Source organism: Anopheles ziemanni, chromosome 3 (genome assembly GCF_943734765.1).
Source record: "Anopheles ziemanni chromosome 3, idAnoZiCoDA_A2_x.2, whole genome shotgun sequence".
NCBI lineage: Eukaryota > Metazoa > Arthropoda > Insecta > Diptera > Culicidae > Anopheles > Anopheles ziemanni.
Window position 1 is genome coordinate 26,130,045 of NC_080706.1, and position 71,118 is coordinate 26,201,162.

The 71,118-nt window shown below is 45.0% G+C and overlaps 5 protein-coding genes across 5 annotated transcripts in view; 2 read left to right on the top strand and 3 right to left on the bottom strand.

Annotated features, from left to right (window-relative positions):
• LOC131287968 (ras-related GTP-binding protein A) overlaps window positions 1-1,251 on the bottom strand; it is a 1,486-nt gene extending 235 nt beyond the window's left edge. Inside the window, exons 1-3 of the mRNA XM_058317062.1 lie at window positions 1,214-1,251; window positions 1,025-1,124; window positions 1-894 (exon numbers count right to left, since the gene is read on the bottom strand). The exon at window positions 1-894 is cut by the window's left edge and continues 235 nt beyond it. Of these exons, the coding sequence (XP_058173045.1) occupies window positions 1-894; window positions 1,025-1,124; window positions 1,214-1,225 (1,006 nt within the window). The 5' untranslated portion in view covers window positions 1,226-1,251. The remainder of the gene's footprint in view (window positions 895-1,024; window positions 1,125-1,213) is intronic.
• A 1,985-nt stretch (window positions 1,252-3,236) lies between these two features.
• On the top strand, window positions 3,237-5,251 carry LOC131287969 (GILT-like protein 1). The gene is made up of 5 exons (XM_058317063.1): window positions 3,237-3,572; window positions 3,662-3,793; window positions 4,581-4,742; window positions 4,809-4,949; window positions 5,027-5,251. The coding sequence occupies exons 1-5, from the start codon at window positions 3,504-3,506 to the stop codon at window positions 5,096-5,098; spliced, it is 576 nt and encodes a 191-aa protein (XP_058173046.1). The 5' UTR covers window positions 3,237-3,503; the 3' UTR covers window positions 5,099-5,251.
• Window positions 5,252-14,594: 9,343 nt separating this feature from the next.
• Window positions 14,595-59,599, top strand: LOC131288563 (serine/threonine-protein kinase Pak). The gene is made up of 8 exons (XM_058317707.1): window positions 14,595-15,014; window positions 16,278-16,444; window positions 46,361-46,532; window positions 54,064-54,332; window positions 57,099-57,336; window positions 57,919-58,775; window positions 58,856-59,074; window positions 59,153-59,599. The coding sequence occupies exons 1-8, from the start codon at window positions 14,870-14,872 to the stop codon at window positions 59,234-59,236; spliced, it is 2,151 nt and encodes a 716-aa protein (XP_058173690.1). The 5' UTR covers window positions 14,595-14,869; the 3' UTR covers window positions 59,237-59,599.
• A 4,319-nt stretch (window positions 59,600-63,918) lies between these two features.
• LOC131288438 (structural maintenance of chromosomes protein 6) lies at window positions 63,919-67,783 on the bottom strand. The gene is made up of 7 exons (XM_058317571.1): window positions 67,642-67,783; window positions 67,316-67,559; window positions 66,379-67,237; window positions 64,819-66,303; window positions 64,534-64,735; window positions 64,108-64,469; window positions 63,919-64,032 (listed from the first exon to the last, which is right to left on the bottom strand). The coding sequence occupies exons 1-7, from the start codon at window positions 67,750-67,752 to the stop codon at window positions 64,008-64,010; spliced, it is 3,288 nt and encodes a 1,095-aa protein (XP_058173554.1). The 5' UTR covers window positions 67,753-67,783; the 3' UTR covers window positions 63,919-64,007.
• A 1,063-nt stretch (window positions 67,784-68,846) lies between these two features.
• The window catches only part of LOC131288440 (methionine-R-sulfoxide reductase B1), a 6,981-nt gene continuing 4,709 nt past the window's right edge, over window positions 68,847-71,118 (bottom strand). The window contains exon 3 of the mRNA XM_058317572.1: window positions 68,847-69,045. Within this exon, the coding sequence (XP_058173555.1) occupies window positions 68,888-69,045 (158 nt within the window). The 3' untranslated portion in view covers window positions 68,847-68,887. The remainder of the gene's footprint in view (window positions 69,046-71,118) is intronic.

The window sequence follows — 71,118 nt, forward strand, 5'->3', positions numbered from 1 at the left end:
CGTACATATTCGGTCCCCCATTCGCTAGCCCGTGGTTTGCCGCTACCGCGTGGTGCAGATGGTGGCTGCTGGCATGCTGGTTTCCGACCGAGCTGCTGTTTAAATTGCTGTTCGGGTTCTCTAACTCCTCGAAGTACTTGCGCGCGTTCCGGATGTTGATTAGTGTCGCCTCGGACGGTATCGATGGGTCTGACATCACCACCATCACGTACGTGTTGCTGGTGAACGTGTCGATGAACGCAGCAAACACGCTATTGCGCACCTCCATCGATGAGAACTTCGCGCCGAGCTTCGAGCAGGACAGCTTAAACTGCTTGATGATGTTCGACACCTTCTCGAACCTGTGGCTGTCCCGGTGCTGCTTGCGCTGGCAGTGCGAAATCACCAGGAACGTCGCCCGTTCGAACAGCAGCACCTCGTCGGCATCCACCACGTTCGCGAAGTAGTTCAGCGAGTGTTCCAGGGCCTTCACGTTCGGAATCAGCTGATATACGATGCTACTCCACGCCCGGTACAGCGTTTCGTCCCAGATGCTCGTCCGGAAGGCAGTACACTCGAGGGGCCGCGAACAACGCTTCAGATCTTCCTCGCGCTCCTTGAAGATGATGTCGCGCTGCTCCTCGGCCACCAGGTCCATCTTATGTACCAGGCAGAAGATCTTCGCGTTCGGTGAGTTCATCAGCAGCGCCTCCAGGCATGACTGGTAGTAGTGCATGTCCTTATCCAGCTCGCGACTCTCCACATCAAACACGTAGATCAGCACCTCCACATTGCGGAAGATATTGTCCTTCTGCGAGGCGAAGTACTGTTCCATGAACGATTCCTGTCCACCGCAGTCCCACAGGTTGAGGACGAGGTTTCCCAGGAAGCGAACGTGTGAATGTTCGACATCGACTGCACCGTGAAGCGGGGTACAAGATTACCGGACAGCAAATGAAAAAGCAAAAAAACAGGCAAAAGGGAAATCAGTACGGTGCGATAAGACACCACTCGCAGCGGATGGCATTGGACACGGAATATTCACTTGTGGCCCCCAGCCTCCGTGTGTCTCTGGCAATGTAGTTGGCGAAGATGATCGACCGCATACTGGTCTTGCCAGATCCGCTCTTGCCCATCAGCAGCACCTGCAATTGTGTTTACGTGAATCATTGTTATCCTTGTACCAACTCCCCCTGTTATGACTGCGAGAGTGTCAAACCAAAAACAACTGTACCTTTTTCTTCATTGTGACTGTCGTTCTGTTTTGCTCTACTGCGCACAACACAAACGAAACAAAAAGGGAGGCGTAAAACAAATGAAACACGAAACTCTACGCCTAAACTTTGCAACTACGCTGGAGAATGATTAAACTCCTGCCGTTCTTGATCGTCAAGTGCTGGTGGTTCTTATTTCTCGTGTGTTTTCTTTTGCTTCTCTGTCTGCTGATGATACCAGCAACAAACTAGCGTTGGGTATTCCACCCTGAACCCAAGTGATTCGTACCGTTCCTAGTTCCATTACATTGTTGCTCAGAGATGGAACGAAATTGAAAATTTTAAAATTTTGTATCGTTTTATTTATTTTCTTGTTTGTGGCTAGGCAAAAAAAGAAAACAATACATATGAACAGGTGGTCCATGCCCTAAAAAAAAACAAGGGTACTATAAAATAATAATAACGTGAATGAGTGTTTCAGTTTCATTTGAAGGGCAATGATTTACGACCATACTATGTGTTGAGAATGAGTGTAAGAGAATGTGTTGAATGTTCAAAAGGCATGCTTACACTTATGTGCCACATTCTAGTCACAAAATTCTTGAATAAAAAAAGGTTCTCCCTTCCTTATCTTCTTGTTGTATAAAAAGAAAGGCCAACCGTCATTCTAACCGTGCTGTAAAAATGTGGCCAAGCGTAAATAAGTCGTTGCTCGTGCTGTTCGTTTGTGCAGGTTGTTGTTACGGTAAGATACGTCGTATACTAATCGGGGGTATTCATATATTCTTCCATCATATTTTCTAAACAGCAAATCCAATTCCATCACAAATGGACACCGTGGTTGAGAAAAATGCAGAGTGCTTGAAGGAGATGAATGAGTTATTGGAATTTATTTTCACTATGTTTGTATCACAACCTTATACACGTCGATATTATTCGCGTGATGTATCTCAAAACCCTCCTACTACTAACGGCAAATTGTTCAGCAAAAGCTCATTCCAATTTAGCCCTAGCAGTTCAGAAGAGTCAGTGGGAACTGTGGCCAGCACCAAGAGCAACGTTATCTTGCTACGTATCAGTGAATTGGATTACTTGATTGGAGATTTAAACGATAAACTTAATAGGGTAATAACTTGCTCGCGAAATGTAAGTACTCAAGATAGTTAAGGTTTTCTTTAAAAATAAAGTTTTTGTTTCGATTTCAGGAAAGTGCTAATACTAAGGATAATAAACCGTCGGATGAGATGTACGAATTGGATAGGTACCTTTCATGTGATGATTCTCCGATGGTATGTTTTATATTCAGGCTTATCCATTGGATGTACATCGAACCCACGTATGACCTTATGATATTACTTCACTGCTGGATGAAACCAACTTCCGAGACATGTATTGAGTATGATGAGGCCGAACAACCCGATTGACGTTGTCGATTACAGATGATAATTTATGTCTACCGTTCACAGATAAGATCCTGCTGCCTAATTGATAACATTATTCGAACTGCCGGAAAACAATCCCGACCTGGGTAACAAAAAGAGCCATCTGGAAAGGCATCGAGTTTTTCGCACATTGATCCCATTTTATTCGATAACAATTGTCCATCAATCATCCTTAGCGAACGAGATTCTGTCGAGTGCAGTCTTGTATGGATTCTGGGTGATTTGAATGGTTTTTAATTGGAAACCCATAAATATAAATCAATCACGATAACAGTTTGCATTTTAAATTACATCATAAATGTAATCATAAAAAAAATAAAAGATTCCGAAAATCGTAAGTAACTTTTCGATGCATTAAAAGAAAAAACGATCCACACGTTTATCTTCAGATCATCACAGCTTCACCGATACCAGCTTGCGTTAGGCTATAGACCATTCCTAACATAAAACACCTACTCGTTTCATAGCTTTATGCTTGTATGCGTCGATAATGACCCCACCAGCCTATGAAATCCGCGAAGGCTCCCTGTAGGGCCAAGAAGCCCATTCCAACTAGGCGCCATCAACCTGCACTCAAGTGCGAACGCACACCAATCTGGCACGTGCGACAAATACGATCAGTCCGCGCGTTCATTTGATACTGTTGATTTGTTGAGGTAGTCGGCACCACCAAAATCAAGTGGCAACGCGCAAGAAACCGCTGATCAATCGCGATTTGGACGCCGCTAGGCCAGAAAGAGGAAAAGAAATACAGCCACGGCTCCGGCTAGACCGCAGTCGACGAGATACCTTGAAACGGTGCGGATCGCTGAGAAGTTTATTCTTCCCTTCCTTTCAAAGCCGGTTTTTTAGTCACTGCAGCGCAAAGATGAAGCAATACTTGGCCTCGGCATTACTCTTGGTGGCACTCAGTGCCAACATCGGACAACTGCAGGCTGCGGTACAATTCAAGAGCAAATAATAAGCGTATTTAATTCGTTTAAATAATTTTCGGGAATACAACTTTCCTTTTAAAACAAACCACAGGTGACCGTCGATGTTTACTACGCCCACCTTTGCCCCGACAGTGTTCGATTTGTCCAAAATCAGCTGTTGACATTGAGCCCTCAACTACTTAACAGCATCACCCTTGACTTCATTCCATTCGGCAAGGCCCAGGTAAGAATTAAAAGAACGTTGTCTTATTTTGTGCGTTTTTAGGTATGCACTGCAAGGCATACAAAAATTGCTAATTTTTAACTTACACTTTTATAGTGCAAATGTAGCTGAAAAAACAATTTCCATTAATTTGCTTGTATGTATGTCGAAAACATGTGTAATGTTTAAATTGCAACATCGAAAAACCTGTTTCTTTTCCCATCTCTTCAGTTCTCAGCCGATCGCTGCCAGCCAGCCGACCTAGCTCGGAGACAAAATTTAAATTGATTCAATATTCCACACCTTTCATAGTTCTGCTAGCTTTTCGGCTTTGCTCGCTTCTAGGTGAAGCGATGCATGAAAACCGGATTAATACCGCTGGCTGGTGCCGTTGTGTTAGAGTGGATAGACTTGTTTTTCTTGAGCGTTGTGTACTTAAGTGTTTCGACAGACCCTCCTTCCAGTAAAAAGTGATTCACTTTAAAACATTCCAAGGCTGCATTTTAATTATTCGAACGTGTTTGAAAGTGTTGCAAAATATAAATCAATGTTACTTTTGTGCGTAAAATTTAAAGAAAATACTGTCTAAATTACACGCAACTGTTGTGTAACAAGGTTGTGGTAAGCTTCGCACAACGATGGTTCGCACGACGCTAAGGTCAATGTAAATCATTCGTTGAAGATGCAATGTTGAGTCGTAAATTGTGCACTGCATTCTGTTTCAGCGGGATTGCATAAAGTTAACAATGCAGTTACAACAGTTGGGGGCATTGCGATAAACGAAAAATCTTTGATCTATTTTCCACAGAGCGTCAACAATGGTCAGAGCTTCATTTGTCAGCACGGACCGGCGGAATGTGAGGGAAACCGGGTGCAGTCGTGCATTCTCAGCCTGCTGCCGAGTCAACAGGCTCAGGTCAACTACGTTGGATGCCAGATGAGCTTCGATGCCGACCCACGTGGATGGGAAGTAAGTAAACTACGTTCGTGAGAATGGAATGCATAAAAAATGTACATTTCCAAACATCTTTAACAGTGTGCCTTCCGATCTGGAGTCAACCTAAACGCCGCCGAAGCATGCGTAGAAGGAACCCAAGGAACGCAGTTGCAACTGGAAGCCGAAAGACGCACGCAGCTGATTGCTCCTGCCTTTATCCCGACCATCGTTTTCAACGGAGTAAGTGTGACGTGATTATGGTTTAGCTTAATTAAGTAGAAGGGCAATTGCTAACTCACTTTTATCATCATTTGCAGCAATTTGACCAGGCCCTGCAGGATCGTTCTCTGGTTGACTTGGCAGGAATCATTCAGGAGCTGTTGGTGTAGGATACTGCACCGTTGTGATTATCGAAGTTAAGGGAAGATTACCATTAGTGGGATGCATGCCCGCTTTCCTCCTTTTTGGACGCTTGTTTGACTGTGAAAACTGTACCAATTGACGATGTAGCAACAATAAAAACTGTTGAATAATATGCAATGCCCAAATCACCATACTTACCTACGTCAATGCTGTTCATATGCGGTGGTCAGACCGCGCAGTACTTATCTTATTTCCCTGGTTGAGGATAAGATTATAAAAAAACTGGAAGCAGCTGCTTATCCTTATTTCTCTACAGCTGGCTATCATGATAATAAATGATTACATTATCGGTGTTTATTGCATCAAATTTTCTCCCATTGCAGATCGAACAACATTAAACACCAATAAAAACTGGTCGAATAAAACCCCGTGATGTTATCAGTGATAAGCACAAACGTTAAGTCACTTAGTGGCGTTCTTTCGCATTTGTTTTTTAAATCCTTTTCAACACTTTCCCACATACTTTATGTATGCTTGGATAGCCAGATTTGATACACACACATTTTCCGCACTGTGATGCATTACTAATAATCTGTAAAACATATTGTTAATCATGAAAAAATGTTATTTTACTGAAATTACAAATTTTGCATAAAAAACATTCCATTTCTATTGAATTTTTCATTTTTTAAGTTCAAGGTATTTTTACTTACACTCTGCTGTTATATGCCGTATAACAGCAAGGAGTTTCTAATTTCAACCGCATGGGAAATAGTAGAGAGCAGCACCAGTCAGGTATATCGATCAAATCTGTCAACCCGAGGTACTCGCAACTATCGTCTCTACGTACCTTGGCTGTCATTGAACAATTTTTCCTCTGTCGTTTGACAGCTGCGTTCTCCTCGTCGAAAAGGAAGGATCGACAAGAACAAATCGGGAGTTCGTTGAAAAATAGTCGTGCCGTTGTTACTTTGCTTCTTCTTCCATCCCGTGTGCCTGCCTTTTTCGAGTGCCGTACACTGCGAGGAAGAAGCAGACCGTATTGAACGCAGGAAAAGGTCGAGTCACAAAAGCGGTGCCGTGTGTGAATGGTGATTTTCAGTTTGCTTCGGGCTCGCTCCTGCTAGGCGGAGAAAATACGGCAATATACGGTACGGCGAAGGGTCGCGAAAGTGGGTCTGCAGTGCACCTCCGCGATTGACAGTCGCGCTCCTCCTCCCCGCCCGTGTGTGTCGCGGATAAATTCTAAATGGAGTTTTCTACCGCGACGAGGTAAAAGAGATTGCAAACTCGCTAGTGTTCCCCGTCTTTGGAATGGAAGAAATGCCGTCTTGCTAAAGCTAAAATGGCCCCTCTTTGCGTTGGCCAGTCCAGAGTAGTTAATCGCCAGATCGACACAAAGTTTCCATTTCCCAGCGGGTTCCTGTAGACGCGGTGAACATTGTGCAAAGTCGGCATATAACGAAAAAAATTGCACCTTCTTCCAGCACCCTCCTCCGCAGCGGGTGTGAAAATGCTCGCGTTCAACTAAGTGTTTGACTGGCAATGCAAGCTGTCTCCGCCGTGTGGCATTTTTTACTGCCAATCGATGCAATAAGAATCAAAGCGTCCGAATTTGTGACGCCTCCGGTAGCAAACAATGGCTGGAAAGTGTTTATGAAGTGTTTCCTGACAAAGGGCCTTGTTAATATTTTCATCAGGTGAAATGCAATTAGTTTTTCGCAATTGAATAGCACGAACGATCTGATTCATTCACATCCCTGCGGTGAAGAAGAGGGCAGTTGGAAGAGGTGCACCCCACCGCCTGCCCTCATCTTCACATTCACATGCTGGGCCGACACTTCTCGCGTGTTTTTGCGAGCGCAAGCGTGCATGTGCAACTGTGCGTTTGTGTGGTGCCGAGAACGGTATCGATTTGGAGCGAAATCCGGATCCGGTCGGTCATGTCGCCCCACCAGTTTTCTCCGTCAAGTGTACCGCAACTAGAACAGAACACGGCGTCGAGTGCAAACCTCGATATACCAATCATCACAGCAACCTTAGACTGAAACGACCAGAAAAGTGTGTGCTGGAAGCTGAAGATAGTTCGTACAAGATGTCGAGCGCGAGAGGTTTTAGTTTTGTGCCGTTTTACTGAAAAGAAAGAAAACACGCTCCACGACCCTGTGAATCAGCTGCGCTCGGAGGTAGATGGCAGTCCACAACAGCCAGAAAGTACCCCCTTGATGTTGCCATACCGGGAGGATTGTCATCTCGTAATGTGCATTTCGGTTCCCTCTCAGCTACCGTCTCCGCAGTGTGCGATTTTTATCGGGGATGTGCTAAACATTACATATTATCAGCATCAACCCATCCCGTCGTTTTCAAAGTGTCTTCCGATTGCGAGCCGCCAATGGTCGAGCGAAACTAGATGGGACGTTTTTAGCTTTGTTTCACGGTTGCCTTGTTATCGATGAATTATCGCTGTGCAGAGCAATCGATGGACGCTGCGGTGTTCAGCGATAAATGCCGGTGCCACTGTTGGCACATCGTCAACGACTTTGTGCTCGAAAAATTCGCCAACTCCCAGAGGAAAAATTCTTACAGGAACAATCAAAATCATATGGCAAAGGTTTGGCTTGGTCGAAGTGTAGCATAAATCCCTGCATCTCCATCTCCAGCTGCTACAGCAATCTGCCGTACTCCATGCTGCTGTCGTATGGGTAAGTTTCAATCACTTCAAGCATGAGTCATCGTCGTTTCCATTCGCCTTTCTTTGCAGGTCGCAGGGCTCGAGTAGACGTAGAAAATTAAACTTGTTTCCAGAGTAGGAGCTTGTTCCAGTCTGGTTCCAATATTTCACAAAGAGAACGTAGAGCATTGTCTTAGTGGATGCTGATTGATGAAGAAAATCTCTGCCTCAGCTCGCTAGTAGTAAGTTTTGAATCTTTTCGGCCTACTCAAAGGCGAAGAGAAATCGCAATAGTACTTACGATTTGTACGACCCGAGAGCCTGGGAGGGCCCAAATTATGCCTGTGTCATTGCACCTTTCATACATTCACTTCGCGAGATGAAAGAACATCTCCAGTGGCTGCGCGATTGGGCAGGCTTGAGCTCGTCTCTAATCCTTTTTCCGCGGTACACCATTAATCTAAGCGAACTGTGCGAGACCGGAGAAACATCTCAGAAAAGGCAACCCTACAAGACATGGATTTCCCGTCGGATTGCTTCCATTCGTTCCGTTTTTATCTTCTTACGGCTTTTCAGGCGGTATACGCGCTTCTGCCCGGCAGAACGTGGCATCGCTGGCGCTTTCCTTGCGTCGGCCGCCCTAATGAGGTGGGGGAGGGAGGGGGCCTATTTCCACTCCAAATATTCATCATCGCCCGTTTCCCAAGTTCCACTCCCCTTTGCTAAGTTCACCGGTCGGGTCTTCGGTTTGAAATAGACAGAACAGGAACAATAAAACTAGCTGGCACTTCTAAACGCTAAAAGAGTGGGGGCGCAGCGACCAAATCTCAACTGCTTTGGGGGGCGAGCGCGCCACAAGCGCAACGGAGGGATTGAATGGGAACGAGAATCAGCGTTGTAAAGAAAACAAGCATCTTCTTATAAATATAAATAAATCTCTTAAGTGCTTCACCGCAGCGCAACACCGCGCAAGGCAAGGCGGACGGGACGGACGGGACACACCGAGACGCTGCAGCCGCAGGGCGCGCGCACTATGTCTTGGAGCGATGGCCGTTCGCGCTGCATTTCACGGTTGCGTCGCGGCTCCGGTTGTTGATGGACGCTTCGACTCTTAGCCGGCAGCATTGCCTTGCCCCCTTCACAACGTCATCGTTTTCTTTGATGCAGACGCCCGTGCAGCTTCGCGAACGGTGAGCCGGACCACTCCCTGGGTGCGGCCGCCGGTAGGCGCATTGTCACTCATGCCACCCGAGGAAACCTCGGTCGACCGATGATGGAGAAGATGATGACGATGATGATCACGATGATGAGGATGTTGCTTTTGACCGCTCACTCGCCGGTAATCGCCTTCGCACCGATGCACTATGACTCTGGATGAAATTAATGGTTGAAACTTCGCGCACACAGGGGGAGGACTCGAGCTGGGCTTGCGGCCCTCAAGTAACGGAAGGTACTTCACGAAGTAATCCCCCGATAACACGGCAAGGGAATAATTTTACGATGGAAAACATCATGGCATATGCATTATTGCACCCACTCACCTTGCGATGATGCGATTGCTTCTGACACTTTGGCTCTGTAGAGAGATTTTTACGGCACACCGCTGAAACCCGCGCCATGTGACGGGCAGTACCTGCGTGGAAAAGAGGGCGCATATTGCAAAAGCATCCCCCACTCCCCTTTTTTACCTTCTGCTGCGATTAGACAAGCGTTAGCCTGACTGTGCAAATGTGTCACAACGATTTGCCTTTCCATTCAATCCACTGCACTTTGTTTGAAAGAAAATACAAGTAAGAAATAGGTCAAGAAGACTCTTTTCTTTTATCATCGTTGTCGTACAAGAAGTTTTGCAAAAAGTAACAAAAAGGAAAAAAAAGAAACACACTCCGCCAATCGAATCACCTTCGGGTTGGTGCAGATTGCGTTATCATTTTCGCAGATAAAATGTGCACCACTTTGCACCGAGCGACCGAACTTACACGATCCTGCCCCGCATAGCCCACAATGTTTCGGGAGTGGCTGTTTGTCGAGGACGCTGGTCAGTGTTATCAATACTACCATCACGGCTGAGATGGTGACTAAATGCGGTACCGGCTGTAGTGAGTCAAGGGTACATTTGAAGTAAGCGATTGTAGCTGGTTCTGGTTTGAGATGGTAGTATTTTGTCATTGAATTGTGTGGTTGAGTTGCTCCTAGAAATGTAAAAAAGTTTGATTGAAAAAAGGTTGCATTACGCATTATCAGAGTATGTTTATGACCATATGTAGTGAAAATGTGGAAACGTTTGATATCAACACTTATTAATCTCCACCATAAAGTAACTCTTAGTCATTTTTGTCGAAACAATAATAAAATAACAACTATTATCAGTTTAGTCATGCAGATAAGTCATTATTGAACTTTTGTTTCAAATTGCTAGCGAAACATAGAAACGAATAATACAAAATATCGATTCCCCGATGCTCTATGACTCGTTGCTTTGTTTTGCATTCCATGGGGCGGCTCCACGTGGCCAGCCTCTGCCACAACGCCACCCAAATGAGTCTGCATAATGTTCTCCCCAATGCGGTTCAATGTCGTCAAGCTGGCGACCACTGTTTTTTTTTTTTCACCGATTTGGTTTTTATTTACTTTTTCGCTCTGCGAACGATGTCACTATCATTCCAATGCAAAAGGAATGTGACAAAAAACTAACGAGCAAACGAGTCGGAAAAAAACAACACACTGGGAAAGCACTTTTGAGTCGTTGAGTCACACAGTGTGTCGCCGTGGCGAAACAAACTGTTAAACTTAACTAATACTCTGAAGGTCGTCCCGTTGCCAGCAAAACGTGTGCCTCGCAGGGGTCGAGTTTTCCCATTTTCTTGTTTTGTTTTCCTTCCACCAAAGGGCTTTCCTTTTGCTCTTCTACCGGTCGTTGACTTTCGGTCGGGCACCCTAGAGGACATCAGCGGCTCGGCATTGTCTGTGGAAATAAACTCGGTAGCTCCCCCGAAGTGACAATGGGGCCGAACCCATGTTCTTTTTTCACTTTCGGTGTTAATTTTCTCCATGCTAAAGCCTTCTGTCGCCCGCTCGCGCGATTGTGGAAAGCAGACCAGCGTCATTTTCCATCCAAAGGTTTAGAAACCGTGGAACAAAGTCCACATGGCGGCTATATTCTCCCAAGAAAAGGACTAAGACGGACGGAACACGTGGGTCAAAGAGGGGAATGCAAGGGGAAAGTAAAACAAAATTTAAAGAGCGCTTCCGCCGCCGTTCGCTTGAAGAAACGCCTCAGAATTCCCGTCAGGATCGGATCGATTTTCACCAGGATTTACGAACCATAGCTCCTGGCCTGATTGCGACCGGTTTTCTCACGCCCAGCCCTCCGGTGGGCAGACGGCTGGATGGAGGTTAATTAACCAAACCCCCCTCACAAACGACAGTTTGAACTAATGAAAAACCAATGCTTCCCTTGCATCTTCGTTTGAGCATTCGACTGACTTTCCTCTGAGTGCGCTAATGAGACGGTGGCGATTTGTTTCCAAAGTTATTTAAAGCTTGGTTTGGACTTTTATGCAAGCATGACCATGACACCTGCTTGTAGAAAAATCACTTATGCACTTTTGTGGGAAGTATCTTGATAGGATGTGCTTTATGACTTAAACAAATTAATTTTGCTAGACAGCAGGAGTGATGAACGAGTGATTGCTCAAACCTCAATCCAATAAAGTTTCTTCAATATTATTCTTTCAATTACTTTCTACCCTTCCTGCACCTCGTTTTTCAGTGGACACCTTCCTTCCTCCATATGTGATGCAACCTTTTGCGAAACCATTGACTGGAGCTTTCCTATCTCTGACGTTGGTATTTCCAATGGCGCTGCAGCTGCTTAGACTTTATTTATCGGCCAGTGTAAACAGAAAGTATAAATCATCTGGCCAGTATCATCGCATCGATGACAGTAAATCGTCGAGTGTTATGACATTCGCTTTTCTTGTACGCGCACACTCTTTTCCGGCAACCCTTGTGTTAGCAGGCCCACATTCAGGCAAGGCTCAGGTGGAGGGCATTGGTTTTGTTTTCTAAACTTAACATAACAACAAACACATAAGCTTATCAATGAAAGTCTTAGGGTGATTGCAGTACGGTACATCCATCGGGCATGAATGGTGGAAGGTTCGAACCCTTGGATGGAAATTCTACTGGTCGGCTTCATAAAATGTGCAACATTTTGTTTCGATTACAAAATTGCATAGTTTCAATCTGCTTCCTTCACAAAGATCATTTGTTAATTGGGTTCTTTTAACAATCATCACTTCGATCAATTCAGGACTGACAACAGATCTGCTCACATTTTGAACCAGTACACAACGAGTTTCAAAGAAAGTATAAAGGAACCTTCAAACAAACAGATCCTCTTAGCAAAAAAACCATGCGAGTCTTTTTTTTTCTCCCTATTTCTCATACTCCGAACTGCTATCATCTTTCCCATCGCAGGAAAGATCAAACGAGGAGTTCCATTGATCTTGGGATCGTTGCATCTAGCAATGCTTTGCGGAAAGCATAACAAAAAAAAAAGAAAAGTTTCGAAAGAGATTGTAGCCATAACCTGGCCCCAAACAAACACATGTGCGGGGCACATGCGAGATTTAAGATGACAAATACGGCTGCTTTTCTTGCCCGTTCGATTACCTGCGCGTTTCGAAGCGGTTTCGCGTCGATTCTCCTGATCGCGGATAATGTAGCCCGTGCCCGAGTATCGATCGATCTGACTGGTAATGAGTTACCCCCTTTCTATCTTGGCAGATCATCTGTTGCTCTGTTGCATTTACCGGACAATGATGAATGATCGTTCGTGGTGTCCCGAACTCGGCAAAGAAGTGTAATGGCAAGCCGCGTTTGCGAAGTGTAGCGAAGACCGATGTTAGCATTCACTTTCCGTTCGGGAATTGACGTGGGCTTGATTAACGACTTAGGTGGAGAAATTTTACGGAAAGCTGAGTGAGTTTAAATAATATTCACAGTTTCCGTGCGAATTTAATTCATTTTCTCGTTCTCGTTTTCTTTCTTGAATTGTTAGTATTTTTGCAGGGCTTGCAAAATTTGTTTCATCCTGAGGCTCCTGGAAATGTTGATTCAAACCAGGGAACGCTAAGAGATATACACTAAGGCACACTTTCTGTGCCGTCAATTCTATCCCTCCTCCCTTTCAAGAGGGACGTGAGTTGCCTAGCCCTGGCCACCAACTTCCGTTCCGGCAGACGGCGGAAACGGTTCCCAAACTCACGTACGCCGGCCAATCGACTTCGTAGTCGCGATTTTTCTAAATAAAGAAAACCATCATCGTCGCGACTTCCCAAAGCCAAATCGATCGATTCTTGCTTCCAAACGTCGCGCGCGCACTCTCGTGTCTGTGTGTGTGTGTGTGTGCGTATACCATTCTACCATCTTTGGCCGTGGCCTTTTCAGGGCTTCTTTATTATTGTCCCGGTTTGCCGCGGGGCAAATATTCTACCGCCCGTTTCGTCTAACGCTTCCTCCGCGAGCAGAATATGAGAGTGTGTCATCGGTTTCTTCGCCCCACCGCTTCCTTGCCCCGTGTTGTCGGTCAGCACAGCACCGCAATGGCTTGCTAATATCATTACCTCCTTATTTGGGGCTGTGCGTGTTAATGGTTTCGACGTTTTCATCGGTGCGGAAGCACAATGGCTTCGAAGAGCAATGATGGCGCGCCGGAAGAGGAACCGTTTTGAGCGGAGTCATAACTGTCTACCGCCAAAGAGGCCGACCGTGAGCACGGGGGGGAGAAAGCACGCTACGAAATTACGGAAAATCCAACACAATTCGCACGCCTTTGACCTTCCACACGGGCCCCAAAACTTGATCGACTCAACGAGCAAATTGGATTGAATCATTTCGCTATTGCCTCGCGGTTGTTTCGTTCGGGTTTTCGCAGCCACTTTCACGGGCGTGTCATCCGGATTAATTTAGAATTGGATTGAAACTCTTTAAGTTGAAAGCAAGAGAAACCGAACTAATGAGTACAAAGCGCTCCAAAATTGATATTAATCGTGTTAGAGATTTCACACAAATACCTCAAACGACACTTGTCTAATTTACCTTTTTATTTCCTTTACTTTCAGGATCCGTCTCTGCTGTTACCATAAAAATGCAACCGGGAACTCTTGATCCTAAAACTAGCAAAACTATTTCGATCGATGTACGCGAAACCGGGAAAACATCTTGAACTCGCTCGAAGGATGCCCTTCCTTGTCGGTTCTGCTTTCATTATTTAATTCCCTTTTTCCTTGAATTGATTTTTACAGGTGCTACGATTAGGGTGTTTCGTGTGAATGAAAATCCTTTCCCGGTATCGCGTAAACCCTACCCTTCTCTGGCCCCGCAACTAGCCTCACGTGGTTTGTGGTCGTGAAATGTGAATGAAAAAAGGCGAGGCTGTCCAGCGTTCGCGAGAGAGAGAAGTGCGTTTACCGGTTTACAACTGTTTTACATTAATTTTTATCTCGCTCGTCTCGGATGTTTTTCCGCGAAAGAATCCCCGAAACCGATTTTCTTGCGTGTTGTTCTTTCGCTAGTGCGTGCAGTTTACGATGTTTTGTGCTCGTGTGTCCGTTTGAGTGGTCGGTTTCGTTTTGCATTTAGATGGGAAAATTAATGCTCTACAGTTGGTGTCGCCAGCGTGAAAAGTGAAGCTATATACGGAGTGTTGAAGAAAGGGTGTATTTAAAACGTGCCCGCATCTTGTCCTGCGGGCGATTAGGGGAACGGGCCGTGAAAAGTAGTCAGTGCACTGGTGTTTCTTCTTCTGTACCATTTCCCATCTGTGTTCTAAAAGTATCCAGCGAGAGCCAAAGAGGTGGTGGCATTAAGGGGTGGAAAAAGAACGCGGTATCAGTCTCCGTCGAATCGGAGTAAAAGCAAGCATCGAAGCGAATCAGGATCGCAAGTGCGCTGCTACTTTCTGCCAACGCGGAAAGCTCTCGTTCGCTGTCCACAAAATCACAACCCGGAAGGACTCACCCCCCTCACACCAACCTTGTCCAGCGTGGCCGACGACGACGACGACGTAAAGGTTGAGCACCGGCGCCTCTAACGCAGCACATCTAGCGCGGCCCGAACAATGTCCAGCGAAGAGGATAAACCGCCGGCACCGCCCGTCCGCCTGACGAGCAATCGGGGTGGTGGCGGCGGAGGCGGCGGAGGCACGGGAGGGAGCGACCGGATCGATGGGGTGGCCCCGGTCGATATGAAACCGTTGCCGAAAGGTAAGCATCAGCTGCAGGTGAAAATGGAGTAAAGGAAAGCGGCTGCCGTGTGCTCGGGAAAAGCAAAAGGGTCGTCAATTTTGTGGGAAAAGCACCGGACAAATAATGGATGATGATGATGGTGATGGTGGGAGACCACACTAACCACCGACCGGTAGACAGTAAGCAACCGTTTACTTGTCAAGACCGACCGTTATTTGTCAGGGTCGCTTCGGGTTCACGAGATTAGAGCGGATTTGATTACACAGTTTTTTGCTGGACAAATTGATTCTATTATTTTCCTTTTACTATTGGAGATATTTATTATTTAAATGACAATTTAGTACTAACTCTAACTGAAGGCACACTTTCGAAAACAATATGTTGCCGGTAGTGCTAAAATGGAGCACGTCCTGTAAACCACTTCTCCACGGCAATCCCTGGCTAAAAGGACGACCCATAATGCTGCTGGAGGATAAAGTATCTGATGACGCCATAGATATTGGCAAGAGCAAACCATCAGATCGATAGTTTTGTGGGCTACTTTCGCGTCAAATGGGACGGAAGGATCGCAGAAACTTGGCAGCAGTGCTTGAGAAAAGAGCGATTGGAGCCAACGCTAAAGGAAGTGCACAGTAGCGTTTTTTTTTTGTTTATTCCTGCTGACATTATTATACCAGAAAGAATAGTCATTGTATGTACGATACGAGGCAGGTAGGTGTCAGAGACATTTCCAATGAATTGCCAGCCATCTTTGCCTCTAACTCACCCATCATTGAAGAAGCTCATCAGATTCTATCTCTAACGCATCTGACTTTGTCTCTAATCTATTAGTTTTTGTCTCGTGTTCATCTGATTTTGTCTGTATCTAAAAAATTGGTTATTTCGAGCGATTGTTAATATGAAGATTATTTTTTGTACAAAGATTATTATATAAAGCTGCATACAATAAAGAAGATTTAGAGGTTGTTACAGTGTAATTATCTTGGAAAATCACAATTACCCTGTTTATTTTCATGTTTTCGGCAAAAGACAAAAGCTGATGAGTTAGAGACAAAGTCAGATGCGTTACAGACAATACGATTTGCTTTCGAGCTAATGTTTAGTGGTAAAGGCTGTATTTTGAGAGAATAAGCGAATAATATTTGATAGACATATGAAGCGCTATAATCGATCGACATGAAGTTGAACCGATTTATAGCCGATTCTTTTCCCGCTAGTTCAATTGATAAACTAATTTCTTACATCTTGCTTTCTCCCCACCCCTCCTCTTCCCCTCCGCAGAACCGGACGATGCCGATCGGAAGAAGAAAACGCTCAAGAACAAAATCAAGGTCTCGAAGGGACCGCACAACGACTCCAAGCCGAATATATCCTATCCGACCAACTTCGAGCACACGGTGCACGTGGGCTTCGATGCCGTGACCGGCGAATTTACGGTAAGTGTGCGTGTGTGTGTACGCGCGATTATATCCCCGAGGCCCCCCGCAATCAATCTACGGGTGCGGGGGAAATTTATTATTTTAAATTTTATTTAGAAAATCAACGATCCAACTGCAGCACGATGTGAGGCCTGCCCTCCGAAGAAGGGGTGATGTGAAGGTTTTCCCAATGATTTTCGTCGAAATAAATTAACGCCAACCGCACCAACATCGCCTCCCGGAAGGGGGAGGGGGTAATGGGAATCGTCTTCGGGGATGAAAGTGTTTAGAATTTGACTATGAAAGTGAGAGGCTTTATGGACAAGGCAATATTGCGTTACGTTCCACGTGGGGGACGCGCGCGACTGGGGAAGCGGAAGGCCGCCACGGGTTGTTTATGTTGTTTAAAACGAAACGATGCCGAGATATGGACAGCTGGTGGTGGCGTCGTGCAATGCGAAACCCATCCCCGAACCACCATCATCCGCGTCACCCGAACCCGTGTCCAAAGAAAATACGGCGTAGAGCAATAAACGTGCGCGCGGAACTTCACTTTCACTGGAACTGGGATTGGATCGGTTTCGGGGTGGTCAAACGTTTTGGCAACACATTTTTTTGAGTGGCTTTGTAATGGCCGGTGAGCAACCCACCAACGATCACATCGGATCTTTAGAGAAACCAAAACGACCGACGCGCACATTATTAGTTAATGAAAGTGAGGCGAAACGGGGAAAAGCGGTGGGTGAAAAATGGGTGAAAAATGGCGATCGGCGTTGTTCCCTTTAAACTGCGATTAAATTTCGTTTTGCCTTTTTACCTATTTTCGAAACATACGTACAGTTTGCTCTCGAGAGCGGTCACTTCCAACAGCGCCAAGAGAGACAACAAGGGTTCCTCGCGAAAGGAACCGCAATCTTTAATGCAATGCATTTTTTTTGTTTCGCTTTTGCTTCGCTTTTCCTGCCCTCTCACTACCGCACATTGTTAAAGTATTCGCTCCGTTTTTTTTTGGTTTTTGCTTGCGTCGTTTCGCATTTATCTTTTAGTGGTGGCCGAACGTGCGTCACGTCACGCCGGAACAATTTATGGCTGAGCCGGGTCCGGCATCCAGTTTGCAAAACTGCCCAAAACAAAACGTTGCCCTTATGAGATAACATAACAAGGCTTCGTGGTGGGATTTGGGTTTTTTGCTTTTTCTCGTCGATACGGTACCCCCCCAAAGCCGAGATAAACAATCGCGTGTGGGTGAGTAACGCGAAATTGATTCCGTGTACTATTTTGGTAACAATAGAAAACACAAAAATGGGAAAGAAAGGTCCTCTCCGTGGTGAGGGTTGATGAAGGAATATGTAATCAAATGCATTCCTTAGTGAATATGCTGCGAAACATGCGTGTTCTCTACAACCCGTGACGAAAAGGAGTGAACAATGATTTTATGATATAGTTCCGAACGGTTCCCTAGTGGAGGTCCTTTCTGATACCAGAGATTTTTTGGGGTAGTGGACAACTTTATGGAAAGCGCCAGTTCACGTTCGTGCTCACGAACCGCCACTCCTCGTCGGTGGACATTTTATAACCGATAGAGTTCGAGTTTGAAAGCGAAAGCAAGCGCAAGGAAGCGGAATGTTCGGAGGTTCTGGTTGCATTTTTGCACCGTGTTGACGATTGATTGATTTATCACGACACCGGTCCCAACATCACGTTCCCGGACCACGAATTCCGCTGTCCAGTTTCACTATGTTTTCCCCCTCTTTGACGGAGAGATCTAGTCCTTGGCAACGCTGGCAAACCGCTTTGCAAGAGGGGGAACCCTCACGAACCGTCCCTAAATGGGGTGATTTATCGGAAGGTGCGGGATAATGGTGCGAAAAAAGCACACCTCGACCAAAATTTGGCATCGTCGGTTGCTCGTTTGCTGTAGTTGTTGTGTGTTACGTAGTGGAATGCGCACAATTTGTGTTTGCTTCGGGAGCGTGCGAACTCCTGATTATGCGGGATAATGAACTGCGACTCGATGGATGGTTGGCTATAAATTGGACGTGGTATGCACGAAACCATGCCAACATATTCCGCGATTGCAATGTGCCGAAGTCAAGGCCTGGTTTAAAAAAAACGAAAACAGAATGAATTTCAATTTCGTAGGGCCTAAAAGTACTCATCGTTTCATCTAAAAGATGTGTCGCTTTTCCCGGCGAAAAGAACAAGTTTGGATTTAAAGATATCGTTTCTAGACTTCAATTATGAATGTCTTAAGATATTATTTTGATTGTCTGAAATCCTAGTATTTTTACTGTTTTTTACCATGTTTTGCTGCAATTACTTGCAATGAGTATAAGTACAAGAGAAATCTTCTCTGTAATGATTGAAGTTCATCTCTTTGAAATCTTGGAGCTAACACGAGCTTTTTTTTATTCCAACGACCATTTTTGTTGGCACACCTCCTTAATCGACTGCAATGCTACAGTTGGAAACGATGTCGAAACCGCTTACGCCTCCCTTGTCGATCGGCCATTAGCGTACGGATTCCTAGGGCAGAACGGCGCGGGTGAGGCGAAATACTGCCTTATGCTATCCACACTGCGTTGAGCAACGAATTTGCGAACGGAGTTCCACGCCGAAGCAGCAAAATGTGGTTTTTCCTGTTTCTCCGCGCTGGTGCCTTAAGGTTCGGCGCATTCGATTCGATGATAACGATCTCGATACGAAGTTGCGCGCGGACATTTCCGACCGCTTCGGTGCACTCTGAACCCGGCTTGTTTGTTGGCTCTCAGTTAACTCTATTCGTTGGTATCAGATTGAACGTTCAACTTGTCGCTGTAAATGAGACTTTGAAGTTCGTTCGTTCTCCCAGCCGCGTACCGGGTTATATTTATCGCATTTCATTACCCTATGGAACAAATTGTCCCGGTGTTTGTCGAGAAGTTGAACTAAGAAGTAGCTTATTAATCGCTGGTTTTATCTACCTTGGCTTACGGACGGACTTTGGAATTTTCACAGCTGCTTTATATTACATTCAATGTTGCTCAATTTCTTCCCTTTTGTTGATGGCAACCCAAGATGCTGTTGCAAATGCAATTTTAATTGCTTTTTGCCACGCGCATGAGTCCACTTTCGTCCTTCATGTTTAAAAGTTTTTGGAAAACAAGGGCTGGCAATAAACTTATAGTTTTCTTTTTAAACCCCAAATTGTGAAATAAAGACATTTTTCATGTCATTTGACATTCTTACTAACGGAAACATCCTTCTGAATTGCATGGTCCTACCTGGTTTCCATATCCCATTACTTCCAGAATAAATGGAGCACATTTTCCTCCATTGCTCATGGAGGGAAGAAAAGTATAGAAATAATCGTAACCGTTAACTGCCAGCAACATTGTGTCGAAACCACAATTCCGCTGCATTGACCCGGTGTACCAGTATGTTATTCGTTTCCTTTCCCAACACTTCTCCTTGCGGCACGTGGCGTGTGTATATCCCTTGGACTCGGTGAACTGCCTTTTTCCATGCTATTACTACTACTACTGCTGCTTGTGGTTGGTCCCATTGGAGACTCGTGTTTCGGAAATAAAACTCGATCCGTTGTACGTGGTACACTGGAAAGGACGACAACGTGCCTCGCTGTGTACCTACACGGCCTTCATAATAATTTCATGCCAACCCCCTGCCTTCGGGATACCACCACACCGAACGAAGTCGAACCGTTCCCCAGTGCGACGAAGAAGTTTCCGATTTTGAGCGCTTTTCGATTGCATCGCTCCCAAACCTCTCTATCTCCCTCTCTCCCTCGGCGTGTATGCAACATGTGAGCTTGTGTTGATGCACCTGGGAAAGGCGTATGCACAGCAGCAAAACCGCAGCATCCCTCAGTGGTCCCTGCACGTCGCCGCGATTGCATCGGAATCAGTGCACACTTGGGAGTCATCAGTAGCCATTTAACCCCCATTGCACCAAACCATCCTCCTTACAACCACCCTCCGGCGTTCGTTTCAGCGATGGAACATGATGCTGTTTTAGGTGCTAATTAAGTTGTTTGTTAAAGAGAGATACTTTCAGCAGCACGTCCGCTTCCTTCCGCGGCGGTCGGTGTGAGCACCTGTGTGTAGAGTCGCGAGCCGAACTCCCGCCGAGAAGTTGATGTTGAAATCTACACTCGCGTGGTTTGCGATTGTGCAACAGAGGAATCCTCGAGCTACCGCTGGTGCACTTGGCGTACAGCGATCCGGGCGTTTGCCAGGGTAATTTAATGCAGCATCCAGAGTTTGCCCTTACGCCCGGCAGAAAATGACAGTGACATTTGAATCACCCTCACGTCTCTAGCAAATTAGCTTTAATTGCCTTCGTATGAGGATCATTTAGGATACTGTTACGAGGTGTGCAGTCCGTGTGAGCAGGTGAAGCGGTTCCAGGAACGCCACTCGGTTGGTCAATAAATTGTCCAACTCCAAGTCTAACAGCGTGAGTCATCTGCACGCCAACACGTATGATTATACTGGTCGAGATCAGCAAACAATAAGTATTTGGTCAGGAAGGGGGTTAAACCCCACCCCCCCTGGGTGGAGTCGACTTTGTCAAACTATATTTAAGTGCTACCCTTTCCTTTTTTATTGGCGGTTGAATGGCGTGTAATTAATTTAAGCTCCAATCATAAATCGTTCCGCAAACTTTTACCGACCGCAGACGGACCTTTTTGTTCCGGATTTGCCCATTTATTTTGCCTTGGCTGTCCCGCTGTGACCCGAAACGTGATAGAAGGGTATTTATTTAAACAGTTGCTGCGAAGGGACTGGCACCTGATGATTTTTATATTGCAATCCGTGACGCAGAGATCCTGGCAAGGATTTACAATTTTTGGTATTTTATGGGAAGAGACATACGAAAAGGGATAGCGAAAAACCGTATAACCATCATGGAAATGGGCAGGAAATTATACCGGTGGCTTTTTTTTTTTGACACAGGAAATTACATTCGAACGTAAACGAAGTCCTGACGATGATGTGTAAATTAGTGTTCTAACTAACAGACTGTGTTTCAACCCCTTTTTTCACCTAAAAAAAAAAGAGTGGAAATCAATGCCGTAAAGGTAAGCGAAGTGGATCTGCAGCTACACGAAAATCCACCCAAGCTAAGTCAATTAAAAATGGTAATAAACATTAATTGTGGCACTCAGGTATAGGAGAGTGTGTGTAGCTGTTTGGTTAATCGACCGCTTAACCAGAGCCGACACATTGTAGCTGTCCCAGTTGGATGATCTCGATGTGACAGTTTGGTTAATTTGGTCAATCCATCTCGATCAGCCCCCCTTTCGGGCTTCCTCTGCCTCGTGCTCCCTTTTTCGTCCGAAATCCAGCCTTTCGGGAGGAAAAAAGAAGAGACCTTTTCGGTTCGAAACCCGAGGTGTCGTGCAGACAACCCATACCAGCCAGTGTGTCCCCTTTGGTTCGCTTGTCACTTCGGTGTGTTAGGTCTAAAAATAAACTTCACACTTCCACCCAAACCACCCACCTCATACACACATTTCAGACGGCTCCGGCTTGGAGTCTGAACCCATACTAACCACGTCGGTCGGTGTATAGCCAACGGAAAACTCGACGAAGGCGGAAGGAAAGCGAAAAATAACCCAGGTTTGTGTGAGGAAAATCTCCCGCTCGACCAGCTAGCCGAAGGTACCGGTCTGCGATCCCGCCCACGCTTTCGATTCATTCATTCATTCATTCAGTTTCTTCGCTGGTTGGTGCCTTCGGATGATGGGATGATCATCTCCCAGCTTCCGACTGTTGAGTCGCAAGTATGTCGCAGTCGGCTTCCCCGGTAATGGAGTGGCTTGTTGTCTCCACTGTCATTTCGGGTGTCAAGTGTCACACAAGCGGGAATTTCATAGTGCTACAAATATTTTTCATCTTGATTCATGGTGAACAATATTATATTTGGCCATAAAAATGGAAGAAATATCCTAAACAATGATTTTTATAAGTAAAAAGTACTAAATTTTTATGAACCAAACGTTGAAAATATTCAACTCAACATATACAATAGCCCAAAATTTCTTTCCCGTCGAGGAATTCAATCAAAGATTCTCCTCCAAACACCTTCCATAAGATAACATCACTAAGACCCGCTTGACCCAAAGGCCTGATCGACAGGGGGCGACTTCTCTTTGGGTGTGGGGCGACATTCCGGATATCGGTAAAATCTCCCCCTCGTGGAACGTCCCTTCCCTTCAGGTGACCCACTTGCCCTCCGGAGAACGTCCCTCTTTAAGGCTTGAACTTTAGCTTCCAAATGGACTGAGGTGTATCAAAAGCGACAAGTTATTTTTTAATCTAACCACGAGAAGAGTGAAAAGGGTACGCAAACGTTAAACTTTCCATGCCCAATCGTTGTCTACCGTTGGTGTACGGTGCTTCTCTTGGTGCGGTGGTGGTAGTCACAGCTTTTCCTCTAATATGTGCGCGGTGCTTCCTCGAAAGAAATGAGACCCTTAGGCTCAAGAAAGGTTGGGTATCATCGAACATCGGGCAAGTCGAACGCCCACGAGGGGCGCTGCTCTAGACGGTGGATCCAAAGGTGGATCTATAAACGTTCAACGACAACAACAACAACAACGTTTTATCTTCAACCATTTCTCCACGGTTCATCCAAATGCCAAAAACGGACCTGGGGCTGAGCGCCATTAATCGGCGATGGCAGCGGATCAAAGAAAGTAAATAACTCATCCCCGGACCGGGTCAAACCCCCATCGCCCGGCCTCGCTATGGAGGTGGTTGTTCAGGAATTAGGGGCACAATATTTCATCTAATGAATGCGTTTTCGATAAACTCGCGCGCTCAGAGTGCGCGCCTTCTGCTATTTCCGTCTTTTGTCCGTCGCTTTTACTAATCTCAATGATTTAGCCTTTCCGTTCACAGGCTGGATTCGGTGATTTCCAGCTGGGTGGAAAGTATACTTTTCCGAACCACTATGTACCACTTTCTTAGGCTAATAAAAATTGTTTTGGAAGGCATGTCCAATGCGATTACTCACGATGGCAGGATGAGATTTGCATCGTTTTATGAACATTTTGTTTCTTTTTTTTTTTGTAATTAGAATGTTCGAAAAATAAATCTTCAAAGCCATTTCTAAGCAGTTTCAAGCTTCGAAATGTTACCCTTAATGGGTAGCACTAAATTTCTTCCAAATGAAAACATCCCCCAGCTCTCGAATGCCCTCGTAATGTTTCGTTTATGGGGGTTTTTCCTCGAGAACTTGCTTCTGCTGGCTGGCTGGCGAGCCGTTCGAAGGCCCTTTTTATAAGATGCAACATATCCTCTCCACGCGAAGACGGAAGCAAAGCGTACCACCTTAAAGGCGATAAAGGTGATCTTAAGCACCACGCGGGCGCATGATTGAGGAGCATCATTATTATCTGCCGCCCATGACGCTGTCACGATCGTCCGGCCCGGAAAATGTTCCCTCCCCGCCGATATCTTCTCGGGATAAAATCGGCCTCGGTCCAACTTCCGTTCTTTGGGTTGCATTTTTATGTGTTGCTCCCTCGTACTCATGTGGAGAAAAAGGAACTATCCATAAAACAGACAACCCATCACCGGGCTCTGAAGATTGTCTTGGTATGCTATTCTCCAGCGTTCTTGTTCTTGTTGGTCGTAGAATAATGTCGCCGAAATGCCAGCAACACGGAGGAACCAAGTTTGCGGCAGATATTTGAACCGAAGAAAGCAGAATATAATGTTGTCTTCTTGAGAAAGTGGTGCCCAGGGTAGAAGGGAGGGAAAACCGTGCGTGACAGGCTGGCTATTATTTTTATGGAAAGCAAGTAAACGCGAACAATTTCCTGTTCTGTCGCCCTTTGCCACCGTCTCGTGAAAAGTATTGAAGAAAAACATTACGGCGCGACGAGCTTTCTTCACCCGTCGACACCGCCGAGACGAATGCGCCAAACGCTGCGCAAACGTAATAAAATTAGAACGTCGGTGTTAAATCATCGCAACTCGTCAACCATCGGCCCCGCACGGCTCACACCATCCTCCCTTCCAGACGAAAATCCCCACCCTCCAAGAACCGCTTAATTTTCTTCACACACACTTGATTTTCTTCCCCAAGAAGTTCTCCCCCGAGACACCCCTTTTCGTGGGGTGCCTGTCTTCGTGCCGGGACGCGGGGAAAAGTTTTATGGAAGTAATGGTTTATTAAAAACGTTTCGCTCGCGGCTGTTAAAAACTGTCCGGCGCTGAGAAAAAGCGTACGGCTGCCGAATCTTGTTGGCGAAGGAAATGCGTGAGAAAAATGCGCTTCTTTCTTTGCCATACCCACCGCTCCCGTTCACCATTGTTTGTCGTTTGTGGTGGCTGGTGAAATGGGCGGTTGGGAGAAAGTGTGTACACTTTGCACTGTAACCAAGCGTCTCCGACCGAGCGCGGCCTTCCGAAGGTCAATGAAGAACGATTTTTACGATTTTATTACACGCACTTCGCTTGGGCACTTCACACCCGGCATCGTTCGCCTTCCCGCCGACAAATTCGTGTTGGTACAACTTGAGCAGGATGTACACACACAGGCACAAACACACCTTAGGAAAGACACACGATGACACACAGGACGTCTGTTGTCCCATGCGCCACGGAAAAACGCTCCCGTCTCCGGGCTGCTTGTTCTAACGTTTACGATCCACGATTTTACGAGCCCGGCTGTAGAGCGACACTCCCGCCTGCATTCCTTTCCACGAGGGTGCTGAGGACGACTTGGTGGAGAGGAAAGTTGCACGCACGCACGAACGCACACACGCTGGTGTCATAAATTATGACTCCAAGAATATTTATCCAGCTTCTCGTGCTGGGTTCAGCTCTTGCGAGCATTGACATAGGCAGCGGAGAAAATTTAATTGGAAAATTACGCACACCATACGTGTGACGGCGCGGGTCGTGAAGTATGGTTTCTTTCTTCTCATCGGGCAGAAGAAAATTCTAAGTAATTTTAAAGAAGGTGATATTTTTACTGCACGACTTTCGTAGCACTTGTGAACAAATTAAACCTATTGCAAAGAAACATAGCGTTCGCATGTTTATGTTTGCTTGCACGTGATTGTCTCATTATGTTTTCCCTAACGATCACAAGTAGTTATCCACCATGTAGTTTGATTCCCCCCCCTATACTTTTCCACTCAATAGTAATCAAATCAAACGAACGATTTCTTTGGCCCGAAATTGCACAACTCTGGCATTCAATTATTCCATGTTTTTTCTCCGCATGGTGCGTAATCCCTGTGTAAACTCGACAGCGAACACAAACGTTCGGTCGATAACTTCAAGCGCCTCTCCATTCGTCCGTGCGTGCGTGCGTGCGAATTTTCCTCCCGCCGGTTGGCGCTGCTGGAAAATGAATAAATTAACGTCAAGTTCGGAGAGGTGGCAGCCAAAAACACACAACCGTCCATCCGGAGGTCACCGGAAGTGAGGCTTCGCATTTTCGTTAGTTGGAGGAAACGAACGCAAAAAAAAGAAAACGATGCACCCAGCATCATCCTCCCGGGAAAACTCACCAAACCAGCGGCCCCTCACCTCCCGCCAATTTCTCCTTTGCAGTGCGTCACTTGTTTTCGACATCTTTAACAATAAAAACCACAAGAATACAGTTTTCCAACTGCTGCCGCCTCCACCCCCTCCTACTGCCCCCCCAGTGGAGCACTATCGGGCATGAATTAAAGATGAGATGAAAATAGAACCAGAATGTGTGTGTGTGTGGATGTTCGCCTATGTTTTCGGTCATGGCCGGATCGTCCGGCGCGTGTGTTTTTCAGACGAAAAAGAACTAGAAAGAAAATCGACACTAACGCCAGGATCCACCGGGACTCTAGCTCCCCCTCCCTCCCTCTCGCTCCACTTCACGGTGATTGAAGTGTGGAGAAGTATATTTCGGAACGATGTTTCCCGCGGATGTGCCACACACATTTATCGGAGGATGAAAAGAAGAACCACACACACTGGTGGAAGGAGGCTGGCCATAGCAGCGCGGGGAGCTTTGGGGAAACACGGAACGGAACTGGGGAGAGACTTCATCGTCACACTTCATTTAGCGAATGTGGTTGAAACCATTTACGGTGGATTGCCATTCCGACCGCGGTGTGGAAAATGATGCGGCCGGGGTTTGAATGGAAGTGTGCCGCTGTCAGTGCAGTTCAAAGACCTTCCTTCCTCCTGCACAACACCCCTCCATGTGCGATGCTTCCGTGCGGCCTCTGGAACCGAAGGATGGAAAATTCATCCAAAAGGATACCACCACACGTTCGGTTGTAGAACTGGGTAGGGGGAAAACCCCGAAGCAAACCCGATTCGAGATTAACCATATTCAAGGTTAGTCAGGATGGATATTCCCCGTTTACCCACTCCTCCCTCTCTTACCCTTTCTCACCCCACCGAGCAAACATATTCATACAAAGAGAGCGTGCTGGAGCTGTTGTAGAATTCGGTAGCTGTGTTTCGCCATTCGCTAGTTGGTCTCCGCTGCCTCGAAGGTTTTATCATTTTATTTTTGTTACCCAAACTCATCAGCCATCCATCCGGCCACGGGTGTGGTAGTCGGGGTCGGAAAATGCCCGGTGAGGCGCGGCATACATCATCAGCAAACGCTGCTGCAGCCCGCTGTCTAACGATTTCAATTAGAAGAATGTTATGGGAAAATGTTTTGCCGCAATGTGCTGCTCGGGTAAAAGTCAAGGGAAAAGGTTCATCCTACTACACGCGCTTGGCCCAGCGTTGTGTATGTTTGTGAAACGTGCCTCGAGGCTATTGGAAAATTTGGAACAAAATTAGCTTTCGTCGGATGGAGGATGTGAGAATCCTTTCAACGAAAAAAATCCACCATTGACGCAAGGGTCGGAATAGCTGGTTTGTGATGAATTATAAAAAAAAAAACTTGAAGAACAAAAATGCTGTAAGTGTTGAAAATGTTAAACGCTGAGATTGCTTTAAAATCTCGCTTTAAAACGGTAAATATGCTAACAAACAACCTGAAAATATTGTTAATGTAACTAACAATATATTATTGTACAATTTCTTGAGTCTGTTTGAAAAACAATGGTTAAAGGGGATTTTCCATTTGTATTTTTGTAAGTACCCGACTGTACCTAGGATTTGGGTCGAAAAAACAACGATAAGAATTCCCCATGTTCTCATGGCGAAAGCAGGAAAGGGCTGCGACGAGGGTCTACCATAATCTATTCATTAACGCTATCAGCAGTTTTCCATTTTCCACTCACGTGCCGTCATTACCTGTGCCCGGGGGGCGGGGGTGGTGGCGGGTTGTGGCAATGTGTGGATGTGCACGTGTGTGTGCTACCTTTGCCATCAAGTCTTGCCCCGATCCTCACGCCTTTCCTCGCCGCAAAAGTTCGGTAAGCACTCGCACTGCAAACGGCGAACTTCTACACCTGCACGTGGAAGAAAAGGCTTGCTGTTTTCCTTTTGCTTTCCTTATTTTAGAAACTGCCTGCCAAACCGCATCACATTCGCACGTGGCTGAAAAGAGGGACGGGAGGGTAATAATAGAAAATAAAACAATACAGAACGCACACATAATACACATACACACACGTGTGGAGCAGCAAACACATTGGCAAGCTTTAAAATAGAACAGACCACGTTGAATCAGGACCATAAACGGGTGAGGATTCAACGGGGGGGACTGGGGACTTTCAACAACTCCTTTCAGCCACATTTCCTTTTTCTGGTGGGCAAAGTTTTCTTTCCATGCACTTTAAATCCCCCCCCGTACCGCATTTTTCCGTCGTCGGAAAACAACTTTCTTTTGAATTCGTATTACCGAGGAAAAAGGAATAGGAATGTAAACGGTCGTGCAGAATTGGATGGGTTTTTAAAACGAACTTTACAGTAATTGAATATGTGCATGAATACCCGCGACGCGCATAAATGCAACAACATAGGCGAAAGGAACTGAGCTATAAAACTGCGACCTGAAGTTTTTCTTCACACATGATGGGTGAGGGGGAGGGGTGGAGGTTTTTCCAAATGCATTACCCAAGAAAAGGATGTTTTCCAACATCCCAACATACAGGAATCTTCCATTGAAACGGATGAATAGCGGCAGCGTCACATCTGTCAACTAGAGTTTATACTTTTCATTCACATTAAGCTAAAGATCGTCGGTTTGGAGTTTTGGGAGTGAATAATATTTTGCAGCTTCCACATTAAACCCCCTCTTCTTCGTCGTTGCCTTGTGAATGTTCGTGAGCGTGCACAACACACACATTTTCCGCTTACCATGCGACAGACCGGAATAGTGCTTTGGTATTTTTTATAGTTTTCCGTTGTACGTGAATGGATATGCGATCGTAGCGTGTGGTTTTCTCTGGTTTTTACGTTTTATATATCTTATGGGTTGTTTGTTTCTTTCTTTCGTTCCACAAGCTGCCTTTGAGAGTAAGTATTATATTTGCGCTTTTTCTTCACCGAAACCGCCTATACATTACCTTCTTTTAGTTGTGCTGTGTTTTTAATTCGCTCATCAGCTAAATTTTCCTGTCCTTCCTAAAGTGTCTGGCTGTCTAGTGCTTTCTTTTTGGCGTTGGTAGTTAGAGCCTTGTAACGTACCAACTCACTGTCACACTATATTTTCCCCATCATTTGCACGCACCTTCCACACATTGCTTGCAATCGAATGTTGTGTTTTACTCTTTTCATCACCCCCCCTCGGTCAAACATCATTCCACCTAAACTCACACTCGCACTGAAAAGCTAGATTTATTCTTCATAACTAAATGCTTCCCATCAATCAACCTCTTGTCCCCCGGTGACCTTAATATAGCGCACGTTATGTTTATCGTGACCATCCAGGCCAGTGAGCGGATTGAAAAGCGGAAAACGTTTCTCCAACTCCTGGTCGCTAAACGAAACGCCCACACGACGCGAGAGTCGCCTGCCTAGCGATACAAATCAACAGGTTGGCTTTCTATCGGGCGCGCCGAACCTTTCCCACCGACTGGGGAAAAGCGAAGTTGGGCGAGCGAAGGGCAATGTGCATCCACATCGGTCACTTTGCGTGTAAACAAATTAAATCGCCGGTCGATCCGACTACTGTCCGCTAGACTGACTGACGGACAGATAGTCTCTGACAGCAAACCGGCCACCGGAAAGAGAGAGCTCCTCCTCGCGCCTTCACTCATCCGGATACCGATCATATCGATCTTATCTAAACAAATCGATCCCACACCACCACCCATCCAACCCCCGCTGGAGTGATGGACTTGATCTTGATGTACTAGAATTAGGGTCTACTTTACAGAATTCAACGAGAAAGTTTGTGATTTTTTATTCCATTTGCTGTTTTTGACTTGATTCTTTATTTATTTAAATTTATGAGTATACATTTTTCTTTAATTTTTATTGCTTCCCTTGGGGTTCACTAATTCTTTTCCCTTTTTTTCGGAAAATTTATCTCAAATTTCCACAACTTGAGCATAACGATACCCCCCGATCCCGCGAGAAACCCCTTCCTCCAACAGACGAGTGAGAAAGAGATCGTGCCGTGGTGGGGAGTCGTTGGAGCACCACACTTTTGTTCCACGTGAGATTCCCCAAACTCTTTTTTCTCACTCTCCTCCGTTGCATCTCATCGTATGCTTTTCCGCCGCATCCCTTAGTAGTTGTGACAGGGCAGTTTCTATTGGATGCATTTATCCGTTTAATGATCAAGTGCTTATTTTAAATAGCACTTCCTACAAACAGTTCAATATTTGGTTGAGGTTTTTAAAGTCTACCAGGTTTGCATCGTCTTTATTGTCTGTTGGTTTTGTTTTCTTTGCAATCTCTTATTGAATGACGATCAATAATTAAGTGTATTTTACTTTTAAATAAATATAACTGAATACTTTCTTATTTTCGACACTGTCAATAACTAGCACTATGAGCAAACACCTTTAGCAAATGATTAAAGGGTTAAGCTTTTTTGTGGTTTTCTTTCTCGTTTCGCGTTCGACAAACCTGCGTGGAAAAACGGTTCTCCCCCGACTAAAAATGATCACACCGGATGAGAACCAAAAGTAGTCCCAAAAACAAAGGAAAACCGAGCGAAAGAGAGAGAGAAACAAAGAGAAGAAGATGAAAAATGTCTCACCCCGAGAGAAGCGGGAGAAACCGCGTACTTTTCCGACCGAATGCCACGGGCCTGAGACGACAAAAAAGGCGAGAGGAGTTCGCGGGTTGCGTTTGTTGTTGGCTTGAAAGGTTTTTTTTTTCTTTGGTTTCTCTCCAATCTCTCTTCCCGCTCCACTCCAGACCGAACGGCAGTGGGATGGAAAGTTGTCCAGGGAATGGTGGTGGGGTACCGCGTGTGTATCGTAAGGTAGAAGGAAAAACATGTTCCCACACAGACACACACTTTGGCTGTGGCTGACCAGCCCTCGGCGAAGGGCAAGTGTGCGGCAAAGGTGGCGGCTTTGTGGTGATGGTGGTGGGATTACAACTCCTTCCACGGCCCCGGCGAGTTTGTTGCTGGTTGTTGATGGTGCATTTTGGAACGGTTTTCCATCGCCGTCGGTTGTGTCGCGATCGTTGTTGTTTTTGGCCGCCGCGCCAATCGGTTCGATTCCTCCGTTTGTTTGGTTGGTTTGTTTATGTTTACCTCGCGCAGCATAAGGAACCGAGGCCGCGTGTTGTTTGTTGTTCCACTTGCCATGATCATTGATCTGATCGCGGGTCGCCTTTGGGAAAACATGTGATAAAAGTGCATCGTCGGGTGAAGCGAATTAACGTGTCAATAACGGTGGTTAAAGTGCCCTGAATTTGCGCAACCAAATTTTGCAGAAGGAGGAATGTTGATCCGAAGCCACATTCAAAAAGTTAACGGACAAATACCGTACTTTAACCCGACGTGCTTTCGGTTTACAGTGTATTGATTGCATTTCCCAAAACTCTGTGTGTAACCGTTTATGTTTAATGCGCAACGCGCTTTACGACACATTGTCCGTTAGTTGTTGCCGTTTGAGCAATTGACCCCCCGGCGAGGTGGCGCCTCGGCGTGTGACGTGAGTGTTAGTTTTTCTCGACTCAAATCGTCGTGTTCTCCGTGTGCGCCGTTTTCCGACAGCTTTCTTCGGCGTTCTTCGCAGAGCCAAAGGCACCAAATTGGACCCCGGGTTGGCTAGCGGTAAAATCATGGAACACGGAGTAAAGTGACGGTCGGCTCAAATGCCATGCATGCGTTGACATCGTTTTAGCATCCCTCTACCAAACCTCCCCGCATCACAGTCGAGAGCGATTGGACTGTTGAAGCATTTTCCACCGGTTGAAGTGATCGTCGCTTGCGGTTAGGAAAGAAATACAGCATTACCTCTGCGGTGTTCAATGTTAGAAGTTTTGTGAATGAATCAGCACAACGAGAAAAGCCGGTTGAAGCGATCGGCCGTAGCGCAACAAGTGGCACACCAGCACAGCTACCATTGCCAGTAGCAGCAATTGAACAAGTGTGTGCAGCCTTATAACTGTGTCCGCCGACAGCTGAGAGGGGAATTCCTGCGGAGGATCTTGCGGCCCTGATTCGGGACCAACCGGTACCGCAGAACGGAAGAACCGATGTTGATTTTTTACTATGTTGAGGTATGTGTGTGGCGTAATTAAATTAATAGGCTGGCTGGTCTGATGTGGTTCAGTTTTTTTTTTGTTTTGTATTTATTCCCAGCCCATTTTGGGAAACGGTTTTCTATGGCTTGGCTGAAGTGGAAAAGTATTATAATTGGCAGGAACTTGATGTCATCTTCGTTCCAGTGCTTTGAAGGAACGCATCTTTTTTATATTTTAGCTTTTTTTAATGCATAGACTTCTCGACAAACTCGACCAATACTGAACAGTCGATTTTCAAACTTTCATCAAACCTTTTTTTTAAACTTTTTTCAAACAAACAAAACAAGCATGTACACATATGTCAAGGTATATCCACCAAACTTATACAATAAGGTTTATACAACACAGGGAAGTCGATTAAATATATCAACAATTTGAAATACGCCGTTTTGTAACTATTAAATTAAAACATAACTCTCTAATAAAGAGTTAAAACCATAATTCTTTTCTCAATCCCTTTTTCACCGAGCATTGCCGGGTGTCAAGCCTAGTGGTAGTATAATTTGTGAAGTATGTCTTCAACCAGTTGTGCTTCAAACACACAACAGCATCAGGAAACGGTTTCCCGTGTTATACATTTTACGTTACGTTTAACTCAAGAAACCCCAGATAAAACGAACAAAATTTATATAAAAATCCCCATACAGTTCTGCCATGCGTTAACTCAATGTGTAGCTTTAGTTTTAGAAAAAAAATTCCCAATTTTAAACCGGGCGATTTATTTTTATTAAAATATAGTTGGTGTTTTTAAAACTCTAATCATTTCACATATAACATGTTGCGGGAACAACACGATGCTGATGAGCGGGAAACCTAAACAGACAAGTCCACTGATCAGTTCGAAATCCGTTTCGAAATCGTTTGGTTCGATTGAGACACGGGCGCCAGCAACATCATCGACGGGGTTCGAGATCGGTCCCAGAGCTGTAATAAATGGTGGAACCGTTTTGAAATCGGAGTGGTGAGCGTTTGCTGCCACCTTCTTAGAACTTAGTTTTCCACTGGTTTCGATCTTTTCTTTTTTTAATTCTTCATCTATTCGCCAGTCCAACATAACTCTTGTTACCACGTCACAGCCACTGGGTGGGATCATAAAAGGGGGGTTTGAAAACCTCCAAACGTTGACCTGCATTCAACTGTCCCGGCCACCCCGTGCTGTGTTGCACTCAGTTTGTCTTTCCCACCCCCCAAGAGTTCAATCGGTTGGTCGCAAATTTAAATATTTACTCTTGAAATGTTGATGACAGCCGAAGCCCCGTTTCGGGTTTGGCCGGCGAAGGAATGAATTTTATTCGTCCCCGAGGTCCAATTTCGACACGCTTGCTTTGCTTGCTTGCTTGCAGCTTGGCAATAGAATCTTGTCGACTGACCCGAGAATGGAAACTCGCCACTCGCCGCAGCTTTAGGATGATGAAAACCCATTGGCACCACTTTTTCACCTCCCTTTTCCCAGATGGAACGCACTTCGATGTATCGCACCAGAGTGTTTGGTGTGGTTGTGTGTTTAAGGTAAACGTTTGGATATGCTACTATTGATGTCAAGCTTGACATTTCGGATACATGTCGCTGCCTTTAGGAGAGGCAAACATGCAAAGATGAGCGACGGAACCAACCGAACCAGATAGCCAATTTGTCAACGTACTGCGCTACTGAGACCGATGTGTTTCCCTTCTTGTCGTACAGCTTGCTTCGGATGCTTTCAATTAAGCTAACCACAAACTAGCTCGTGTGTAAAACTTTTATGCTCGGTACCTTTTTACTAATTTTTTTTTTCACCTTCTACACGGTGTCGACAAAATCAACTTAAGGACTGTGTTTGCATCTTCCATTCCGCCGAAGGCAAACACGGTCCAGCATCCTCCACACGTCGAAGGTTTGTCTTTACTGAGTCACCCCTTACCCCACATTTCGCAGGTTTTCCAAAAAGTTAGGAAATGTTTTACGACCACAAGTGTGTGCGTTCGAAGATGAGAGTTTTTTTTCAGCTTCTACCTTCGTTAAAGCTTTTTTTTCCTCCACCCAAAGATATCTAAAGACGCTAACCACATTGCCAAGTGTGCATATTTTCCCATCCCCGCGTCTGTCGTGGGTGCATGAGCTCCAACCTTCTACGGTTTGGCCATGGGAAGGCAACCAAATACGCCGATACACGTTTGCAGCAGCAGTTGGGAAATGGAATGGTTTCAAACGGATTTTCAGTTGTAACCGATATCATCGACTACTGGCTTCCCGCTCTCGAGTGCTGTGTCCATGTCCGTCTGCCAGTCCGTCTATCAGTTTTGCCTTACGTTTGTCAGTGCCTGCTCTGACGCACTCGACTCCCGAAGGGTGTGACGCCGATAACTTTGAAATGACTCAAATTTCACAAAGTGTAATTCATCCGGCGTGTCTCGGATATATTGGAGCGTGGGGAAAATAAGACGTTGGGTGACGCTATCGCTGGGATATTTCATAATAGTATATTAACGGTTGATCTGTGTACCAACTCGATTTCATCATTTCGATTTAGAAGTCGTCTAGAAAATGACTACTTTGAGAAATGTAATGTTTATTGTAGTGATGAGAATAAAAACTTTTTTCAAAGAGATCAAAACATCAGAGAAAACAATAATTACAGTGATGCAATTTTACTCCTTTGTGATTTGAAAAGCATAAAATGATTTATTAGTCGTCGCAGAGCTTTAAATCCATGGCAATGATTCGAATCCCAAAAGAATGAATCAGTGAGTAAAAGTGTTGCTAGTCGTCATAGAGATTCGAATCCCAAGAGTGAGTAAAAGGGTTACTAGTTACCACAGAGAATCAAATCCCAAACTGAGATTCAAATCTCAAATAGGGGTTCGAATCCCAAACTGTATGTGTATTCATAAATAGTTCGTATATAAAGTCCCAGTTTGAGCTTCGAATCCCAGTTTGAGATTCGATTCTCTGTGGCGACTAGTAACTCTTTTGCTTACTCTTAGGATTGGAATCCTTATACTCACTCATTCACTCTTTTGGGATTCGAATCCTTTGTAGGTTTCAAATAAAAAAGGAGTAACAAAAACTATCCGTAAGAATTTAAATCAATCATTCATCAGTAAAATTCAACTCAATCACTCATTCTTGCTCAGTTCGCACATCACTAGTTTCTTGCACTAAACTTAACAAATTTAGCACGTTGCCCTTGGGCGATTAAGATTTTTTCTATTTAAAAAAGTTAGCTGGTAACGTTTTATGTTCCATTTTGTACGAGATCTGCAATAAATTGCAACTTCTTCTCGTTATACGCCAGTTTAAAGCGGCGCATCTCGGCAGTTTCAGTGTAGCACAAAAAATAACACGGCTCGAAATAAACTGAATTATTATGTCATATGTCATGTGTTTATGATCCCCCTTCCGGGCCATCCTTGGCCGCTTTTCCCGTTGCCATCACATGCCTAACCGCGTCCTGGTTAAATATCAATTCTTGAATAACTCACAGAAAAAAACTTGTCGCGGCAAAAATGTCGGCTCAAGCTCAAGTGTTCATTTTAAGAAACTAAACAGCTGCACCAGCAGGTCGTATTGTTTTGTTTTACTATGCTTCTGGGGTTGATGTTCCCTTATCAATTTTTTTTTGTGTGCCTTACATGTTTGCCAAGAAGATAAATCGTTCATTTATAAGTGTACATATTTTATCCGTTGTGTTGTATCTTTGTTTGGCGGAAGAGTATTCCGGTTGCTTATTGTCAGGGTTGAGCACGGGCGCAAGTTATGCTACCGTTTTGCAGCTGCTGCCCGTCAACCGTGAGGTCACTTTATAAATCACAATAAACAAAAACAGATTGCTCAAAACCGGTGTGCGATAGTAATTAATTATTAACACAAAAAGGTCCCCATCGTCGTCGTCGTCGTCTTTTGATGATGATGGGTGGAAAAAGCGGAAAAGCTGTAATCTACCCTAGGAACGGGTGTGTGTAACGTAACACTTGAATTCCTTCTCAATCTTTGTCGGGTCACGCTTGATCGGTTGGTCAAGGGCAAAACGAAGACGCAACGCGCAACAAAGCCCCACATATAAAACGTCTTCTCGAGCACTCGAAGTTTCATCGCGGCGTTGAAATTCGACCTTTTTTTTTTGCTGTCGACTAAATCAACGATCATCAGTCCGTGAAAAACTGCCACCGGGTAGACAAATAACGGTTCGTTTGATCGCTTTTTCACTCACGGACGACTTTAGCTTCTCGTGCCGTGTTTCGTCGGTTCCGATCGATCGGATGCCCACCCATCCAGCTTTTGACCACCGTTTCATCAATCCGAAGCCCTGTATAATGTCAAATTCTTATGCACAAATTGATCATCCCACCCGTTGATCGGAGGGTGTAGGGTTTTCCGCTGCTCGCCGCGAGACGAATGCAAGCGGAAAGAGCCAACAAAATCCCAACGGAGCGGAAATGAAACCACGGGCTTGGTTTCTTCCTTGGTGGGCAGTGGCGGGATGGAAATCCGAACACCGGTGGAAATTATCATCTACCGGTTGGGTAGATCGTCGATTTAAGGTAGAAAAGAATGCTCAGGAGGATGGAAGCTTCGAGTTCGATTAATTTGTTACCACAACGGTGTTCGATTAATTAAACCACGGCTTCCCCTCGGCTAGAGGTTGTCGTCGTAGGTTTCCAACCTTTTCCGTGCGCAACCTTTCCATCCGAACGGAAACAGTTAGCCAAAGGGACTAATTAAATAATGATTTTATGGTGGGATTATTATTGAGAACCTAAAAACATCCACGATCGTTCGAATGGGTTCTTGAACATTTTTATCTTGCTATAAAATCAATCTTCAAGTTCAAAGACGACTCTCAATTTGGAATAGATCAACACAGACACATACACATTCAATTCATTCTGATATGATATTCAAAGTATATAACCTTTTTTGGCAGTTAGCTATTAAAAATGGAATAAAAACAATCGACGCACAAACAGTGTCTGGTAAACTAGCTTTTTGAAAATAAAGAATTCAAAATAAACCCCCTTCGTTACCGGATCATACAAAGTACACAAAACACCAGACGCACACGGTTGAATGGCAAATGCTCCCACGACAAACCGTAATCGTGATGGGAATGATAATAGATGACGAAATGGGCAGACAGTCCTCCTTTCAACCCCTTCATCGGGTGCGTTTTAGTCTCCGACGGGTTATGTTGTTAACGGACAAGGAATACGTGGAGGAAGAAAATTCAAACCGAGAAGGTAGGGCGCGAAGGGAGGAGTAACATGTATTCCATTCAACTGCGAGTGTGCGTCATGCTGCGCTGCGGAAGAGATGTCAAGAAACTTTCTTGCGAAGCCAGAAATCTTGCGGAGAACTCCCCAGAACTGTGGTGTGGAATATGGAGCCCTGGTGGGGGTGGGAAAAGGCTAAAAAGCACCGTAATTGAAACTAGAATATGCATAACATGACCCCGAAGCACCGTCTTTTCCGTCGGCGTGTGCTTCAGCCTCTCCCGGGCGGGATGTCTTCTGCTGTGTTCTTTAATGAGCTACTCATTAAAGTGGAAGCCCCGTTTGTTGCTGCATGTGCGAGAAAGGCACATGTGAAAATATTCCCGTGCGGAAATGGACCGTTTTTCTTTTCATTTTGTAGATGGGATACATTTTGCGTTGATGGAGTGTAGCCCGTTTGGAGCTTTGAGCCTCTCAGTTGGTAAGAATTGGTGTGTCTCTGAGGGCGTGACAATTTACTGACGATTAAAACTAAAACACTTGGGATGCTCGGTTGAAGTGACGAAAAATGTTGAACCCAAGAAAACATGCCGTTTATAATTTATTTCATTACACCATTTAATTTTACTATGTGTAGTACTCATTACACAGATAGAGTCAGGCCAGAGAGAGTTAGATTATCAAGCAAATAAAAATGTTTCTCTAAGCTGTTCGATGTCTTTCAAATGGATTACGTACATGCCGGTACCGAACAATATCATCCCACGATGGTGATCGGAGAACACACCAATCGCTTTCAATTTCACTTCCAATCGAAAGATTTGCCCATCGAAGCCCAGCCGCCTCCTCCGGGCAAGCGACGAACGGGAAAACCGTCTCGCGCGCAACGTGCGTGCGAAGGCGTGCCGGAATTGAATTACCTTTACTCGTTCACATCCGCGTGACGATCGACGACTTTTTCGTCTCGAGCAATAAGAGTGGATGCTGCTTAACAAAGCAACAAGTAACGTGTAGTAATGCAGCACGTCAAATCGATTTGATTATTTAGAAATTTTGTTTCAAAAGGGTCGGCGTAAGGTAAAGTGGTTTTATATGAAAATAATTCAAAGATGTATTCTTCATACAATAACATACGAACCCGATGCTTGCTGGTGGTCCGATTCGAATGAAACACGTTATTAGAAACCTTCCAACGGAACTTTCAAGTGCCTCAGCACACAACAGCCAGCTGTGCGTGCCCGAGTGGGTTGGCGTTCGGGTCCAATGAATAATGGAAATCATAAAAATAAGTACGATATTAATATTTATCGTTTAGAAAAAAAAACGACAACAAAACTGCGAAAACCTACACCCTAACGGTGAATTACGAGTGAAGAAAAGGCAAGAGAAGAAGAGGCACAAGAATGCGTTACCGTTGGGAGGAAAAACCGGGTATGTTCCCTCCTCGAAGCACCCACTTGGTACGAAGGAAAACCGCGCGGTTCGGTTGGAAGTTTCTCCTAAACGAGACCTAATCCAGCCCCCCGAAACACACCAACACACAGATCACGCTCTTCGTTGTCGCACGGTTCGCGACACTTGCACTTTCCTGCAATCGCATATGCAAGTGGCATGCAGTGTGTGACAGGTCGCTCCTCTTCCTCTTCCCTCCCTTTTGAACGCGGAAACGGTTCAACCTGGCTAAAGCCGCCTTCCCACGGGAGAGAAGCAGAAGGTGCTGGATGGATGCTGCGGGCTTTGGCTGACCCTTATGTGCAGCCTCCGCTCTGCAGCCACGGATCACGGTACGGATACGCACCGCCAAGGGCCGGTAACGATAAAGTCACGTTCTCGCACTCTGTTGCTTTCTTTATCCCTTTCCCATCAACCCGGCGGGGTGAGTAATGATTGTTGATTTATCCACTTTCATCTTTCGAGGTTATGGTGAAAAAAAAGAATGTGTGCGGTTGAAAAATGGTTCCAGTAATGTTGTCGACTGGTTATGCTTTAACAATTTAACCCGTAATATGTTTCACTTTACCGACACGTGGATCATCCCGCTTGATCCCGGAGAACTTTTTCCACTTGTGATTGCAGAAAATCCTTCCTTTTTCGTATTCGTGTGCAAATACAGGGTTTCGATCCATATAATGGAATGTTTCAATAGGTAGAGAAAACATTTTAAAAGCATAGGGGATATTTCCAACCGGTTGAGAGAACTTTGCAATCATATAGGGGAATATTTCAGACAGCTAGGGGAATCGTGCAAACCCACCGGGGAGCTTTGCAATCGGTTAGGGGAGTCGTCAACCTCACAAAAGTCTTCGATTGTTATAATTTGTTTGTTTACTTTGATCCACCCCTGTACGTGCACGCAAAAAAAGCAAATTAATCACTATGTATTTTTATTTGTCTATTAATTTAATTAAATTTTGCATCTTCGATTTTTGCATCAACCATTTTACAATCGTTTGTCAAGCAACGAATTTGGAACGATAAACGAGGAGAACCTCACATCGAATAGCACACATTGACTTGTCACTTCGCGTTTACCTCAATGGTCGAGAAAAAGCAGAAAAATCGAAGAATATTGTTGTATTTTAGTTTTAAAAAACTTATACGATTTTCAAATACTTAATTATCCAAAGTAATATCATTCCTTGGCATAGTGGGCACGATGAGTTTTGGGAAGTCAAGGTTGCAAGGCTCTCCGGTAGATTTTTACGATTCCCCTAGCTGTCTGAAACATTCCCCTATATGATTGCAAAGTTCTCTCAACCGATTGAAAATATCCCCTATGGATTTGAATTGTTCTCTCTACCTATTGAAACATTCCGTTATATGGATCGAAACCCTGTAAATTAGTGTCATTGAATCAATCGTAATATATGCCACACACCTTCTCCCCTTTGCATTTGTTATGTTTGTGATCCTTTTATGTAACGTTTTAAACATCTATCCAATGATCCGATGCGATACAAAAACGTTACATGGTTCGTTGCGAGGAACGCCCACCCGAATCGGAAGGTTTCCATCATTCCATCAGTTCGGAAAGGACAAAATGTGAACACAAGTGGGATTGGTAGGAGGCTATAATTGAAAGGTTGTCGGTGTTTTGCACGGAAACCAATCGAATTGGGGATCGTATGGTAGAGGAGGGAGGGCAAATGTGGCTGCCTGATTTCGAATGCCGATTCCATTCCGCTCACATCACGAAGGGGCGCGATCCAGTACAGGATACTCTCTATCGAACGTATCGTTCCCAGGGAAAGCCAACATGGGAGAACACGAGGTGCTAAATGGACGTAAATGGCTGGTGTCAGCGAGCGCTGAATTATATGGTGGCAGGAAATTGTTTCAAAATCTGCACCCTTCCTTCCCCATTCTCCGTCCCGGCTCTAGCCCGCTCGCCTCCAAAATCGGGGCGCACGCAAAGGAAGTGAACGGCTGAAGAGAACGGTCCCGGGGTGCGAGGGCAGTGCAGCTAAACCGTCGGGAAAGGCGGGAAACATCTTGATATTACCACTCCTGGCACAGATCTCGATCTGACGATGCTCCGGAGCTCGAACGAGAGATATGCATGATGTAAACTCCGCCGTTCGTCCGCTTTTTTTTGTTTTATTCATTTTGTTATATTTTTCTGGTACAGGTTCGACAGTACTTTTACTATTTCACTTGCGACCTACCCGTAGGGTAAGGGATTATTTTTTCCTCTGTCGTCTCCTCGCCGTGACAGCGAGATTGGTCCTCCCCGTTTCGGTGGGTTGTGTGATTCGTCCAACAAATTATAGAGAGTATAACCTAATGAACATTAGCCAACACGAGGGCAACGAGGTGGAGGGGTTGGTACAGCTTACAGCGATGGAGTTGTTGTAAATACCTGCCCTACGAGAGAGAGGAGCGGGGTGTGGAAAGCGTGTTTCGATTTCATAATTTTCCGGCTTTCCTCAGGACTCGAACGAAACGAAGTCGTCCAACGCTATCGAATCTGAGGAGGCAAAAAGTCGCGTTTTCCTATCTAATCATCGGGTGGGGCCACATCGTTCCATTCGTTCTCTTTGAGGGATGTTTTTTTTTTTTGCTGTGTTATCCTTCCCTCTGGTTTGAAGAATAAATACACCTCCGGTGGTCATTTTTTATTAGCACACATTCATTCAACGTGATTACGGCGAACGAAGGGCGCAGCCCTTAGCTTAATGTCGACGGTATATATCTTTTACGGGTTTGCTTCCGCCAAACTCACCCTTGGTCAAATGAATGGCCCTAGGAGGGCACCGAAAGCCTGCTGAAGTGAAGTGTAAAAAATGCCCCACGAGTCAGCAAACTCACTTTTCCGCGCCAAGGTGACGCATGATGCAATTTATGATTTCAAATTAAAATGCCCACAGTTGTTGGGGCCCGTTCACAGAAGTTCATAAGTTCGCTGATGAAAGATCATTCCTTTGCCTGGGAATTTGGACATCCTGGGAATCTGTTTTCCATTGCAGTAAATATAGCGGTATCTATATTAAAGGGACGCACGAAGCAAAACAAATATTCACCACGATTAGCAATTAGATAATCCTCATCATCAAGCGTGTGCTGCTGGTTCGGATTAGATAAAATCCTCCTCTGAGCTCGATTAACTTTTTTCTCCGCCCGACGCGACGGTAATCGAATAAAATGCTGAAACATTTCCCTTTCTTTTCCCTAGCCAACCGTAAATGCCCCCCCCCCCCCCCGTTCCGTGTGCGTCTTTTTTTACATAATCCGCGGGAATCATCATCGCAAGAGCATACGCACGATCGTCTCTTCAGCTCGCGTGATTACGCAGCATACATACAGATGGGGACTTTCCGATGAGTTGATTCCATTTGCTCGCATCACATAGTGAAGCCCTTCACCGGCTGGAGTGTACCATTTGGGGAACTAATAACAAAAAAAGCAGACGATCCACCACCACGTGACACACAAAGTGAATAAAGCTTGCGCAAGTGAAAACGAAGCAGCACTTTGCCAATCGAAACCATTACGTTCGACTGATCAAATCTAATATCTTCCTATTGCTCATCGCAATGTCGCCTCGCGTTTGATTACTGACAAATTTTTCACTCGATTCTCAATCATAGTGACGCGTTTGTGACGCACGTTGTTATTTGTCAACGCACGAGGAAAATCCCACACCTCACGTATTTTATCGCGCCTCTCGAGCCCTTTTCGGTTGACCTGCAAATCACAATTTTCACGCTTTTCTACGCTCTTAAGTGTGCGTGTGTGTTTGGTTGGGATACCGTGAAATGAATTTTTGTTGTTTGACACTCAAGGTCCGTTCCGCCTTTCATCATGCGAACCTTCGAACGAGCTCTGTTGCGGTGGGGTAAGGGAGGGTAGTGATGGCTTTCAAAATTAGCGGCCTCTTTCGGCGGGGCAAAACCGACCGTGTTTGCGGTACGCCTTGAAGGAGAAGAGCTCTCTTGATTGAATAGAAAACCTGTAGCAAGAAGCTTTCGGTGAAGGAAGCATCAAGGGTCGATGCAGTGTTTTATGTTGCGATGGGTATTTAATTTGATCAATTTTCTCAATAATGACGATTATTGTTTACCTTAACCCTACAGGTGCGAAGTTGCTTAACAACAAAATCTTTATTTTTCTTTGGGGACGTGTACGTCTGACATATTCACTTACAATCATGTTGTGCAGAATTATTTCTGGTTTGAAAAATTTTAATTTTCGGAAAACTGGGAATTTTAATACAACTTTGGTATACAACTCCTTCTCACATTTTTTTTAAACCAAAATTCCGCATGGGAATTGGGAAACCAAACATAATATAGTTTTTATTTATATGTTTTTAGTTGAGCTTCATTGTCATAGAAATATTTATGATTTCGTGCAGTTTAATTTATTTTATCGATAATCTAAAAATTGGAAATGTTTTCTCAAATGTTCCTCTGAAGAGAACGTTTAGCAACTAACTAATAAATGAAAAAAGGTATTTTTGAATGGCTTATCAATACAATACAATACTGTCAGTACTGGGCTTTCTCTTATTGTTTAAAAATTGTGAAAAACTTTATCGCAACGTTTTCCTATTGCAATGCACTGTTTTTCCATCCATAAAATACATTTAATTAGACTGGTTAAAATACATCTCCAATGCGTTTTGTTTACTTGCACTTGTATTCAACATGCCTTGCCGTAAACGGTTCACCGACGCTCACACAAAGTAAGGAAGCGTTAAAAGATATACTTTGTACACCGTTGGTTTTGATTCAGCAAATGGGAACCGCTTTGTAACATAGCGGTCAAGTTTATTGACTTTCGAATCATGTATCAATTATGCAAATGCTGGTTCAATTGCAGCAGCAGCAGCACGTGGGCCGATGCACTATTTCCCTACCTCCGGGTGAGGTCAGCAAGTGTCAAAACGGAAAGCACAAAAGTGAATTTATTTCTCCAGAGTAAACCCTTTCCCCGTCCATTGCGAATCCATTGCTTCCTTCCTCTTCGGGGGTGCGCACCTTCTGGTGCAACTTTCTCGTACTCGAAAGAAACCAAAGAGCGCTAGAGCCGTACCCCCTCGGGTCCCGGTGTTGGTCAACTTGGCAGAAGGATCGCTTAAATCCCCCCAACAGCCCAGCCGTAAGCGAATCTCGAATCAGGACGAATGGACAAACAACTGCAAGCCATCTCGAGCGAAACGACGGCTAAGTCGTGAGGATGAGGCTGGCGGGCAACTGGACAGCGGGACCACCCGTTACGATGGTGGAAGTTTCAAGCGACCTGATCCGACGATAGCTAACGTCGTCGGTGCCCAATGGGAGGGAAAACGAGACGCCCGGCGGTCAAGGTGCAGCCAGCGGAGCAACGGAACAAATTAAGTCGTCGTCGTCGTCGACGTCGCCAGCTTGAAGTATTTCACTTTTCCCTTCGCTGCTGCTGCTGTTGTCATAACCCTTGAAAGGTGCTGAGGGTAGCTTTCGGGGTCGTTTCAGTTCACGGTGGGTCCCTCCAGCGTTCGGTCCGGGACAACCCCACTCCTCCCCCTTTTCCAGTGCGTTGTTGCCAAATTGGCGAAAGGAGAGTCGACACACAAACGTCCACGGAGAGGCGCGGTTCGCGAAAACGTTGCGGTTCCGAAATAACAGTGGAGACAAAAAAAAACCTCTCCACCACAGCCAAGCGAAGCGGAAACCAATTTGCGAAAATGTCAAAAAATGTCAGTCGAATCGTGATGGGTTATTTTCGAGCGAAAGAAAACAAAAATCAATCCTTTCTCGCAATCATACATATATTTTCTTTCGTAATTCTTTCGTCACGCAGGAAAAGGGAGAGGGAGGAGGGAGGGGGCTATTGGGAGCGCCATACCACTGATGCATGGTGCGTGGTAATTATAAACGCATTTCTTAATGACATCCGAGCCCCTTACCCTGTTTGGACGGATAGGTGATTTTTACAATTTAATTCGTTAGCGACTTTAAAACTATCTTTAAGCAGTGCAATTAAAAGACGGTTAAAATATTTGCGTGTGTCATTTATACACTTCCGGCTAGTGCATTGGACAGTAAGGGAGAGTTTGGGAGGTAGAAAAACGCTTCACGCGCCGTACCGGTCACTTGTAAAGTGGCGTGCAACGGTCACATAATTGAAAACATGTCTAATTAAGTAACCTTCTGGAGCAAAAGTGATGGGAAGGGATCCCGGGGGAGGGCGCGTAACACGTACATCAAACCAACCTAACGATCCATTGCATCTTACCTCAAGCTGGGCCCAATCTTTACGACACCTTTCGATATCTTAAAAAAATGCCGGTGGTATCTGTGTGGGCCCGTGAAATGTATCCACCCTCCGGTGGAAAGCTGGAATTAAATTTCTTCCTTCTCGATCGCAACGGAACCGATTTTTCCGTGCGTGTGATCGCTCCGATTTTGCTCCTCTCCTTCCCGATTCACTTTCTTTCGACGCTTGAGGGAATACTTTTCCAAACACACACCATCCTGGTCGCTTTTGCTGGCATGCACAACTTCAACACATTTGCAATCTTTCACCCTTCGCCCACGGCGATGAACCGGAACCGGCACGACGCCGGGTGACAGTTCCATTAGGCACACAAACACACCATCGTGCAGGAAATGGAATGGTAATTTGATAAAACGTCAGCATAGAAAATAAAATCTGTTACAAAACGTTTTTCTCAGTTTGCCTCAAAGATTGATATCTAACTCGGGGGGCACTTTTATAAAATACTTGCGATGTGTAGGAAAAGATTGCGATAGGAAAACGGACACTATTTGCATTTGGTACGCGTGACCAACAATCTTTAGTAAGTGCATAAGACATTCCACTGCTTTGGAAGGGAAGGGATAAGCTGCTCAAAGTGCTGTGAAACGGTTTGCGTGGAATATTACTACATTTCCCAAGCCGTACATTACGTAAACGCTCGTCGTCTTCTGATGCATGTAAAAGCATTAGTGCATTTATACACTAAATAGTTTGCAAGCAAGGAATGGTGCCTATGGCGCAGCGGCAGCGCTAGGAAACATCACGCCACAGGTGCGGGATCGAATCTCGAGTCTGACCCGGTATTACGAACAGATTTTATAACTAGATCGACTTTTCGTTCGCAGAAACTTTCTTCGGAGATAGGCCTTGTTCCACTAGGGGATGTTGTGCCAAATTAAAAAAAAAGTACACAAGCCAAGGAAAAGTGTTTCGGAAGCTGCAAAAATGTGCTTCAGTTTCAAGCTGCTTTTAAACATCTTGATCATCCCCCGATCATCGATCATTACGAAACCATTCTGCGCGCATGAGACCTCTCTCTTTTGGTGTTCATCGTTTCACTGCACGAACATTTTCTGTGCGAATTGTGATTTTCTTTCCAGCAGTTTCATTTTAAGTTTAGCTGAATGCCACTACTTCTAGTGTAGTGTCGTGTTATGCTCTCCAACGCGGGGCTGCGCCTAATTTTCTACAACAAAAATTTCAGCTCCAAATGCTAGTGATATGTGTTTTGCTAGATTGTTTATTCTTTTTGTTTCTCGTTAATTAAATAAAAAAATAGAACTTAAATCACACAGCTGCCATACACAATATGTACTCGATAAGCCAACGGTACTAATCTTTTCTCTTTTTGTGATTTCCCTCCCTCTCCCCCTCACTTTCCGTTTCCGCAGGGTATGCCAGAGCAATGGGCGCTGATGCTGAAGAACTCAAACATTAGCAAGCAGGAGCAGAAGAAGAACCCGCAGGCCGTGCTGGACGTGCTGAACTTCTTCGACAACAGCAGCAAGCAGCGACCGAGCTCGAAATATATGACCCATGGACTGCACACTACGACACACTCGGGTAAGATGCTGCCCCCTTTATCATGTTTAAACTCTGTCCACTTGAAGTATGTTTTCCTCGGCGCGTAGTATAAGAGCCTTTTCTGCCGGTGCCATAGTTTTCTGGAGGACGCCAAAAGGGAGACCCCACGAGAAATGTCACGTATTATTGCCAGCGGCTTAGAAAAGCCCGTAATTTATGGTTCAAAATCATAATCCACACGGGAAGGAATTGTACCACCGGAGGATAAGGATTCAAAAGTGGCTTCGAACTTTACAATCACCTGCTAGAAACGGCATCGCTCGTTCCTCGTACACGTTTCCACCGAAAGTATCGCAACTTGCACTTTTCCACCGATTCGAACGCATCCAACCCCTTGCATTTACATAAGCTTTATTATCGCTCCGTTTCCCGCGGGAAATGACGGTAATCAACCATTTTTCTGGGAATTTTGCCACCAACCCGATAAATGTTTTTGCGCGCGAAACTCGTGCACTATTGATTGTGCCCTTCCCCGGGGGGATGGAAGGGGGAGGGAGGGTGGGTTTTCCCAGCAAACAACGAACCGAGTTTACGACGTTACGAGTGCAAAATGAATCCATTTAAATTTTACCATTTATTGGCGCACGGAATCGTTCGCGTTTTTATGCTTTTCTGTTTGTTTGTATCGATGTCTCTATTACAATCTGCCCGAGCAAAAAGTGGTGTACAGCTTTGTGTGCATCATAATTTTTCCCTTCCGCTGTGCGGGAAAACCCGACGCAAGCACAACGATAATCTGATCGTGCCGTGTGGAAAGGGAGGGAAAAACAATCCTCGCTTTCGAATGATAAATGGGTGATGAAGTTGATATACAATTTCATTTTCAGTTTCTCTTTTATGTGTTGTTTATTGCTGCCGCCATGTTTTGTTTGGTTACCGATTGATTTATTTTTTTTATTGTGTTTCAAAAACAATTACTTAAACAAATCACGCTTTGCAATGCAACACCGCGGCCAAGTCGAACCAAAGTGCACGAGTTATGAAATTAAAGCTTAAATCGTGCTCCCAATATTTGTCAAATCCGAGGGAGGCCGGGGTCCGATTCTGCCTTTTTCCTACCCTCCCTTTCTAAGCCACATAAACGGTTGCATTGTTTTGTGTAGGAATTATTGGCAGAGGACCTTTTGGGGTGCCCTCCAGTGCACCACCACCCACCCCGTACCGTTTAGATCCAATTAGTAGTGGATCCATATTTCGATCGTTATTTCATTTCCCACAGGCGCTGTTTGTGATTTGTTTTTCCTTTCAGACAAATCTCCCTACCATTTTCTCCCCGTACCCTTGGCTACCATTTTTCTGGTGGTTTATGTTGGGTGAATCAAAATTCCATTATGTCTGCGCGCCGATCGGAAAGTTCGGCTCTCAGCGGACTGGAATTTCGGTTCGGTGCGATAATTCAGTGGCATTTCTCCTGCCTTCCTTCTTCATCTCGGTTTTACCTATTGCCAATTCAATTTCAATTTCGAGTGAAATATTACTTTTACCGTTGTGCGCTCTGCTTTGCTTAAATTTCCCTCAATGGTCACAACGTTGTTTTTAAATTGCTCTTTACACTTCTGCTCAATTAACAGCTTTAAGTTGCACTGAAAACCATTTTCGCGCAATGGTGTATAATTGAACCAGTTGGCATGTGACTCAACATTTGACTCGCTAGATTTATCTAGCGAAATATTCACACGCTTTCGATGGTAGGGTGAGGCTGTGGTTCGTTTCGCGCACAATCCTGTTCTGTGTCAAAGTGGTTGAAATTTGCCTTTCCACCATGTTGAACCTTAGGACCTTTAATGAAAAGGTTGTTTCGATTTCATGATGTAGATAACGCGTAAGAAAATGGAGAACTTAGATGGGGGCGCTTGCTTCTGAAATAAACCCATAATAATCACCTTCCCGCATAGCGAGTACAATCTTATGTATCTTGGTATCTCGGGTAGCTAAACCATTGTAAGTTCCTAAAAATCCTGACCCGGTTTACATCGGTTCAGCACCAGACGTCAGCTCAAATTTGTTTCCACCTTTGCTCCGGCTCGTCGTAAATCAGCATCATTTCCCCTCCCTGGCATGTTGTTGCATAATTTGTGCAACATTGCAACCACCAGGCCGCCCCATCTTCACATCCTTTCAACGTTCGGCTTTTCGGTTTGGTTCTCTTGTCCCTTTTGCCTTTTCCATGCCTTGAGTCGGTTTTCGGAGGCAAGCAGAACGTAAAATCATCAGCCAACACCATCACGACAAACACGAGGGAGGAGGGTTGCGATAAGCAATCACCGTCTTCTCCCGCCCCCTTCCACCCTTCGTGCAGATGTTTACTGGTCGATCTTTTCGACACACGTACGTACCTATGTTCCAGCGGTCGCTCCCCGGACCGGTAAGGATGTGGTGTGTCGTAAAATGGCAAACGAACCGTGCCGGATGATTCGGTGTGATAATTCGTGATATTAAACCGGTTAAAGAGGGTTCCAAATTGGCTCTTCACATGACGATTGGTCTGCACGTAAATTCGGTTATGCTCTTGCACTGTATACGAACAATTTATGCCTGTCGATGTGCGGGTCTTTAATTGAAACTAATAAACGACACTAATAACTGTGTTTAACAAATTGAACGGTGCTCTGATTTGCTATTGTTAATGGACTGTGCATTCGTTGAACAGAAGTAAACAACCATTTATTTGCAGAACGAGCCATTCCAATTAGTTTTACCTTTCGATTGCTCCAGCTCTCGGAAAGAAAGATACTCTTTCTGTTTACGCTAATGAGCCCCTAACCTAATTTGTGCAACTTCCGACAGATTCCGACGCGCGCCACCACTTTCCCCCTGCGAGTCTATCAAAACATTGTCACAACTGCAAAACACACCCGGGAGCATAACTTCATTATTCACCTCGAAGGAGTTATACCCGTCTTAGAAGAAGAAACGAATGCAAGCCGAAGGGAAAACAAACCACACCACACCGCCAAGGTTCAAAAACCTTTTCGTTCCATGGGGGCGAGTGGGGGGAGTGGGAGGTAGAGAAAAAAGGGTGCGGGCGGTATTTACGAACATTGGGACAGGGCCACGATTTATTAAGACATTGTACCGCGGCCAAAAATGGTGACGGCGCCGCGGATTTCACATCATGAAATAGCTTTTTTCGTCGAGGTCGTGCGAAGAAAAGGCTTCCCCCGTTTTGGGGCCGGGTGAAAGGGAAGGAGTTGGGGCGATGATTTTAAATGGCCGTTACCAACACCCCCTCCTCCCCCTTCACGGAGGGGGGGGCAGGGGGTGGTAAGTCAATTTTGGAAGATTTTCGCCCGCAGAAGAGCGCTTTGTGTCGTGTTGTTATGCTGCGCGAGGCGCGAGTGGCGTTCGTTTCCTTCATTTTTTTTTTTTTGAAATATATTGTTTTTATTTTATTTCCCTTTTTTTTTGCGAACCCAAGTGAAAGGGATTTCACTTTCGGTCTGGGGAGACGACAGAACTGGCATTTCCATCAGCTTCCAGGCGGAGGTTTGGCGCCATTTGTTTCCACCACCGAGCCGTTGTATGCACCGTTTCGTGTTGTTGTGGGCTGGGAATGCAAATTCTCACGAAAATAAGAGAAACAAAGTGATGGTGGCGGGTGAAAACAAAAACCGCCAAAACCAAATCCCCCTCGAGGCGGCGGGAATCATAAAAAAGTACTATCGAAATGGAACCGAAACGCCGAGCCCTGCGATATCGGGGATGAAAATGAATGATTAAACCATTTAACGGCCTTTGGTTGTGACGGATGTCGCTGAGGGAAGGGTGTGGACGTATTTGCTTGTTAATTTCGTTTTCCTTTCGATCTTTCCGGACACAGGAAGGTGATAAAAGGAAACGAGGGTGCGACCCACCCTCCCCCAACCTTCAACCCAACAACCGAGTTTCGGGTGTGAAGTTTACTTTTTTGATCGCGGGGCGCAATTTCGCGGACATTCGCGTAAATTTTGCCTGAAGCAGTAAGTATCCGCCAGGTGATGGACATTTAAATGCTGAGAATGTTGATCGTTCGCAATGAGCGTCTCGGGTGACATGCAATTTAAATGCTTCGGGGTTGATGGTGATTTTACCTCCTTCCTCCTTTCGGTATATTTGTACGCGGGCAAGGGATGCCTTCATTTTAATGACGCTCTTGCAGTGTAATCATAATTCATTAGAAAATAAACATCCTAACGAAGGACAGAAAGCTTGCGACAATCACGGAAGCGTGAGGGTGGGAATAACTCTAGAAAAGTGTAGATGGAATCACTCAAACCTTGCCATGGTGGACCATCGTCACTATTACTTAAGGTTAGAAAGGTTCCTTCTAGTGTTGTGCTGAATCTTTTGACGAGATTCATTCATATGAATCTTTCACCCAAGATTCATTAGATGGTTTCATGAATCTTTGCGGATTCTAATCTTCAAAGCTTAATGAATCTTTCGAAACCTTAATGAAGCTTCATGAATCTTGCATGGATTTGTAACGAATTCCCACGATTCTTTCAGTGGCATGGACTATGCAACACAAAAAAAGAGTCCTTCTACCCATTTTTGGCTGATCACTTTTCATCAGTTGGTGTATCTTTGGGATTCATGAATCTCTCGACGAAAGATTCATGAGTTATTATGTGCGATGATGGAGCAAATCGCTTACGTTCAAGTGATTTTAGTATTCGAAAATAAACTGTTTATAACTTAACGAACTTTTTTTGGTATCCAAATTATAATTTAACAGAACTCTAAAGTTAGATAATTTTCTCCATCATAATCACATCGAGTCAATAGAATTTGACTTTCTCAGCTCGTTTTTGTTTTCATTTCATTTGTCATACACCTAATTAGAGTTCACTTTCGTTGGCTCACATTTTCCCGACATCCGTAAGAAAAGGCCAAACAAAGAAAGTGAAACTGAAATTGAAACAATAAAACTCCATGTTCATGGGCTGCCGGGTGAATAAAAGATCGGCCGGCGCATGTCAAAAGGCGTCTTCCGGTCGACCAACCCAATTAACACTCACTACCGTCCAAAACATCGTCCCATCGTTTTGAAGACTGCGCTCGTCAAACGATTCCTCTTGATTGGCCGTAAGATGCTTCCGACAAGCATACCGTTCTTTTCACTTCATTAGGCTGTGCACCGTTCGAGGTGCGGCTCTGTCACGCACCTGAACTATGTGAGCTTTTTCGGGACGATTCACATGAGCTGTGATCCCGTTTTAATTGTCCTTCGTTGAGGTAGTGGAGGAAAACCGGCGCAATGTCGGCACGTGCTGAGTTGAAATCCAATACCTTTTCTCGTCGAAAGGTTTCCGGCGATTAAAAGTGGCTCCCGAAATTTACTGTCAAAATCGAGCCGTTATTTTGGTCTGCTTTTGGTCCGAACCCGATCGCACTCCTGTGAATCTGTTGCAGAGGAATTGATAAGCTTTGATTCGATTGTTATTACTTTGGCACACATGTGTCACTTTGACCGTTGGGCTGTCACTTCCGATTGGTGGATGGCGGAGGCCAGCACCGGTGAGACGATCAATTAGTAGAGATTGGTTTCGTGACACCGAGTATGCCCTCTGCTTTCCCGTTGTCCTCACTTCATTGATACATTTCATTTTTGTAGAGTTGTCTGCGTTAGAAGCGAGCAACAGTCACTCGAACGAAGGCCATCAGCCGGCAATTGGCGGCTAGAAAGTGTCCTCCCTACTCTCCCAAAGGGGCAAGGGAAATCGAGGAGGCCAGAGGAAGTTCAGTTAAATTAATTGAGTTATTCAACCGAACCCAGACGCGCCGAACTTGTCGCCGGCCTGTGTTGGTTTGTTGGGCGGTCGCAATGAATGGGAGTTTTACTCAATTAACCCGCGAACCCGTATCACTTCCCGGCGAACCTTTTGCACCCCCGTGTAACACCCCTCCCGTGACGATGCCGTCAATGGGTTTCGAGTGCCGAGCGGCCGATTTTCGGTGTAATTTCCCGGAGCCGCGCTAGAAGCGAAAGGTGTTACTGTGCCCGGCAGTGTTCCGATGGAAGTGTTCATGTTATGTAGCTGACCCGTGGCAAGCTACCCCACCGAGGACGGGAAGCAGTTAAGACAATCGAACAAAGAAACAGACACCATGATCGTACCAATAGAGCACCGGCGGGATCGCAAATCGAAGGTAATTTCGTTACGTAAAGGGGTTTTTGGAGGAGCAAACTAGAACACAATGGTCTATTAACTGTGGATGATGCAGTAAGTGAGGTTGTCGCATTAGCAAAATGACTTAAGCCGATAGAAAGTGTTTCATCCTCACGGTGTTACATCTCTATGTACAACTCTATGTAGTTCTCTAACTAAATACGTTTAAACATATGCCCAAAATGTATTGTACACAGAGGTGGATTAAGCGTTCTTGGTGCCCCAAGCAGCAATAAGTTGAAGGTCCCAAAACATGCGATACATTCACCATTCAATTTTTCATTTCAAAATTTATAAAATTATTGATTTAATCATACGTTTTTTAAATGAGGAATTAAACTACAGTTTTACTTAACGTTATTCGATTTAAAAGTTTTCATTTCCAAAAACATGTTTTTCAAAGAATTATTTCACGTGAAACCATCAATCATATTCTAAGAACCTAATCGACAAGAAATTTAGTTTTTTCTTTTTGATTGAATATTTTTTAACTCGACTTAAAATTAACAATCTTGAAATGTCTGAAAAAGAAAAAAGTAAAAATAATGCTAAGCTAAATTATTGTATTTGGAACTTGCTTTTGCTTATCCATGTCCATTATCCTCAAAGTAATCTGAGAATGCTATTCGTCTTTAATAATATCTTTTATATTATCCATTTACTTTCGTTCAAAAGTAAATTTACAAACTTATCTCGAATTTAATAAAACTAACAATTTTGTTGCGAAATTTAAAAAATATAAAAAAAAATGTAATTTAAAAAAGTATTAGCAAAATGACGGGGTCCTTGAAAACTCGGGTCTTCAAACTGCTTTTTAATGTTATTACCCTATGATCCGTCTCAGATTGCACAACATAACTATACAGTCAATACGATATATTTCGTTGAATTGTTCTTTAAATGATTTATTTCAAATTTATAAACATTTATTGAGATTGCATTACAACCTTTTCCGTTTAGCTAATTCCAAAATAAGTATATGATTAGTACATCCTGCTGCGGAAAAATGGCTAACTTAGGTCAACCTCCCAGCACCTTTTCTTTTATCATTGTCCCAGAAAGCTCATGGTACGGCATGTATATTTAAGGCGTTAATGCCGCTTGACCTCACAGTTAAGTGGCTATAAACATAAGACAATGCTATCTCCGATTGCTGCATCCACAAAGATTGGACAGATGACTCCTCTTTCCTCGTTGACGATCGTTCTCCTTCCGCTCAGCATTGGCTCTACTACTACTACTACTACTACTATTACTCTATCTTTCGGCGCGATAAAAAGCCACAACCCCCGTCCGAAAATCCTCACCGCATCATTTCTCGCCGCATGTTGGATTGCATTATTAATTCTCAACCGTAGCATCGTCCATAGGGTCGTCGCTGAGCCGGGTGAGCAGCAGCAGTCCGAGCAGCACGCCGACGGACTCGGAGTCGCACGGCGGACCCGGGGCGCAGGTCATCTCGAGCAGCCACTCGCAGGCGTACAGTCTGGGCCTTTCGTCGCACAACTCGGCCGGCGACCACGACAGCGACGAGCTGGGCGTCCTCAGCGGCAGCGCCAGCGGCAGCATCAGCGGCAATGGCATTCCCCCGCCCATCGCCAGCCGCCCCGAGCGGACCAAATCGATCGTAAGTAGCACTTGCCTCATTTACCAGACGACAGTTTCAACACTCACCTTTTTAATATTTGGATGGTTTCTAGCCAATTAAATTTATTTTAATTTAATCAAATTAAAACATCCTGCAGAAATGAAAGGTTTAAAGTATTCAGTAACGTAGATTTGAATTAGCTTGTCAAGAGTAGGTTTTATGATATCATTTGTGGATGATTGCTAAAGAAGGAGAGATTAGAGTCATTGCAATTAATCACTAAAGCTTTAGATTTGCTATAGGAATAGTTTTAGCCGCCTCTAAATTTATTATACTGTATGTTCTGGGCAACCTAAAGGATTGCAACTCTAATCTTCATTAGAGATTTACGTGCTCAAAAGACGCTGTGAAAAATGCATGGAATGGTGGGATTTTAAGTGAGACTGTAAAATAAACCTCACCAGTATCATCTGCCATAAACGAACGGAATGAGGAGAGCTACATGGAACGCCCGAGTTTATAGCTTGTCGTTCTTTTATAGCTCAGGTCCTTTGGGACCCAAACTTTTGCTGGAGATCGATTTTCCAAGGTCTTTCCATCGATCCCAACCGGATCGAATGGGCCAAATGAGATTACTGCACGTACGTACGACCAATTCACGACACATGCGGTCAAAACATAGCGCCTTCTCTAGTCACGGCTTCTTTCCCTCAAGTCGATCGGGTTCGTGGCCTACCTGAACGAACTTACCCACGAACCAGTCGCTTCCACCAGTGGGTTTTGCGCCGTGCGGCTTCGTTCAAGAAAATGTCGAGGAAAACAGTAACGCAGGTAATTTGTTTACCGGTAAATATCACTGCGGTCCCATGATATCTTTCATTTCCTCTATCGCTTTACCTGAAATGCATGCACATTCCTTTGGCTCTTCCGGGGTCCCCTGTCGTTCTCTGCGCTCTGGAAATCCCTGTCCTTTAGGGAAGAGTTTGAACCTTGAAACACCAAGTTATCAGGAAGTTCTAACGTGAAAGAGAGATGTACTACGTGGCGTCAGAAAATTGGATGTTTCTGGGTAATGTTTATTAGTACCCTGTTGTGCGCCGCAGACGTAGGACATGGAAGGTTTCGAAGGGTTTTAGCGTCAGCATACAAATAAGCGCATGTACGCAAAACAAATCAAATGATTAATGTTTGGTTATGTTTATATTTCAAATCAAAACTCATCCTCCCATTGGAGTTTAAATCTGATGTGTGATTGCAGGAATTTGGGAATTCCCGACATTAAAATTCATTCAACTTACTTTTCCAACCTTTGGCGCCCAGCACTCCCTCTCTCTTTCTCTCTGTATGTTCCTTCCCTCCTCACGACGTTTTCTTTGTCGTTTAGACTTTCATAATCGAAATATGATAAATCTACCCGCGATGGCCGGGCGGAGCTCATTTTAGACAACCCGCCCTCGAAACCCTCACCAACACACACCAATCAGGTCGGAACATGCGAAGATTGCGACGAAGGAACCTCGTAAAATATGGGTTCCGTCCACATATTTTCTGTGCCGGAGGTATTCAACGTTCGAACAACACCCAAACGCCGAGCCGAGGGTGGATGGAATGCGGAAAGGGCGAAATGGCACGAAGCCATAAAGGCATGGGAACCGAGAAGGGTGGGAAGGGAATGGTTGATGACAAGATCCTCCGATGCATTCCAACACGGGGCCCAGAGAGAGCAATGGTGTGATTTGCATTATTGGCCCGAATTCGGTGCGAATGGGCCCTGCGGAGAGTTGCATCGCCGACACCCGGATCAGTTACTCTCGAACCGCCCTGGACACACCATAGGTGCAAGGGGAAAGATCCTTCAGAAGGCTCTACGTGCGTTTCTTTAGTCTTTGTTGTATATGTTTATAGTTATCAGTATCCTAGTACCAAAGCTTAGCTTGGATCATGTTTCAAGAGATCTACAATATCTATCAGGAAACGTTTCACCGTACGGTGTCGGGGATTATAGACCGTTTGTCGTTCATACTGCTGGTAAATTATGTTCTGATTGTGTATTTAATAAACTAACTTAAAAAAAACTTTTGCAAACCCGTATCAAACACTTTTTTTAAAATGTTCTCCTCGCGAAGTGAGGTGGTAGCTTTGAACCAACAAGTGAGGTAATGGGTACAACAAGCCTAGTGACAAGACAAATTTATCATATTTATATTCCAAAACTTTGTAACATGTTTAAAAGAACATAAAACACAACAGAAGCAAAAACGGAAAAAAACATATTCCCAAAGCAGTTTTTTCATGCAAAGAAGTTATTAAAATAAATAGTATTCTTTTTTGTTATGGTCGTGAAAGTAGCTAAATATAGGTCTTGGAGAAAATATGTCACAAAATGTAAAAAAGAATGCAGAAAATGAAACAAATGTGTATATTTTTCGGTTGTTTATATAACAGACCAAATAATATAATAAGTCCTTCTTGAACGATAACGTGGTTCTGTTTAAATGAATAAAACATTTTCAGAACGTGACATAAGGTATAAACTATCTATGAAGAATACACATACACCCTTTTTAGTATGCACATGAGGGGTTTTTTTTTTTGCATGTTATTGTCAATTACGACTACGACTAGACATACTTTTGTTGAACATTGCATCGCTTCAATACTATTGATTTCAAATAATTATTTTACATCTTTAACAAAAAGTGTCTGACTCCACCTTTATGACTATTAACCAATCATTCATGAGTTGCTTTACGAAAAAGTTTCATCCCTGTTAATACATTTTTACATCCATTTCCCCTTTTCCAGTACACACGGCCTATCGATGATCCGATCTCACCGCCAATACCTCCTCATTTGAGCGCCGCTGCGACGTACCCGGGCGCCGGAACTGGCGCCATACGCAGCCCGACGCAGTTCGACAAGAACAAGAACTCGGTCAACGCTGCCTCCCCGCAGACGATCAGCAGCCTCTCGACGGCGGCGGCGGCGGCGTCCACGAACCAGCAGAACTCGCTGCATCTGCATCACCATCAGCAACACCAAGGTAACTGCCGTACCACCGACTGTGCTTTCGCTTTCGACTGCGCTTTACTAATCGAACCACCAACTACTACTACCACTATCACTACTACTACTGCTGCTCCATTGCATTCGCAACCGCAACAACAACAACAACAACAACAACAACAACAACAACGATCGCAACCACCAACTAACCAACTGAAACCAACCAACCTAACCACTCTAACGCTAACAGTAAACGATCAAACGACGACCACCATCACCGTCACCAGCGCCACGCGTCCGGCGATCGCCGCTGCTACCGCCCCGCTGGCACGATCCGACGACGATCCCGACGACTTGGACGATCTCCCCTCGGAGCACAACGACGACGCCCAACAAACCGACGCAAACGACGACCAACGGCCAGCGCCGGAAGCGGAACCGACCGTCGCCGCCGCCACGGTGGAGGAAGGCGACGCTACTACTTCCATTACTTCCATTACTGCTACCATTACCACTACTACTAATAATACTACTTCCACGACGACCGAAACGAGGACTGCTTCTACGAATAGCCATAGTTGTACCATTACTACATCGCCTTCCGCTGCTACTTCAACAGGGGTGGGCCCGCTCGGGGCCACACACAACCATGCCGCTCCTTACGTTACAGCCGCAAGCAATGCCATCGCACCATCGTTGGTGGGCAGCAACGCGACTGGCGACAGCAACACGGGCTGCTACGTACCACCGCCAACGGTGCCGGCGACGCCCGCCGTCGGAGGGGCCGCCGCGGTGGCCGCCCTGACGGTGGCGAACGTGAACAATGGCACCGCAGCGACGACGACGCCGACGCAGCAGCGGGCGGCCAACCTCAAGAAGAAGAAGATGTCCGACGAGGAGATCCTCGAGAAGCTGCGCACGATCGTGAGCGTCGGCGATCCGAAGCGGAAGTACAACAAGATGGAGAAGATCGGCCAGGGCGCGTCCGGTACCGTCTACACGGCGATCGAGAGCTCGACCGGCATGGAGGTGGCGATCAAGCAGATGAACCTCAGCCAGCAGCCGAAGAAGGAGCTGATCATCAACGAGATCCTGGTGATGCGGGAGAACAAGCACCCGAACGTGGTCAACTATCTCGACAGCTACCTGGTGTCGGAGGAGCTGTGGGTCGTGATGGAGTACCTGCCGGGCGGTTCGCTCACCGACGTCGTCACCGAGACGTGCATGGACGAGGGCCAGATAGCGGCCGTCTGCCGGGAGGTGCTGCAGGCGCTCGAGTTCCTGCACAGCAACCAGGTGATCCACCGGGACATCAAGAGCGACAACATTCTGCTCGGCCTGGACGGCAGCGTCAAGCTGACGGACTTTGGCTTTTGCGCGCAGATCTCGCCCGAGCAGTCCAAACGGACGACCATGGTCGGCACGCCGTACTGGATGGCGCCGGAGGTGGTCACGCGGAAGCAGTACGGACCGAAGGTAAGTGTAGCTTAGAATCGGTTTCTCTCCCGAGGCGCCCACGGCTAACTGCACCTTCTCACGCTTCCGTGACGTTTTAGGTTGATCTCTGGTCACTCGGTATTATGGCGATCGAAATGATCGAGGGTGAACCGCCGTACCTAAACGAGAACCCGCTGAGGGCGCTCTACCTGATCGCAACGCACGGCAAGCCGGAGATCAAGGAGAAGGAAAAGCTGAGCACCGTCTTTCAGGACTTCCTCGACAAGTGCCTCGAGGTAGACGTCGACCAGCGCTCAACGGCCTACGAGCTGTTAAAAGTAAGGATCACAACCGGGGGGAAGGTCGAAACCGTGCCGTGAATCTAATCCTTTATGTTGCCATCCTCTTCTCAAAAGCATCCCTTCCTGAAGCTCGCTCGACCGCTCGCTAGTCTAACGCCCCTCATCATGGCCGCCAAGGAGGCCACGAAGGGCCACTGAAAGCGGGAGGACGTCGTTCCACCATCGGCCACCGTTGGTACCGACGATAGTGACGATAGTGGACCCGCTACTACTACTACGACCAGTACGACGGTTACTTCTCCCGCTGGCGCCGCCACTGCCGCTGACGCAAGGGCCGGCAATCCAGCGACAACCGCCACCGGTATGCCATCCTGTTCACCGCTGTTGGCCGCCGGTGCGTGCGATGGTGGCGCAGAAAAACGTGATAAACCCAGTATGGTGGCCTCCGTGCTATCGCCGTCCATCGATAACAGCTGCTAACGTGTATGCAATGTCTGTGTGAGTCAACGAGAACGAAAGAGAACAGGAGAGAGTGCGTGTGTGCATGTTGAACTTATGTATGTGTGTATGTGTGTGTGTCAGAGTGAGACAGAAGAAGAGAGAGAATGTAAGACCAAGGATGGTTTTGTTTGACCGGGGAACAGGAAGAACTATAACAGTTGAAACCACTTGGACCGGCGAGGGAATTTTCGGACCTCCCTGTGCCACCCAACGGGAACATGTTAATTATCAACAGAAAGCATGCATAGCAGAAGGCAAAACGATAACAAAAACAACAAACGAATTAATACACAAATCAACACATGTAAAAATAAAACAAAACAGACACACAAAAACAAATATATATATACGTTTCTTTGTTGACACGTAAAGTCAGAACAAATAGAACATAGTCTGGGTAAGACATTGCGAAGACTAATACTTAATAATGTAAAGAAAGAAAGTGATGTACACGTTGGCTTCCGCCGACGTACACTCCTCTTCGCGGGATGTAACAATATAGTGAACATTGTGGGGTTTAATGTATCGGAAAAGTGGCACTGAAGGAGAGAAGGTATCATAAAACAATAAACACATTATGAAACAAACTACCAGCAATGCGAGACAATGCTAGAGTAGGGAAAATGAAGAGACACGAAAGAAGTGAAATAGTAAAATATAAAACAACAAACAAATCTGAAACCACAGCAGAATAGTGTATAGTGATAGTATGCAGAACCGAACACTGGGAATCAGAACTACTAAGCAGTAAAAGAAAACAAATCTATTGCATTATAGAAAAGTATAGAAACGATTAAACGATCACTTAATCGGAAAACAAAGGAAAAGTAAAAAGTGAAACTATAAAGCAGGCTTGATCAGAACAGAAAAAAGTAGGAACAAAACGTGACCCATTGTAAAGTGTATATAAATAGTACAAAAACATGAGAAGGATAAAATAAATTAGAGGGACGAGTAAAAAAGTTGAAAGTATCGAAAGGCTTAACGTATAGAATTAATAATAAGCATAATTCAAACGCGAGCTAAATGAGATGGGACAACGGAACGAAAAGGACACCCAGAGATACTATTGGACTGATTAGATGGGGAAAAAGCATGTGTTGGCTCAAAAGGGACGGACGGTTGGAGAAATATGAAAAAAAAACAATGGAAAAATTCACCTAAACGGAAATTAATAAGAAAAAATCAATAGAAACACAGTTAGGCGAAAGACGAAACGAAAACATACATCAGTAAAATCGTAGCCATTATCTTTTCCCCCACCATAAGAACTATGAATGGAAATGAAAGTGTAAGGAAAAAATTAGAAACAAAAAATACAAGATCAAGAACACAATATAATAGTCGAACAACCCCGATAAACAGTGAAAAGTGCCTACAAGCAAATTTGAACGTACGTGGATTTGTCTCTACGTTTTGGGTGTGCATGTGTTTGTCTACGCTGTTCATTACATGGTTTTGAGTGCGCATTTTATTTGCTTTTCTAATCCACTCGATTTTTATACGACTTAAAGGAAGGCTTTGTTAGTATTCACATAAAACGTTAAAACGATGGCCAACTACCGAAATGTTCTTTCAAAAGGGGCCCTTTGTTTAATAAAATGTTCTCAAACGATGGATGTGAGAGGAAGAGAGAGTAAAACGTTCGTCGTGATAGTTTTCTAATTTTTCTAAATAATCGTTTCCAACCAATCTGCGTAACGTGTCGCGTTCTTCTATGTATCTCCAAAAACGGTGTAATAAAATCACTCATTCATACATGAGGCTAGCAGGAGAATATTTGGAAGAAAAGCATTGGAAGGTAAACACATTCTGGGAAAATGCAACACCTCACTAATGGTTGGCGTCACAAATAAACAGAAAGTATTATACCATAAAAAGAGGAAAAATATAGGAGAGAAAGTAAACAAGATAAAAATTAAACATGTTTGATCAGTTGCACATGATAAGTCACAGAAGCGCAAAAAAAAACTAGAAAACAACACATACGAAAGGAGTGGAAGGAAGTAAATTTCATTCATTATTCGCTCTCGCAACGTACAAAAAGTATGTTTTTGAAGGTTTGTGCATTGTCGGTGTAGTTTAATCGTTTAATTATGATTGTCGTAAATCATATTACAGTACATTTCGTTTTTCAAACGGGCGCATGTGTGAAAACGGTATAAACAAAGGATAGAACACGCTAGGATAGGAAGATAGGATCAAAAACCATTTGCATTTCTATGAACGTACTTTTTTTAAACGATCATTTTTGTATACTAATCGCATTTCGCACTTAGAGAATTGAGTTTGCATTGAGATAGTTCTTTTATGGATTGCTTTGTAAATTTATCATATCGATGTAAATTCCATCAACAACAGGCATGACTTTATAAAGCTTCATTAACGCTTTATGATGGTTTTTTTTTATTTTGTATCTAGTATGTGTTTTCTTAAATATGACACAACTCAATTCGAATAAGAAATCTGTAACGGATATCCTTGTGCATAATACTTTAAATAAGAGATGGATAAATTATGCTCCTTTGGAAACAAGCGAACACAAACAGTCCTCAATGTTTAATTATTCGACAATAAAACGACGAAAGGTAGAAGTAATGTATAAAATCGTTGATCAAGCCATACGAAGTAGAGCCCCATCTCGTTTTACTGTGTTTTTCTCTTCTCGATTTTCCTCTTTGATGAACATGCAATAATGTAACGCACACGTAAGCAGAGCTAAGCTAAATTAATCGTGGATTCTATCGTTATTATATTTTCCATTACACAATAGTGTGCGAAAATATCACATCGAACTGGTGGAACTATTTCTTATTTAATTTGATCGTAACGAGATAAACGGAGTTAAAAAAAAAACATAACGGCAGGTACTCACAGCAAAATCACATCATAAACCTAGATAGAAACTGACTGTTTCTTAAGTGTTAAAGTCAACGTGGTTGAAGGGAAGGGTTGCAAAGAGAAAAGTAATCCCACAGGAATTTGCAGGCAATCATCCATCAAACGCCATCAGACATAGAAAGAAGCGTGAATAGAAACGAGAGGGTAAAAATATTACACCAATTATACATAGAAGAAAAACAAACAAACAAACAAACAAAGCTTGCTACTTTTCTTATACCTAGTCGTCCCTCGTCGTACTGAGTTAGTTTTGGTATTAGTTCCCGTATTAGGTGCACACGCCCTTTGAGTGGAAACACGAGACGGGAAGGATAGTCCCCTGCCTCTCTGCAATGCAATTTAGTGCTGGGCGCTTTTGGAAAAGAAGATTGAATAATATTTATCCCCAAACCTTTCATTAAGCGAAACGTCGTATAATCCTCGTTCTATACAAGAAAGTAATTAAAAAAAGAAACATATAAATATATACTTATAAATATAAACAAATGACAAAAAATTAACGTTTCTTTTACTGTTTAGTCAGTCAACAACATAACAACAGAAGGCAACGCAAGCAAATGAAAAACAGAAAGCTGTAGAGTAGGTGGTGTACTATAGAGCAGCATATTGCATTAAAAAAAAACAAAGCACTATAGACACGATAGAATACCTTCTTGACCGATGCTACACGCATTATAGACAACTCAACAATTGTGAATAAAGAAATGACGCAAAAAAAAAGCAAACGCTGAAGATGGTTAACTGCTAAACAAACAACACATGCGAGTGCGCTTGAACAGCAGCAGAACTGCAAATCAGAAGAATCCGTTAGGTATGGGTTAGCTACACCGCGTGAAGTGAAAATCCAAACGGAAACATGTAAAATTGTAAAATCGTTTAAGGAATGTGGCTAGGATAGGACGAATGAAAACTAAGAGTAAAACGCATGGAAAGGGAAACCACTATATAATAGGAGTGAAGGCAAGGCAAAAATAAAGAAAACATTTTATACGATATACGACGAGCATCATTACATTGTTCTTTTTACATGGTAAAGTTACGCATTTCTTTCCCGCTTTTATTGAACGAACGTATCAATCAGTGCGTTACGCTGTCTACTGGGTTTCCAGTTCAGATAACCGCAGTAGGCGCTGGTAAATTTTTGGTTCGGAAATGTGGTCTGAAGTAACAGGCGAGCAGCACGCCGTGAAGCTAGCACAAAGCGAATTCATTCGAGAATCACATACGCAGCAACCGCTGCCAAACTCTAGCACAAAGTGGCTAACCAGCCGCTTCGCACAAGCGCCTGTGGAAGTACGAACGTACGTTCATTATTTGAAATGTCTGCGATGGTGCGCAAATGGAAACGAATGGAAAATTGACAACCTAATTTTTATAAACTTTGTTGTAGAAAAATATTTATTGACCAAACATTTTAACATTACTTGCAACAACTGGTAAATACTTTCATAACGCACTCATATCATAACGCCCAGCGGAACCGAAAAAAATGTCATGTAACAGGTCCTGAGGAATCCTCACAGATACGTAATTAATCTCATGTTTATTGTTTTAATTATGTTTCCTGTCAGCAACGCTCTGGATCTTCCATTCTGAAAGACAAAGTAGAAGAAGGGGAGTCAGCAAACATGTGTCATAATTAAATACGCCTTATGTGGATTAAATACCTGTGGATAGTCAGCTCGGGGGTGGCCTGGATCTCGCTCATGTCCTGCGGAGTCAGGAAGCAGAACTGCCGGTCCGGTTTCTTGTTCGCCTCGTTCAATAGTAGCCGGGTCATCGTGTGTCGGTTGACCTGGTCCGTGAAGACGTCGTACTCGTCGAGAAAGAAGAATGGCGTGTCGACGCAGGACCAGAGCGATATCAGGAAGGCGACGGTGGCGTACGAACGTTCCCCGCCCGATAACGACTTGGTGGTCGAGACGGCATTCTGGATGTTGCTGTCACGCGGCACAACCGAAAGCGCCAACCGTCCGTGCTCCCGATCGATCTTGATCGCACCGACATAGTTGCGGACCTGCATGATACTCTGTGGGCGCGAAAGAGGGTTTATAAGAGGTGGTATTATTTCGTTCAGAACAGACGCATCTTACCTGGAACTTGTGCTTCACCCGAAGGGACATATGTGACGTTAGCTTATGCAGATAGGCAAAGCGTGACTTGCGTGTGTTATTCAGCAGAGTCGTTATATCGCGCAATGACGATGAATACTGGATCAGCTCGTCTCGTTCCGCTGACTTTTGCGCCAGCTCTTCCGCAACGTCCTCGATGTTTTCCTGCGTTGCGTTCGCTTGTCTTGATTTATGGAAGGAGAAAAACAAAGTCAGTCTAGATAAAGCGAAACATTTCCAAACGCCAGAACCCGAACCCGCCCGTACCTGATCCGCTTTTCGGTGGAATGAATTTTTTTCTTCAACTGCTCGACCGTTTCGAGTGGCTCACCATCGCCCTCCTCCGGTCGCTCGCTCGCTACTTTCAGTGCTTCGTCGCGGGCCCGCTCCAAGACACTTTTCAGTTTGCCGCGCGTTTCCACTCGCTCCCGGAGAGCCTCTTGGGCGCGCTGCAAAGCTTGCTGCTTCACCTTGTGGTTCGTCTGCAGATCGTGCCGCTTCTGCTGTTCACCCTCGATGCGTGCCTGAATGCGCGCAATGTCCTCCTCGACGGACGCCATGGCGTCCTTTTTCTCCTGCACGGTCCGCTCCTCCGATTCCACGCGCTCTCGGACCGTCTCCACGACCGACTGTTCGCGAGCGATCGCTGCCTGCAGCTTGCCACGTGCCTCCTCCAGCTGCTGCAGCTCGGAGCGCAACGTCGTTTCCTCCGTTTCGTCGACAAACACGGCCGACGACAGCTCCTCGAGCCGCTGCTCGATCGAGAGCAGCTCCTGTTGAAGCCGCTTCAGTTCCTGCTGGCGCGCGTGCAGTTGGTGTGTTTTCTCCTGCAGCCTGCCTTGCTCCTGCTCGCAGGACCGGTTAAGCTCGACTAGCTCACGCTGTAGCTGCTCCTTGCGCTGCTGGGTCTGCCGTTTCAGCTCGTCCATGCTGACCTGCAGGTAGCGGGCCGGTCTTTGCTGCAGCCCGTAGCTGCGGTACTTCGGCTGCGGATAGAACTCCGAGCACGGCTCAGACACGATCACCTTGTTCAGATTCTGCGGCACATTCTCGATCTCGCTCGTCAGCTGAATCGCGATACTCTGATGTTCCGTCACGAGGATCGTGTCGATGGCGGCACTATCGATCAACCGGTTCATTACAACGGGATCCTTCACCTTGATCAGGTTCATCAGCAAGTGCGTGCCGTCCTGCTCGCGCACGCAACCCTGCTTCACGTCGTACAGCTCCTTCACGAAGCGCCCGGTAAAGATGGTGCAATTGTGCAGATCGGGAAACTCGCGCTTCAGCAGCGCGTCCAGCGTGCTCCAGTCGGCCTGCGAGTTGACGAAGAACGCCGACAAACAGCCCCCGAGTGCCGTCTCGACGATGGCGCTCCACTTTTTGTCCCGCACCTCGATGTACTGGCCGAGCGGGCCGCGCGGTAGCTCGGAAAACCTACCCTGCTGGTATATCTGCCGTATGCGAGCATCCAGGGCGGGCATGTTTGCGCCGTAGATGGCTAGTTTGCTGCGCGGTGCCGACTCGAACTGTTCCAGCTGCCGGTCAATCCGGGTCGCTTCGTTCTGTTTCGCCACACGCGCGTACTGTTTCTCTTCGCGACTGTCCTTCAACTGTGCCAGCGTGTTGTGCATCATCTCAACATCCCGCTGCGCGTTTGCAATCAGTGCCGTCAGTTCCGTTTTGCGCTCCCCGAACTTGACCATTTCGCTTTCATTTTTCGCCTTTTCCCGCTCCATCTGCGTCATGCCACTGGGTCAAAAGGAAAGAACAATTATGTTTAATTATTGTAATAACCACAACGAGCTCAAGATGGCCAAGACTTACTCCTGATTTCGCTCCTGTAACGCCTGTTCGATGCCACGGATCTCTTCTTCCACTCGCCCAAGACGATCGGTACCCTTCCTGATCGCTCGTTCGATTTCGGCCTGTCGTTGCTGGGTTTCCTGCATCGTCCGCCGTACCGCCGCGTACGCTTCCTTAAGCGTCACATACTCCGTCTTTTTACCCTCGATATCGACCCGGTGCATTTGCATCGTACGCTCCGTTTCGACGACAAGCGACTCCCGGTTGCGAATGCGATGCTCCTGTTCTTCGATCGACGAGCGTAGCTTTTTCAGCTCCTCGTCCACCGAGGCCAACTGCTGCTCCTGATCAGACACGGTACGCCACGCGACCAGCCCTTGCAGCTGCTTCAACACCTCTCCCAGCCGACCGGCCGACTCCAGGTTCTGGTGCTTTTCCTCCAGCACCTCGATTTCCTTGACCAGATAGCGCAGGCTCTGCTCCTTCACCGTCAGCACCTTGCGGGCCTGTTCGGCGATGGTGACGCAGTCGTTCAGCTTCAACTTAATCGTGTCGATTTGGGTCGCCTTCGTGAAAAACGTCCACTGCTTACCCTCGTCCGAGTCTTTCAGCAGCGAACGGGCCAGATCCTGATTGAGCACGCAAATCGGATTGTCCACCTGGATGTTGAACGCAAGCAGTATCTTCTGCAGCTCGCTGCGGCTCGTCGAGACCACCTGCCCGGTTTCGCTCTTTAGCTTGTACGAGCCGCCGCCCGACAAATTGATCGTACGCTCGCAGATAATCTTTCGGCCGTACTTTTGACGCTCGTACGCATCGAAGCTGGCGTTCTCGAGGTGGATTTCCACCACTGCCTGTGACTCGCCATGCTTGATAAGATCTGCAAACCAACCAGAACAAAGGGCACGCAATTATGGATCGGAACTGGACTACTCCCCGCAAGATTGCATCCCATTACCTTTCAAACTACTGCAGCGATTCGTTTGGCCCGCACTACACCCCAGACCGACCGTCATAGCGGCCAAGATGGCACTCTTGCCGCTGCCATTTTTACCAACAAGTAGATTGGCCCGCTTGTTAAACTCTACTGCTAGGTGCCGGTGGCACATGAAATTTTTCAACACCATCCGAAGCACCTTTCCGTTGCGTATGATTTCCATCCCGCGCTCCTGGTGATTTTGGCTGGCATTCTCATTGGAGTTCTATAGAGTACCAAATGAAGTCCCAGAGATGTGTGAAAAACGACTTGTATCGTGGAAAGATAGAAATATTCTGTGTGCTTACCGTTTCCGTGCAATTGGTTTCGTTTGCATCATCGTTGGTACGGCTACGCTTACCAAACGACGCGCTCGATGCTGCCTTCGACTGTTGGTTTCTTTTACGAGACTCCAGCATTCTCTTATTACCTCTACCGCATAAACGATAATTAACTACGAAACAGTGAAATAAACTACATCAACAACACAGCGCACGGAGGTGAAACAAAGGAAAACAACCAGAATTGCTTCTGGATAAAATACAAGAGTTTACTTCGATTATTGAATTCCCGGGTTTTCGTGACGATACGAACATGACATTCGTAGAGGTTGTGTTTTTAACACCATGTTCAAAACTTCACAGTTTCAAATTGATCGCTCGTTCAAAAAGTACAGCGTCATCTATGGGCGGATGGCTGAATTATGTCATTCAAAAATGTAACTTAAAAACATATCATTTTTCTAAATTAAATTAAATAAATAAAATATAAAACGTTTTTTGGTAAACCAACACAACATACCACTGTTTCTTCCACCACACGCAAGAATACTTTCAATCATCCATAGCCAGTCATCACCATACAGGTCCATTACACGAGCCATTACGTAAAAGAGATCGGAATGTTTTCAAACATAATAAACACGTTTAAAAGCCTTTACTTTATGTTAAATATCAGACACTTTATTTGTACCGACAATGTCGTTCAATCTTTTGCTCGCCACCACAGACAGACGGGTATACTTACAGTACAGTAAGTAATATTAAATTCTTCACAAGCACGCGTGCACAGGAGTTTGGAAAAAACATAATGCATCCGGAAGTATATCAGTACGGAAGATAAATAACACATCCTGCTTTACGCCACGCTTGACGGTAGGTGAAGTTAAGGAAACACTTACATCCTGAGTGAACTGATGGTGCACTTAAGGGAAAGAAAATCTTGCGGACGAGAAGTGTTTTACGCTGCGTTTACAAACAGATACATAATGGCTTAGCTCCTAGGGCGACTGTTGCTGGGAATCAGTAGGACACATTTCCATACTCAATCTTTCTGGCACATTCACATTCCCTATCTTCCCCCATTTTGATTTTGACTACCCGCATATGCACCGACTTTCAAAATTATTTGCTTCAGAATCATTGCTTCTCATTTCACTCATTTGATTTGAATTCATTGCTTTGACGAACTCCGGTAACGTTTGGCTTCCACTAGCAGCCGCATTTCGCTCACACCCAGTACACCTCCCGATCGACCCGAGACTCCGCCGTCTGCTTAGCTGGATCCATCCTTCCGCTCGGTTCCGGCAGCCATGAACTCGATCGACGCTGAATTGATGCAGTAGCGCTTGCGGGTTGGCGGTGGCCCATCCTCAAACACGTGGCCCATGTGCGCGTTACATTTCGCGCATCGTACCTCCGTCCGCACGCGGCCTGGTTGTGTGATTAACAATAGGATATTTCCCCCTTTTAGTCGTGTTTTCGTGGTGTGTAAGTGTATTCATGGATTGTTGAAACGATTTGGGATAGGAGTGGTGTGTGTGTGTGTTTGAAAAAAATATTTCAGGTGGAATGGAACTCATTGTAATCGGGAAAAAGGGAGCGGTTGTATAAATAATAAAAAGGGAAAACAGTTTCGCAGGAGACGAAACAATCGGAAAGATCGGAAGGATTTAAAATCAGTTGGAAAAAGTTACAAAATTATAGCATAATTGTACCGCCAATTAGTTTATGATTCGGATTTTATCGGCACCATGTCGAAAAAGAACCATGAAAAATGTGAAATACAAAACAGAATAACAAAAACATATAAGTTGATCCGAAAAATCACAAATATACGAACAGTTCAACAAAACATCGAACAAAAATGTAAAAAGAACGAAGCAACATGTGAACAATCAACAACAAAAGATAAAATGAAACAAAAAGACAAAATGATATGTCACGATTAATGAGAATGATCAGTTGCCGACGAAACACGAACGATGGACGACCACGAGGACATCGAATATTCATCCCAGAACCGCCCACCAACCAGCCGGGTGGGGGATTGTGTGTTTGGTGAAATTGCAACGATTCATCAGGAGCGCCCGAGAAGAAACACGAAAAGGGGATTCGATTGCAATTGAATTTCGATTCACGGTTGACCCCACAAGACAGTTGAGTGCGTGAAGTTGGAATGTGGTCGATTGCGAAATCGAAATTCCCGCATACGTTTTGTTGGAGAGAGTAGCAGTAGTGCCATGGGGTAGCGGAAATCCAGCACAAATTTCATTTCATCCAAGACAGAAGAAGTTTGTGGGGAGTTTTCGTACAAATACAATTCGATACCGGCAGAGACGGGTAAAATATATGAAGAAATATAGAAAGAGAAAGAGAGAGAGAAAGAGAAAAGAAGAGAGAACACTATTAGAACCATCACCAGAAACTTTTCACATTTTGAAAAGTTTTGTAACAAAGACGCATCCGAACGATTTACAACAGCGTAGCTATATTATGCATATAAGCAAGTTCAAACTTGAGGGAGAGAGATAATTCTTGAAGCGTACGACAAATAATTAAAAACGAAATGAATAAATTCACGCCAGGTAAATAACGAATAAATTTGTGCTCTCAACCTAACTTTTAATTGATGATTTCAAACAGATTCACAAGCATAATCGATTGGCAAGCAAATGGAATCCCTATACCCATCTAAACATTTCAGAACATCAATAACCACAAGCTAAGCTTTATAGCAAAAACAGTAAAAAGTAAATCAAATAATGGCATAGCAAAACAAAAAGACGAATGCAGAAAGAAATAAACAATAAGTAAATTATAAAAGAAAAACATCGATTACCAAGCGAAACAAAGGTGAAGCAATTAACTTTTTAACTGCACAACGTTTGACGCAAAGCGGAAGTTGAAAGCTGACAGCATCCAATGTAGGATCCTTCATAGTCGAATGGTTGTGACGGACAAATGGACGTGAAGCAGCAAAACACAACGGTTATGGCAGTGATGAATCCCCAATTCTGTAAATTTGTGTTTAAAACACTGACATTGCCGCATGAGCATGATGAGTGCATGATAAAACATGACAAATGACACGGAGTGTTACTAGTATGTTTGGGGCGAGTTAACCACCTGCACGGTGTATCGAAATAGTTGCATTCCATTCCGAGCTGTGGAAGAGTGTGAAAATGTTATGAAATGGTGCTCATAACAGATTAATAAATTAAGAGGGGGTTTTTTTAAAGAGGTGGTAGGGAAATTGGGAACGGTAATGGGATTTAAGGATCTTTTTCCACTGTGTCCAATGATTTTCCATTCCACCTGTTGACGAAATAGTTGAACGTATTTTTTGGTAATTTTTATTTCGGTGATTGGATTAAAAATAAGTTAATAAATTGGGTTAATAACACACGGTATTTAGGAATGATCTAGGTAGAGATAAGAAAATCGGCGTGATCGTGTATCAGCTCCTTGTCATTCATAAACACAGAATTCAAACCATCCACAATG

Excerpts from the sequence above, each read along its gene's own strand:
- LOC131287969 (XM_058317063.1), top strand. The coding sequence starts at position 3,504 with ATGAAGCAATACTTGGCCTCGGCATTACTCTTGGTGGCACTCAGTGCC. Across the intron at positions 3,573-3,661 it reads ACATCGGACAACTGCAGGCT|GTGACCGTCGATGTTTACTA; the intron begins GCGGTACAATTC and ends AACAAACCACAG. Across the intron at positions 3,794-4,580 it reads TTCCATTCGGCAAGGCCCAG|AGCGTCAACAATGGTCAGAG; the intron begins GTAAGAATTAAA and ends TATTTTCCACAG.
- LOC131288438 (XM_058317571.1), bottom strand. The coding sequence starts at position 67,752 with ATGCTGGAGTCTCGTAAAAGAAACCAACAGTCGAAGGCAGCATCGAGC. Across the intron at positions 67,560-67,641 it reads AAACCAATTGCACGGAAACG|AACTCCAATGAGAATGCCAG; the intron begins GTAAGCACACAG and ends GGTACTCTATAG. Across the intron at positions 66,304-66,378 it reads TTACAGGAGCGAAATCAGGA|TGGCATGACGCAGATGGAGC; the intron begins GTAAGTCTTGGC and ends CTTTTGACCCAG.
- LOC131288563 (XM_058317707.1), top strand. The coding sequence starts at position 14,870 with ATGTCCAGCGAAGAGGATAAACCGCCGGCACCGCCCGTCCGCCTGACG. Across the intron at positions 46,533-54,063 it reads GCACACTACGACACACTCGG|CATCGTCCATAGGGTCGTCG; the intron begins GTAAGATGCTGC and ends TCTCAACCGTAG. Across the intron at positions 57,337-57,918 it reads TCACCATCAGCAACACCAAG|GGGTGGGCCCGCTCGGGGCC; the intron begins GTAACTGCCGTA and ends CTACTTCAACAG.